The sequence below is a fragment of the Emydura macquarii genome, unplaced genomic scaffold, assembly GCF_026122565.2.
Source record: "Emydura macquarii macquarii isolate MOO-44397 ecotype Brisbane River unplaced genomic scaffold, CSIRO-AGI_Emac_v2 contig_3220, whole genome shotgun sequence".
NCBI classification, from domain to species: domain Eukaryota; kingdom Metazoa; phylum Chordata; order Testudines; family Chelidae; genus Emydura; species Emydura macquarii.
The window spans coordinates 4,195,813-4,267,901 of record NW_027133357.1 but is presented as its reverse complement, the minus strand read 5'-3'; the positions used below and the strand labels follow the sequence as shown (position 1 = coordinate 4,267,901).

The 72,089-nt window shown below is 45.4% G+C and overlaps 1 protein-coding gene and 1 long non-coding RNA gene across 3 annotated transcripts; both read right to left on the bottom strand.

The window, feature by feature from the left end:
* Window positions 1-14,773: 14,773 nt before the first annotated feature.
* RBM15 (RNA binding motif protein 15) lies at window positions 14,774-22,039 on the bottom strand. Its single transcript, XM_067531601.1, has one exon. The coding sequence runs from the start codon at window positions 21,651-21,653 to the stop codon at window positions 18,777-18,779; it is 2,877 nt and encodes a 958-aa protein (XP_067387702.1). The 5' UTR covers window positions 21,654-22,039; the 3' UTR covers window positions 14,774-18,776.
* A 1,752-nt stretch (window positions 22,040-23,791) lies between these two features.
* On the bottom strand, window positions 23,792-65,312 carry LOC137142310 (uncharacterized). 2 transcript variants are annotated; one of them, XR_010916885.1, is made up of 3 exons: window positions 64,658-65,312; window positions 63,953-64,112; window positions 23,792-23,889 (listed from the first exon to the last, which is right to left on the bottom strand). It is a non-coding gene; the product is annotated as an uncharacterized lncRNA (long non-coding RNA). The 2 variants fall into 2 exon arrangements; XR_010916886.1 differs by lacking the exon at window positions 23,792-23,889 and adding an exon at window positions 63,632-63,850.
* Window positions 65,313-72,089: the final 6,777 nt, after the last annotated feature.

Here is a 72,089-nt window from a genome sequence, read left to right as displayed (position 1 = left end):
GGAGCTCTTTCCACGTGATCAAGAGTTACTATAGTTAAACATCTCTTTCCATTTATGCCCAAAAATATTAGTATCCAATATACCCCTTAAATATTTGGACATATCATATTACTGTTCTCACTCAGCCTCCATTCTGTGTGTTTATCTAGACACTTCACAGCAGTTTGGAGATAGTGGCATAAGAATGTTTATTAGATCTTGCCCTTCAGAGATCACTTTACAGCACCTTTAGCTTTCTTCATTCTACAGTGATTTCAGACTTCACAATATATATCACCACCTATTTGAAAACTATTAAATTTAACTGGAATCTTCAATATTTTTTAAATGATAACCATTTCGGCCAATGGCACAATCCATTTTCTACCATTAAAATAATTTTCCATTATAGAAATGTTTCTTTAAGATGTAATTTTAAGCATGAGATCAAGTGATCCATATTTAACAAAAAAAAACCTGACAGAACATAAGTGTATTAAGGATCTGAGACATTGCTGAAGGCAAGAAGATCCACTTAAGGATAAAGGGCCAAATTCAGCCCTCATCTAATTCCACTGATTTCAAAGAATCTGTGCCTGCTTATACCAGGGAAAAATTTGGCCTTAAGTCTGCAATACTTATGGAGTATAAATGATATTAAGGTGCCTGGGTTTTCAGAGATTCAGAACACTCACAACTTCAAGTAACTTTAATAGAAACTGCAGGCAATGAACACTTCTATTCAGAGTCCATTAATCTCTATCTGTACCATCAACTTTTGCACTATGATTGGGTTGTGTGAATTAACTTAAATCCACAACGTAAGAAAGATGTACTAGACAGGGATTTCTAGGGGTCCATCTTTCAACTCAATATGGTTCTATAATAAAATGTTGAAGGCAAGAAAATTCACTTAAGGATAGTGGGCCAAATTCAGCTCTCAACTAACTCCACTAATTTCAAAGAAGCTGTGCATGCTGAAAGAGAAAAACCTAATGAGTTAAATATGCTTCAAAATCTTTTTTTAAAAGACAAGAGCAGGTATTTTGTGGGTTATTCTTAGGTTAGGTCTACACTAGCAGCACTTTGCTGGCATAACAACACTGGTAGATTATACCAGCAAAGCTCTCCTAGTGAGGGTGCAGTTTCTAACAGCAGACCTGCACTTTTCCTGGTATAGCTTTATTCTAGTCCTCTTGAGGAATATAATCTATACCAGCTAAAGTTCCGTTTGCGAGTATAACTGCGTCTATACTGGGGGCTTTTGCTGGCACAGCTATGTTGATCACCTCATCATATCCCTGACCAACACAGCTATGCCATCAAGACTGTACAGTGTAGAGCTGACCTCAGATTAACATTTTGGGACAGATGCTTTTGTCTTCATTTTCAAAGTGTCAGAGATTGTGTATGTCTATCAAATTGCATGTTAGAATAGTTAGAGATGCCTTAAAACAGCGCTAACTAACAGACAGAACTGAAGACTTTTGAACACCTATTCATCTAAGGACCAAGCATACTAGCCTGGATGAAGAACACCTAGACTGCCATATACCCATTCTAGCCCCTAACCCATCCGCACAACCACACCCATCTAATTTACATTGCCAGATCTTCATTCTCTGATCAATTTGTTCATCTGCCCCAGAAGGAGTTAGTTCTGACATACAAGTTAATATACTGACTCTCTTCCTTGAACATATGAATACTAGGCTTTATCACTCTACCTCACAATGAATTCTGGCCTCCCTGCTTCCCATCCCACTAAATGAAGTCTGCTTCCCAACAAATGAGCTCACTTGTCTCTAGGGAACTCTCCTCCACATGTGACACTGCGCTCCTTGCTCCTCCCCCTTGAGAAAAGTAGCAAGGGCTCCAGCTTCCCTGCTCCTCTTTTTTTAGGGCATCACTATTTCCGTATTCCTGCTGCTTTCCTCTCTGCAACAGTAAGTGTCTTAAGGGCTCCTATGTTTCCCAGTACCTCCTCCTACTCAGAGAAGGCACCATAGACTCCTTGTCTGACTCAGTCCATCACTTAACTTGGATAAAATTTCTACTTGATCTGAGCGAGTCGTCTTCCATGCCTTGATCATATGAGTATGTCATATCACACACTAAGTGCCAAAACTTAATTTAAAGAAAGAAATCCCCTACAGCACGGATTTTTATAAAATGTCATTTGTCCCCCGTCACAGTGTATGTGATCAAGTTTAAACAAGCCTAATGCTTAAAAACCTTCCCTTAGGACTGCACCTTGAATTAGCAGGAAGACTTGTGTGTTCCAAATATCCTGGGAGCTATGCTAGTGGGAGTTTTAATTCCTGATATGGCCACCTAAGACAGACAAATCAAAGAACAAGAATCACACAAAAAGGGGTCTACTGGTCCTCCAGGTTGGGAGCTGAGCTAGAGGCTATTCTTGTAAAAAGTTGATTTATAGAAACAGAAGATAGCCATTCCATCAAACAGCAATAGACGGGGCCACGTTTGTGCCCTAAGCAACTTCTGACAGCGAGGGAAGGATTCAGAATGCTTAAAAAGTTCTTTAGTATTATTTTATGTTTTGGGGAATGTGGGAGGAAGGTGATTTTGAACCTTTCACCATCTCATCAACCTGAATCTTGACATTCATATCCAGGCAATGACTCGTGGTCAAGTATATTCTCTTCTCCCCCACTCTTTGTTGGTAACAGACAATGCTGGTGAAAGGTGCTCCACTGACAGCCCTGAAGACTGAAATGCTTTATTTATCTATCAGCAGAGCAAGCTTCCCCATAGCAGCTTGGAGGCAGCAAATGTCCTTAACTTTAATGAAAGCCAGCCAACACCAGTGATAATGTGCACACCTATCCCACTAGGAACTGGATAGACCTTCTAGCCCCCAAAGTCATTTCACAAAGACTTGATCCTGTCAATCTCTGCATGGTGCATAACACTTTGCCCCAGCACCAGTGCTAATGGAGGTTATGCAGGTCTGCAAGTACATTTAAGAACTAGGTGTAATCTTCCAGGCTGAGTTGCGAACTCAAGCTCCTTGCATGTCTCTTCCCTTATGCAAGAGCACAGTGCTTTCTTGCATGTAGATAGAATGGATGTATTGAGGCCGCACAGGCTCTGTTCTCTGAAAACATCTGTTCATTGGGCAACAGTAGCCAAAAAATGTAACCATGTTAGGAATCATTAAGAAAGAGATAGATGATAGAACAAAATATCTTAATGCCACTGTATAAATCCACTGTATGCCCACACCTGGAATACTGCATGCAATTCTGACTGCACCATCTCAAAAAAGATACATTAGAATTGGAAAAAACAGAGAAGGGCAACCAAAATGATTAAGGGTATGGAACAGCTTCCACATGAAGAGAGATTAAAAAGACTGATTGTTCAGCTTAGTTTTCCAAGGGAGGATCTGATAGAGGACTATAAAAATCAGGGATGGTGTGGAGACAGTGAATAAGGAAGTGATATTTACCCCTTCACATAATACAGGTACTGGGGTCACACAATGAAATTAATAGACAGCAGGTTTAAAACAAACATAAGGAAGTACTTCTTCACACAATGCAGAGTCAACTTGTGGAACTCATTGCAAGGGAATGTTGTGAACACCAAAAGTATAACTGGGCTCAAAAAAGAATTAGATGAGTTTGTGAAGCATAGGTTCATTGGTGGCTATTACTCAAGATGGTCAGGGACGCAGCCCCATGCTCTGGGTGTTCCTAAACGCCAACTGCTAGAAGCTGAGGCCGGATGATGGGGTAGATCATTCAATAAAGTGCCCTGTTCGGCCTCTATCAGAAGACAGGAGACTGGGCTAGATGGACCATTGGTCTGACACAGTATGGTCATTCTTATATTCTTAAGTTCAAGCTTCACTATGGCAAGTGAGGGCCTCGCTGAATGCTCCCTCTAGACCTCACTCCTGCTACTAGGCAAGTATAATGTAGCAGCTGTGTCACAGCTCTCACTAATGCAGGACTGGGTTCCCAGGTGCTCTGTGTGGCTTATTACTCTTAAGTGGTCATTACTCTGCACCTGCCCTATGTATGATCAAACAAATACCAAGAGGCTACTGAATCCTTTCAGAGGGTAATTAATTCCATTAACAATCTCGGTTGCACTGAACCAATGACAGCAAAGGCACTATCTCCTCAGTATCCTGAGCCATGCAGTTCATTTCTTCCTTCCCCAAGCCTACCTTTTGCATGTTCTTAGGCTCCCCTGGGATATTTTCATGAGGAAATGCTAAATACAATTCTTATAAGCAATGAGACTTAGGAGGTGATTCATATTGGTGTTCCTGTACTCGAGAGTCTGTCTAAGAGCAGCTTTGTTTAGATGGTGAAGTGAAAGACTAAAGAATAAATATCACACCAAGGTATGACCAGACTCGGAATGGCAACAAGACTCACTGGGGTGATGAATCATTCCTTCGGCTTGGGATATTCAAAGGTGCCTAAAGAAATTAAGCACCCAACTCAATTAATTCAATGGGAGTTGCGCTCTGCGTTCCCTTAGCCTTCATTGAAAAGCCTACTTCTATTAGATACAAGCTCCTCTTCAAAAAAAGGTGCACATCTTTAGCCCAGATTGTTGGTATTTTTTCCATTGGTACACAATTTTGAGAGAGAGACTGATCAAAATGTGAACTCAGAATTTGTCCAATGAAATATTCTAGAGAATACTACTGTGAATAAGAATTACTGCTGGGTTTTAGGCTACTCAAATATGTCAAATCTTTAAAATGGATCCGAGTCAATTTAACCACTATATGACTATAACCCATTTTGCGAGTCACAGTAAAAAAAAAAACAACCCTATTTCCTTGTCATAAGTCTGATGGGCCATGTTAGTGTGACAGTGTAGTGCTCAGGAAGAATTCCTGCAAGACAGCTCTAGACGCTATAGACCTTGCTATCCAGTGATCAGGCCGAGATTCTGAGTTCCCTTACACCTCCTTGACTTCTTGTACCTCAATTCTGACTTGAATGGGCCACCTCTAAGCATGAAAGGAGAGCTCATTCATCATTGCCTACTGATTCTCATTGCTCATTCATCATTGCCTTGCTGTTGCTGAAATTGCCAGTGAGGGGTCATCTAGTGCCAAATGTGGTTGTAATTTGTTATATTGATGCCTGGCAAAGCTGGACTAAGACCCAATTGATTTCATAGGTCATGGCTAAGGCTGCAGATTTGTTAAGAGTGGAAATGTCACAGATACCATGACGTCTGTTTGTCAGTGACTTCTCTTTTTGTCCATGATTTCAATGTAGGAAGGCTTTAGGTGGATCACCTGATTGGCCCAGAGGAGAGAAGGGAAGTAGTGTCAGAGAGCAAACCCACAACAGGGGGTATGACCAGGCCAAAACTGAGTGAGTGGTACTGTGACCTGGCACATGGGGTTGCAGCAACACTCATCCAGATTTAGTCCAGCTGTCCCTCAGGATGGAGGGAAAACTGAGCCAAATCTTAGTGGTGCTGCGAATCTATACGCTAAGTCGCAATGCCCAAAGTGGGGAGCTGAGCCCAACTCTGCGGGATATAGGAGCTGCTGCCCGTGCCTGAGGTAAGTGTGGGTCAGGCTCACCCTCAACCACCAGGCCCAGACCCATAGGATAGGAACTGCTGCTGCCCAGGGTGAGCATGTGCAAACTCACTCACTCTCCAGCACAACCCTCCCTTTTTCCCATCCCACCGGGCCATCCCCCTTCACCAGGCTGGAATTAGTGTTGTGGTGTCAGGGCAGAGGATGCTGTTGTGGGTGGTTGGGGCAAAGAGATGGCAGCAGAGGAGAAGGATGCTGGCCTCTGATTTTAGCAAGGTACAGTTGAAATTTAGTAAATTTCATTTGTCAGAGCATTTTTTCAATCAATCACCATAAAACCTTTGACTTTTACTGAATTTACTGTGACTGCTCTGTGATTTTTTTTATTTATTTTTTTTAATAACAATGCAGTGAGAAATCTTAAACCTTAGTCACGATGAACAGCCATGATACAAAAACCCTCTCATATCTTGGTGGCTTTTTCCATTGTTTCTGTAGAAACAGAGGTCATATTTGCAAAACTAAGTTAAAATAAAAAATGTACACAGTATTTTAAATCCTTACCTTATATAACTGAAGATCCAGTACCTGTTTCCATAAAAGCAGAAATCATTGTAAATTTGTTAGTATTCTGCATCTCAGTTGTGGGTTTTCAGTTCCTGCTTCCATAACTGTGGAAACCTATATTGGATCATCAAAAGTCAAGGTAAAGATTTTAAAATATGGCTGTAGACCATTCCAAGCTACACAAAACACACCTTATCCCTGTCTTGTTTGCATATCTAAACTATTTGGTTGAAAAGATTGCCAACAGCCAAACATAAGACCTTATGTTGCAATATCAGCTGCTGACTGCTTGCTAAGGTAAGGCATTGTCTATGCAGGAAAACTGACCGGAATATTTATTGTGGAATAAACAGTAATTATTCCAGCATTAAGTGACTTACTCTGGAAAAGAGTGTCCACATGAGGAGGTAATTCCAGAACAACTTATTCCAGTCACTCTCCCTGGGTAGATAAGGCCTACGTGACAATTTCCAAGGCCAAGAGAATTAAAACCCACTTAACGTTTAAAAAAAACACTTGAAGGAAGCATGGCCAAGCAGTTTAAGTATAGAGATGGAAGTCAAGGACTCCTCCCTTTAATCCCAGCTCTGCCACTGGCCAGCTGTGACCTTACACAAGTCATTTCACCTCTGTGCCTCCATTTCCTTATGTACAAAATGTGGCTAATGCTATTCACCATCTATAGGATATTGTGAGAATACAGGTTTGCACAGTTGTTTGAAAATGCACAGCATTTAATGTGAGAGTTGGTTATGGGAAATAAGCCTCTTTAAGCTTTTACAACTTTTTAATAAGAACTAAGGCTTTTTAGTGGCTATGTTGGACACCGGCACTTTTTTGGGCTGGTTGAAGGTACACACCAAAACACTCAAGGCTGAGCAGTTGGCATAACTTCACCCCTTGAGTTACCGCTTACTTGCAAACTAACTGAGAACATAACCTCCCCCCCCCAAAAAAAAATTCAAAAGATGTGACAACATAAGAACATAGCCATACTGGGTCAGACCAATGCTCCATCTAGCCCAGTATCCTGTCTTCTGACAGTGGCCAATGCCAGGTGCTTCAGAGGGAATGAACAGGTAATCATCAAGTGATCCATCCCTGTCACATATTTCCAGCTTCTGGTATCACCCAGACATCAGGAAGCAGGATGGTTCTCCCCCTCCTCAATTTGGCAAATGCTCTGTATGGTTGTGACTTTGTCCCCATACACAAGCACTGGTAACAGGAACGCTCAGAGCTCTAGGAACAATGTTCCCTAAAAAACATGAGTGTGCATGTGTGCTCATCTTTGGTTAATATTGAGAAAACATTTTCTAACAAAGTGAACCAGAGCAAAAATGGGGAAGTTTTTCTTTTAAAAAACAAAACTCCACAATTTACAGCATACTTGAAAACCTGAGAAAACAGGAGGTGAGCTTTTCAAGAGTGTTCAGTGTTGGCTTAACTCTGCTTCCACTGAAGTCAATAGGAATTTTGAAAGTCCCACCAAGGAATTTTCACTTAGGTTAAATCCTAGATTTTAAAGGGTTGACATTTGCCCCTTTAAAAATATTCTGAACTAGTTAGTGAACTGTTGGGGTAGCATGTGGAAGACAAAAAATTCTTTCTAATCTATGGGTAAAATTTTCAAAAGCATCTAAGTGACTCAGGTGCCAAAGTCCCTTGGTAACTTGAAATTGAGGACATCTCCTGAGTCACTTTTGAAAATTTTGCCCTAGACCAGTGATACTCAGACTGAGGCTCACAAGCCACAAGTGGCTCTTTACTGTGGCTCCTGTGACTCTTTGCAGCACATGCTATTCAAACACTGATTTAATTAACCACTCAGGATGCTTTTACTGTGTTATTAACCAAATTGAGTTGATAAAATACTTGGTCAGTCAGTTTGCTTTGAGAATGTGTATATATATATATATATATATATATATATATATATATAGAAACTAAATTATTTCCCATCATACTGTTTGAATATGAATATAGTAGTACTATAGTATATAAATTCACACTATTGAGAGTCTTTTGGGTAATGCTGATTGCTAATTTGGCTTCTGAACTACAAAGGCTAAGTATCACTGCCCTAGACTATTTTTTCATCAGGGCCAGGAAGGACTAGGATCACAGCCTGGGCTGAGAGAGGGAAAAAGAGCCTCTATGTTGCTCAATAGCAACTCCTTCTCAGGGTCTCTGACTGACACAAAAAAGGAAATTCATCCAGTCATCAAGTATCGAGGCAAGGAGACGAAGCTATGGGCAAAGAACAGCTGAAGTTGGGGAAATCCCCATGGATATATAAATGACCTAGTTTTAGATGCCAGAGGTCAGTAAACTCTATGTGAACATTCTAGACCCAACTGCTTGTGTGTGTACACATACAGACCAGGGTAGTTTTCACTTCCTGGTCATGCCAGGCTCTTCTAGTCCAGATCTGTTTGAACTGAGAAAGACCAAAGGCATTTATTGAGAAATATTTACAATTAGGAAGCATGCTGATAACATCCACCCTCATTTCAAGTGAATTTGAGTGTTGATGAATAGATGGCGGATTGACAGACATGCAGAATGAAGTCTTTCATTCATCCATCCATCCATGCAATAGGGGCAGTTCAGGAAACCATTGCCCCACCAACGTGTCTCAGCCCTGACAGTGTGGTCATCTTTTAGGGCCAAGAGAGAAGTTCATTTTCCATTCCCTCTCCACTGCGATTAACCAGGGCTTTATAGCACCGAATGGAGACCACCTACTCATTTCACATATGTTGATCTAGGCTAAGTTTGAATAACTGACTAAAACCAAATTCCTTGGCCACAATGAGCCAGAGATCCCCACTTCCACCCCACAGTACAACAGCCCACTGTATGTGGACTTTGTTAGTGCTTCAGGACTCTCATCCAGATCTTCACAATAACTCTTGGAAGCAGTAGCCCATGGGAGGATAGGTATTTCACAAACCAGAGGTCCACCTGGCACCCTAAATATGGTCAGGAAGTGGAACAATTTACAGGGTAGTCCTGTCTAGATTTTATGTGGGTCTTGCAGATTAGAAAGTGCAGCCTAACCATGAAATACCTAAAAGCTCATTTCTTGCACGCTGCAGAACCCACAAGGAATTGATCAATGCAAGGTTGCTTCCAAGACTAGATGGCATATGTCACTGTCAGTTACTACAGTGATATTGCCCCAAACAGGACAGCGCATGTATCTTAGCATTAATTTAGATAATGCTGCCAATATGCTAGATACTTTAATCATTACCATTAAGTAGTCAAAGAATCACATTGAGATTACAGCAACTCTGAACCAAAGTTAAAATCTGCAGCCTGACTGATCTTAAGTTCCGGATGAAAAACTAATAGGAATGTAACTGATTCTCCAGTCAAGTTTGGTTTTGGGAATTAAGTAACATCACTAGGGTAAGGACCTCACTTAAGGCAATACAAGGGCTAGTCAGTGAAAGGAATCCAGACGGTTTCCCATATAAATAGTGCTCTGTTCCTGCTTGAGAGGTGCTGACTTAATCAGAATGACATCAATTAATATCCAAACATCTGAGGTCCCTTATATAGGGCCCAAACTCCCATTAAAAAAAGTCAATGGAAAGAATTTTGTATTCTCAAATTGAAGTTGGATTAGGTCCTCCATTAGTTTATTGTTTGCTGGAGTCAGAGCTGAATAATATCCTGTTATCAAATGAGCAATAACATTCAAGTAATGGCTGGCAGATTCCTTCAATTACAAAATAGTCAGCCCAAAACATCTCCCCACTCCCTTCTCAAAGAACTTGTCCAAACTTCTCATGCACTGTAAACCATGGCACATTGTCTTTTTATCAATTCTCTGGGAGAGTGGGTCTCCAAGATCTAATTTCTTGCAATTTTGCAATAAAATATTAGTTGTACAGTGCTAAGAGTTACATAAATCTTCCTGTGAATGTCATCAGTGAGCAGTCATTCAGGTCTAAGAGCAGACTGAAAATTTAACTTATTTACAACACAGCTGCAGCAGATAAGGAGCCCATTTCCAAAGAAACATGGGTGTGAATTCAAATAACCAACTCCCCTCCTGTTTGGCTAGAATCAGTTTACACTGCAGTGCAGTTAAATGGTTCATTTTATAAATCTGTTTTCCCATTAAACTTGTTTGCTTGAAGTCCCACTAGCTCAAATTAATTCAATGCATATAAGCACTGTTAACCTTTAAATTAATGTTAACAAAAGTGTGCAGTTACCTGGCACGTTAAGGCATCCCTCTAACCACTCCAGAGGGGTGGAACAATCCTGTGAAGAAATAACTCACTATTACAGAACAGCCATTAGAGAATCCCCCTGCGCCATACGCCAACAGTAATTAATATCACTGGGGTATAAGTATCTACAAATACAGGGAGAGTAGAAATAATCTCTTAATTAAGAAGATTCATACTGAATGTTGACTACAGTTAGAGGGACCTCTTAGGGATTAGCTTCCAGAGGCACCATACTACATTTGAAGCAGGTTGAAGTTCCGGCTTCTCACATCGAAAGGGTATTAAAAATCGGATAATAAGTGCCAGATTGCTGATCCACCCACTCAGATAGCCTGTCTCCATCATCCATCTTCTTGAAGATGTCCCAATTATTTGGATTATATGAATAAAACTCCATCACCCTTGCAGGGATTGATAACCCATCCATGTCAATGCTGAAGATCTTCAATTACACCTCTGATTCATAGTACTACTGCAGGCCCAAAGTCTACATACCTTTCGTATAATGGGATTAAAACTATTGTACCAAATTTAATATTTAGATGGCATATCTGAGCAAAGTGGGAGAAGAAACATTGAGTAAAAATGTCTTATTTGACTACAATGAATACAACTCGTACTGGGAAACAAACTCCATATAACGTTGAGGTTTCTAGTCATCATATATCGGGAACAACTCCACCGTTTGTGTTATGCAGCTTAATCCTACACTTATACCAGCATACCACAAACAGATGAGCAGCTTTGTTGAATCACTGGCTAGTCCTCAGCATGCCCCCCCAACACACACACACACACACACACCCACCCACCCCCGTGCCAGTGCTAGCCCATTGGGGGCCCTAACCAGGAATATTTCCCACCCCCTAACAACACATACTAATAATTAATAGCGGGGGGCTTTGAGCTGCTTGGGGCCCTAAACAATTGCTTAGTCTGCTTATGCCCAGCACCGGCACTGCAAGCGCACATACACACACACATTAAGTACCATGCAGGGTTAAATTAGTGTTTCCACTCAAGCATTAGGTGAAGGATAAAGGGTACCTCTATGCTGCAAAAAAGACTCAATGTAGCAAGTCTCAGAGCCTGGGTCTACAGACCTGAGTTCACACTACAGAGCTAAAAATAGCAGCATAGACATTCCCACTCCTGCTCTGAGACCCCTCCCCAACCAGGTTTCAGAGCCCAAGCTCTAGGCAGAGCAGGAACAGCCACTTTGCTATTTTTAGCCCTGTAGTGCAAACCCTCTGTAGACCAGGGCTCCAATACGCACTACCACAGGTTTTGTTTTTGCAGGGTAGACATATGCTAGGTTGCCAGAAAACTTGAAGTTTTATTCATGGGATCAATGTCTTGCATTCCCAATCACTAAAGATGCTTTGCATCCTTTAACATGACCCCCCTCTCCCCCCCCGGACCAAACTGAAAAGTAGCATTGAATGGAACTGAAGAATTCAGTCCAGGCCCCAAAGATTGGTGGTCATGGCTCTTTGACTTCGAGCAAACTCATTAGTAAAGATTAGTAGGTATCCTTAGGGAAAGAAAAAACTTAAATCAACAAAACCTTCTCCCTATAAATCACATTTCAGTTTGACCTCTTAAAACCCCCTTACCTGTTTATAAGAGATTTATACAGCTGTATGCCACGGGAACAGACACCTTGCAGAACAAATTGTGGCATCCTTTGTTGATAAGCGCCTGTTGCCTAGCAATCATCCTGCATGGATACAGGACAGCACTAGGGTTCTTTTATCCACAGTAGATTACACATTTCAAGGCAATCAGAGCAAGCTCGCATCTCAAGGTGTCTTCATCTGCATGTCAGACAGCGACTAGTTAATTCTAACAAAGACTGGCAAACATAACACGAGAGGTTTCTGAAGCCAACGATGCAGCCGTGTTAGCTTCCTCTTGAGCTCTGGTGTTGTCAAATGCCCCAAAGTCTCCTGCAGCAAACACGGAGTTGTACTCCTGTACTGGAACAGCCTTCCAAAGCTCAGGAGCCCCTGTACAGGATAATGCAGGAACTACAGCACACAATTTTTTCAAAGGTGCCTCCATTTTTCCTCTCACAATCTGTACTACAAACTGAGGTGACCGCAAGCAAATGTGCAGTCGTACCTAGGAAACGATCAGGGTGCATGCACATCCGAGGCGTGTGGAACATTTGCTTCAAAATTGGCCACAATAAGGCACTGATACCAATGCAAACGGTTTAATTACAAACTCTAGCTCTCAGGAATTCTTCATCCATTCAGAACTAAACCCATCACTGCATAACTCTGGTGAAAAGCCCCTGGAGATGGAGGAGCTCCTCAAAGTGTGTCAGGAAAGGTTTTATTAACATCATTTAACACTTTTTAATGAGACTCATTTTTTCTTTTCTTTTGGCAATTTCGTGCAAAGGTTTACGTGCAAGATTCAAAGCAATTTCAAACTTTTTCTTCAAATTAAAAAAAAATCAAAACTAATGCCAAACAAGTTGGGTGAACAAAATAAATCAGAAACTTAAAATTCAGGAACTCCATTTCTCTTCCAACCAGCGAAGCCCCAGACTTGGCACACTGTTCTGAGGCTTTTATGGTGCTTTCCCTGCTTCTTGCATGCCAGCATCACCACCGTTTCCTCGTAAAGATGAGGAGATAGCAGCAAATGACCCCCTTCACTGCAATCAAAAGGAGGTGCCACAGCAACACAGTGAACTAGATTCTTCAGATCTGATACAACAGGCTGGTCAACATGAAAGTGATGGTCTCCCTGCTTCTTGCTCAAGACCCACAACTATCAGATCAACAATTGAGCAGCAGCAGCAAGTACCCCTCAGCTGCAAACAAAGGGGTCAAAGGTTTGTCGTCAATTCACTTCCAGGCAGAAAAACATTTTCCTCAAAAGAAACAATTTATTTAGAATGAAACAAAATCAGCTCAACTGTGAGCGCATGTTTGAGTGACAGCTACTTTTAAGCTGTGTGAGCCATAAAAAGGGTATTCCTTTACTTTTCCAGAAATCTTGTGTACACAGCACAAAGCAAAGAGGTCATTTTTCCACTTAAAACACGGGCATTGGCATCACAATAGCAGATACACAACTTTTTTTAAAGCTGCCATTTTAGTAAAATGCACAAATACTAAACAGATAAGCTTTCTTCCATCAAGAGGCCCATGTAAATTCCACACAAGCCACAACTTCTCTTCGCAAAGGTCCATTAGAGCTTGGAATCCCATGTCATCTTCCGCAGTCCACCAGCTTTGCTTGCAGGAGGAAAGAAAAAGTAAACATTTGTACAGGATAACAGGTTTTCCCCTCACTACATTATACAGATGAACATGAACTACAAGGTCTTTCTAAGTATTCTACTTGGATTTCGAAAAGCACCAATACCACCCACCGGCACAAAACCTTGAAATGAAGTCACTTTCTATGTATAGATGCATAACAAGTAGTGCAGGTTTTTTGGACTGTTGTTAAACCAGGCTTACAGGATTGAAGATATACAACAGGGGTGGCCAAACTTACTGACCTCCCCCAAGACTCCTTTCCCCACTGGGCAGAATCCTCTAGCCCTAGTACCCTGACGCAGGGCAGAAGCTCAGAGTTCCCCACCCCAGTCTGGTAGGTGGAGAATGGTGGGGGGTTGGAAAGGGAGGACATAGGGGGTTCTGCGAGCCGCACCTTAACTGTAAAAGAGCCATATATGGCTCACAAGCCACAGCTTGGCCACCCCTGATATACAGGATTGGAGATATTCAACAGGTTTCTAACAGATAACAGAATATTTTGAAAACCAACCATGAGGAAAACCAACTGAATGGTTTATAATTCACTTGATTTTCCTCAAAGGACATTTCCTGAAGGCAATTTCTCAATAAAAACATGAAATGTAGTGTTGCATGTTGATATCGTCTCATTTTGCTGTATAATTAATTCCATTACTGTACCAGAGAGGTCAAATGAAGGATGCATCTAGTAAACAAAACTTAAGCTGTTACTATTCAAGTAGTATTTCTAATCCATCATTTTCATACAATTAGAACTGCATGAAATTAAATAAATCATTTAACATTTTCCAAACAATATTGTTTGCTTTGCTTAAGATTTATGCAAAGACTACTTTTATATCAAGTTTAATAATTCACTGGAGTAGGTGTCCTTGGTTTTTATTTGTAGAAAGTCATTAAGAATTGGAGGCAAAGGGGAAAGAACCCCAAATCCTCTAGTTACATGGCAATGATTTCTTCAAGTCTATTTTCTTTTCATATTAGGCTCTTTTAGCAGGCTTCCTATAAGCACTACTGTCAACACTGTTTTAATGGAATTGGGAAAGGATGTCCTCAGCAGCCTTCCCCCCAAACCCTCAGAAGTCTTCAGACTCTCCCCCCACCGTTTTGTTCTCCACTCCCCACCCCTACCCATACGCAAGGTTCTACATACCACAGCTAACATCAGCTATACAGTTCCTTAAACTACCAAGGGACTTATGTTCTCTCTTCTCTGCACTCCACTGGAGGCTGCCTCCAAAATACCTTCAGCCGCTATTTGCAGGAAGAGGCATCTGAGAATTCATTCTTCTTTAAAAAGGCTTATGACCTATTTGTCTGTTTTGCCTATACTTCCCATCTCCCCTGTGATTCTTGCAAGGATAACATCACTGTCTAAGCCACAGGAGTCTATACCTTGCAATAGTTTGAGGTAGCCTTGAGATTCACACCACAGTGCCAATAAACAGCAGACTGCACACTAGATCCAAGCAAACACAGCCATTGGCTAGCAGCCAAGAGAGTTGTGTAAAGTCTGCAACTTGTAAAAATTTAAAATATTAAAAGTATGAGTCACTTGAGGTTCTTTCCCCAAAGCATGAAGCACACTATGAAATGATGACTCAAGAAAAGGACATCCCTTTCCCACACTAATTAATTACATTGTAACTAATGAAATATAGGAACATCAGCTGCACACAGCATTAGAAGAGATACCGAGCTCTTAATAGAGCCACATAATGCCAAATATAACAAAACTCTGCTAAATCTGTTTTGCTCTATACAGAAGTGGCATTGAATACGGACTTCTGCTAACAGTCAGCCCTGGCAAAGGAGATTTAAGTGGACAGTTACTCCAATGCAGTGCGCGTCTATAACGTAAGGGAAAATACAGCTAAAAGAGCTGTATTAGAATTGATGCATGCAGCCTGTGGCTAGGTGCTCTTTCAAAATGTTGCCCCTCAGTTGTTTTGACTTTATGTCCCCTTTAAAGGTTGTTCAAATCCTTGTTTACAAAACAGAGCAGCAACAGCAAATAAACCAGACTTAACAGAAGCAGATACCTCATTAAATAAGAAACCAAGAAACCTGGAGTTTGAAGTACAGATTTCTTGTCTATTCCATGTTAGTTTTCAGTACAGCACATCTCAGGCTCATAGAAGCCAGTGATATTGAACATGACTGTTTAATTTTCAAAGAAAAATGAAAGTGCACCTATAATGCTCTTTCCAGGGAGGACTTCCCTAAGTGTTAGCTGTCAGAGATTTGCTGATAAATGTACTTTGACCCCAAGTTTTGTTGGTTTTAAAAAAAAAAAAAAAAAGAAGAACAGGTGTCTATTGCATATTAAACACTGTTCTTGGCAAATTTAAATGTTGAACACAAGCAAAGTCAGTGCTAATATTTTACATTTTTGAATTCCCAGTGGTGAAGTTAGAAGGGTGGTCTTTAAACACTTACAGCAATTAGCCCAGTACTTTATAGTGATTCTAACTTCCTCCCGCATCACAAATACAACTAGGAAATGCTCTGAAAATGCAATAAATGCTTAAAATACAATGAAATGGGCAACACAGCATCAACGATGAATAAGGCTAAGGTTATGTCATGAAGGTCACGGGATCAGTGACTTCCAGAGAACTCAGTGACATTTTCCACTTTAACCCAGTCCCCCTTCCCCCAGCTCCCAGCTGATTGGGAGCAGGGCTCTCTAGCTGCCAACTGGTGCAGTGGGAGCTCTGTAGCTCTAAGCTAGTGCAGGGTGGGGGTCCCCTCTGGCACTATCACCCACCATGGGCAGTGGGGAGGGGCAGGGAGAGGGAACCAGTGGTGTGTGCTGACTCCCCTTCCTCCCCATTTTGTCTCAGTTTTAGTAGAAGTCAGGGACAGGTCATGGGCTTATTTTATTAAAGAGAACCATGACATAATCTTAGCCTTAACGATGAATTACATGATAACATGCAACGTAAAACACCTGTTAAAATAAAACAGATTCTTTGTCACAAGTGGTGAATATGCTGTATTACCAACAACATAGAGAGCATCCCTTATGTAATTGGTGCCGTTTCCAAAAATACCACAATTCTCATTGTTAATAGCAAGACAAACAGCTGTATTCTGCCTTCCATAAGCCTATTACATTCATGCTGAAGGACAATCCAGAAGTCCTGGATTTTATTCTCACTGAACATTAAGAGTATTAAATGAGGTTTGTCATTTTAGTTTAGAAAAAAAGAACGATGCCAAAATGCTTAATTGAAAATACCCTGTTACATGTAAGCATTACAACCATTTTGGTACTTGGGATACGACAATCAATTCAATATTTAAAAAAAAAAAGAAGAATCAAACGTGCCCTTAAAGTGCAATTCTCCTCTGAAAAGTGATTTTGTAAAAGTGGTATTGTAGGAGTCCATATTTATTTATTTTCACTTACTCCAAAGCAGATCTGTTCAGATGGAAATAAAAAAATAAATTTGGGGGCAGGGGGAAAGGAGGGGGAAGAATCCTAACAGTCCTGTAAAGATATTTTCGTGCATCATGCCTCACCAACAATACAGATTCTGTAACTAGAACTTAAGTTCACAAGTCTGTTGCTGGGCAAGCTGGAACAGAATCCAGCTCAAATCTCTTAGAGCCATGTTGGTGACATAGGCCTAACTAGAGTAATAAAAACTAATTTTAGTTAGTAGGGAACAATGAATACACTACAGGGCCTGAGTAAGGCAGTGTCACTTTTACACAGCCACATTTCAAAAACCACGCTTTAAACCTAGACAGAATGAAGACCCAAGTGCAAAATCATGTTCTTATTTCTACAAAGAGATTTATACAGTATAAATAAGTATATTCAGATTTAAACTTCATTTGGGGACTAGCTAAGATGGGGGCTTTAAAATGTTTTATAGATATGTTTTTCCTAGGTTGTATCAAAATAATAGGGGCGAAAAGCATAGAGAGAAAAATTTAAAGTGAAAATGAACTAGGTTTGTTGAACAAGGTTAACTGCTTTCAACATTTTAGAATACTTTTCATACTCTGCCAAGATGCTAAAACACACTGCAGTCCCAATGACTATGAAACCTCACATAATGCCCGCTGTATTGTACCTAAAAAAGTCCTCAGCAGACAAACAGCAGTTTCTTTCTATTAACAAAGAGATAAAAGGGTGATGAGAACTTTACACAGTTTGATTTTCACAGAATTAAAAACCCTCTCTGAAGAGAAGTATACTTGTTTGGAGTCTGCATTGTGGAATCCACTGTACCTGCAACTCTGAAAAAGGCAGTAAAAACAACAAAAAACCCACCAAATGATTAGTTGTTCTTAAAGCACCTACTTGTTTCTTGCATACTAGAGTAAGCACAAGACATTCAAGGTTTGTAACAAAGTCCTCACCTATTTACCAAAGCATTGTTACTGCTTCAAACCCCAAGTGCATATATGGGACACAATGGAACAGGAGGAATACACCTGTTAAAAGCACGCCTTCTGGGCATGCATTTCTGTTGACTGGCTGAAATCCCCAAATTAATACCCACTTAGGAATTCAAAGTTCAAGCTACAGTGTACCACAAGATGAGGTGCTAGTCACCTACAAGAAACCAACCTTGAGCCAGTCAACTCAAAGTGAAACCATTTAGGTTCCTGATAAAGGGCTTATTTAATTTCGTGTTACTGGTCTGAGGCCTTCACAGAATTTCAAAGACTCAAAATGAGTTGATGCCAGTCCACTACCTGGCATGTGGTTTTCTATTTAAACTACTTAGTGCTTTAAATCTGGTCTTTTAGGCTTGTAATTCTAGAGGAGTTTTGAAACCTGCTTTAAAAAAAATAGATCAAATGAAAAAGAGCAAAGCTAAAATGAAAAAAGTGGGAATTTTGTTTTTCATTTTTTAAGTTGAAGCAGGCTTAACCTCCCTGCTACCCTCACTGATAAGAGGTCCTCAAAACATCCTACTCAGGTTAAAGGTTAAACCTTCCTGGCTTCTAATTTTAGTCTATAGAAAAACAGTTACAGAAAAACAGGCAGGGGACATTGGCTACAAATAAAGATCTAATTAAAAATAATTGTGGAGCTGGCTAAGGCTGTATCCCATAGCACCTGGCACACACTAGAGGGGCTGTGTGGAGGAGGAATAGGCAGGGTTGCATACAGAAAACACGAGGGCTTTAGGATGCACCACGGACAATGATCATGACCAAATAGTCGTCCTCTGATTTGGCCAGGGCCTTGGCCGTGGAGTCCAGGAACTGCTGGGAGAAATCGCAGGGTGGGAAGGCGTGCAGGACCCCGCTGTTCTCCTTGTCTTTGTTGCCCCCCACAGGGAGGCTAATCACTCCGGCAGCCTGCTTTTGCTTTAGATAGGACACGAGGTTCCTGAGCGGCCTCTGTGTGGAGGTGGTGGCAGCTTCACTGGCCCCAGAGGAGGAGCGGTTGTCCAAGGTACCAGGCACAGCCAAGAGGATGGCGTAACCTTTGGGTCCCGCCACCTTGATGCGGCGGGTGACCTCATCCAGCTTGGGCTGATCCAGGCGGAGACGCTGGGTGATCTTGAGCTGGGCCACTTTGCCACCAGTTGCTCCCTCTACCAGGAGGCTGCTAGCTACACTGAGGTCCCCCTGTAGCAGGTGCATGTTGGACGGGAAGTTGCTATTCTTCAGCAAGAGCATCCCCTGCCAAGCTAGGCACAGTTTGGGGGTCCCGCCAGCCTGTGACGTTCCATCTTGCTGCTGCTGCTTCTGGGGTGGAGGTTTGAGCCGGGATCCTCCACCACTGCCCCCTTCCGCGGTGCGCTCATCCTTTTTGGCTGGGCTTTTACACTCCTGGGCAGCAGCCGCTATGGAGGTGCGGTGCTTCCTCTCTCTTTCAGCAGAATTTTTGTGGTCACGCTTTTCACTCTGACCTCGCTCTAGACTGCCCCTGCGCAGCTCCCGGACAGGCGAAGGCTGCTCCAGCAGGTGCAAACGGGAGGATGAGCGTTCTGTGTCACCAGTGTAGCGCTCCCTGCTCCCACTAAGCTCAGGACTGCGGTCCGGGGGGGAGGCCGTGGCCAAACAATGTCGCTTACGGGACGTAGATGAACGCTCGCTGTCTGGAGAACGGTCTAAGTGCCGGCCACCATCCTCTGCCAGTCTTCGCTTCCTGGGTTGGTCCCTACTGCTGCTACCCAGCTCCCTCTCCCCTCGGTCACGTTCCAGAGACCAGCCATCCCGCCGGCGCTCCAGACTTTCCAGTGGGTCGTAGGTAGCTGTTCGATTGCTCCTGTCCCGTACAGGAGGCGGTGGTGGCACCCACTCTGCCTCAGGATAAAGATCTCGGTCACGGTCTCTATAAAGCAGTGGTGGCGTCCTGTCCCGTGCCCCCCGAAGTGGGTCTGGGGGAGCCCCACGGTGAGCCCCAAAAGCAGCTGCCTCTGCCACTAGCTCATAGTGGGCAGGGGGAGGTAGGGTCAGTGGCTGCAAATAGGGCTGCTGGTAGCGATGCTCAGTGTCAGCGAAGTCCACTCGGAGGCGGCGGTCTGGCCCACCCAAGGGGAAGCCACGCATATGGGCACAGGCAGCCTGTGCCGCATCTAGGCTCTCGTACTGGATGTAGGCCCATGAGTCACCTTTACGGTAGTCAATAGTTCGAATGGTGCCAAAACGGTCAAACTCCCTGGCCAGGGCAGCCAGTGGTACCCAGGGTCCAAGGCCACCCACCCAGAGCCTGGTGGTAGGGGTGGCTTTGCCATAACCAATTTTGATAGGGTTGCGCAGCAGCACTTTTCCGGACATGGCTAGCTTGGCCCGGTGTGCCATGTCCAGATTCTCAAATTTGAGGAAGCCATAGGTGCTGGTCTGGCCACGGCCCGGACGCTTGATATCCACCTCTGTGATGACCCCGAAGCGGTCAAAGGCCCGGCGCAGGTCCGATTCGCTCACCGTGATGTCCAGGTTGCCCAGGAACAAAGTGCGGTTGGCTCTCTGATCATCCTCAGGGCTGATCTCCTCCTCTCCAGCTACTCCAGCACCCCCTCCTCCTCCCCGGAAACCTCCAGCTGCCGCCACACCAGCCACTCTCTCCAGCCCATAGGCTGGTCGCACACGGGTATCATAGAAAGCCCCATAGTCCCGCTCCCTATCCAGCTCCCTAGGCAGAGGAGGTGGCGGGGGCAGGCGGCCCAGAGCGAGTTGCTGTAGCCGGTAGTCTCTGTAGCCCAAGCCCCCTCCTCCACCCGCTGGCGACAGCGCTCTCTGAGTTGCTCCAGCGGTGGCGGGGTGCCTGACAGCTGCGGCCGCGGCAGCCGCCACGCCCACGGCCGCGGCCCCGTAGGGAGAATGAGAATCCTTGTCCAGCAAGGCCGGGGAGCGGCTGCTACGGCGCCGGCTGCTGCCCCCGACGTAGACCGCTTCGATCTTGAGCGGCCGGTCGTAGAGCACCAGGCGGCCGCGGGCGTGCTTGGCGGCGCGGGCGTCTTCCGGCCGGCGGAAGTTAACGAAGGCCACCCGCTCGTCGCTGGCGCCGGTGCCCGGCGGGAGGCGGCTGATCTTGACACTCACGTCGCCGAAGCGCTTGAACTCGTGGAAGAGCCCGTCCTCCACCGCCTCGTCGCTCAGCGCCGACCCCAGCTCGCTGATCTTCAGCGTCTTGTACTCGCTGCTCCCTCCTCCTCCGCCTCCCGCCCCACCCGACTCCGACGAGGGGGGCGGCGGCGCCCGGGACTCACCCCCGCGGCTGCCGCTGCTCCGCGACGACTCCGCGTTCTTGCTGCTGCTGCTGCTGTAGCCGTGGCGGCCGCTGCTGCCGCCGGAACTGGGCGCCGCCGCCGACTCGTACTCGCGGCTCCCGGCCCGGCTGGCCTTGTCTAGGTGCAGGCCCCGCCGGCTGCTGCTCTCGCCGGAGCCGCCCGCCGCCGCCTTTCCCCCATTGCTGCCACCCGCGCCGGAGCCGCCGGGCTTCTTGCTGCTCCGCTCGCCCCGGGCTGAAGAAGATGAGGAGGCCGAGTCCTCGCCGCCCCCGCCCCGGGACCGCTTGGCCTTAGCCGGGGAGCGCTCCTTGCCCTTCATGGCGGCGCGGCGAGCAGCTCCGGGACGGATTCACGAACTAACCGCCGCGCTCATACAGCCGCCGCCATCTTGGAACCTGCCTGCAGCGGAAATGAACCCCGCCCCCTGTCACCCATTGGACAGCTAAATCATCCTCCGCTCCCCTCATTGGAGAGTTCGTCTGTCAGTAGTAAGTGGCTCTGGCGCGCCCAAAGTTCGCCAGCGGAAGACCCACCCCACAGCATCTCACTGATGTTCTGATTGGCAGAGAGGACCGTCTCTCGTTAGAGATTCTCGCGCTCTGATGGCTCACGAGAAGACGACCCCCCTCGAAGGCTCTTATTGGACGGCTATAGAACCGCAGCTTTCTGATTAGACAGTCAATCTGTCAATCCTAACGGTTCTCGCGCTCTCGCAGCCCCACTCTTAAACTCTTTGGTCAGGTGGCATAGTCTCCTTTCTTTGATTGGTGGAGCTATCTGTCATTTCTAACAATTCTGCATACGACACTACCATCCCGCCCCACCATTTCCCATTGGTCAGAGACCAATTAACTCTTTACATTTGATTAGATGCGGGTCCCATCCATTTCAACAATTCCACTCGCGATTGCCCGAGCCACAGTGATCCCGCCCCCTCTCCGCCCGCTCTCATTGGCTACCTCCCAACCGATGTAAGCGCGGGCCGCAGCCAGCCCCGCCCAAAGACCATCATTGGTCAGTTGAAATCTTCCCTAACCATCTAATTGGATGGTAACGACTGGCCCGCGGATAGGCTGCGGCCGGGAGTGGAGTCTGCGCAGGTCTGACTGGGGTGGGACGGGGCTGGAGTCCGACTCCGAGCTGGGGATGGGATGGGAGAGGTGTGTCAGGTCAGGGGTCAGCTCAGGCTCAGGGCCCCGGGACGAGCATAGTGACGGGCCACGGGAAGGGAGCTCAGCGCGCATGCGTGTTGCTGCTGTGCCCGATACTCTCCCACACCCGTTCCACACCAGTTCTCCTGCCAGCCGGCCCCTGCGCTGGAGCGGGGCGAGAAGCGACGTTCTGCCCCCGGCACAGCACGAGACATTTTTTCTTCGAATCAGACGAAAAGTAAAAAATTCGAAAACATTCACGAGCCGGTGGGAAGGGAGCCCGGGATCGGGCCTGGTATTCCGCGGAGAAACCCTAGGGACAGGCCCAATAATCCAGGGAGCAGCCTGGGATTGGTCCTGGTAATCCATGGAAAAGTAGATTGAGTCTGATAACCGGAGTGGGGAACAGGATCAGTCTGATAATGGGGGGGAGGGGGTACCTGACCTCCAATCTGGTAATCCGTGGGAAAACGCAGAATCCGGACTGATAATATGGGGGGAAACAGGATCAATTGGATTATTTGAGTAAAAAGACATATCAAATCTGATAATCTGGGGAAAACACATGGAATGGATCCAATAATATGGGGGAAACAGCCATATTGGGTCCAGTAATCCCAGGGAAAACACACTGGTTTGATAATCTGAGAAAAAACCCAGTTTGAGCTGATAATCGAGTGGCAGATTCGTCAAAAAAAACAGTCTTTTCTCACCAATTGTTTTAGTCCCTGCCGTGAAGAGCTAGCAATCTAAACAGACAAGTGAGATGGTCAAAAATGCATGCAAGCTCCAAGCAGATGAGTGGCAGCTGAGCCACCGAGGTCCTGATCCAAAGGCCACTGAATTCAGTCAGTCTTTCCAGTGACTGAAGTTGAAACGGGTTTTGTATTAGACCCAGGGAAATTAAGCAACTCCCCTAAGGGCCCCACAAGGAATCTATGGCAGAGCCAGGAGCCAAACTCTAGCTTTCAGTTCCACGCCTTAACCACAAAAGCATCATTCTCTCCTACTTGCCATGCCTCTGGAGAGCTGGGATAATTTAAACGAGTGAGATTTTTTTTTCAAGGGGCAAAATTTTAAGTGTCTTTAAAACACCCATTGCAAAATCCTTTCACTTTAAAGGGCATCACCCTCTAAATGTCAGACAAGTGGCAGATCTGGATGAATGGGCCGATTCATCCTTTAATAGCAGCCTTTCTAATGGATGGCTGTAACTATTTCCTCAACATTCTTAAAAATATCACTAACCATAGATGGCAGAACTAGAGGAAGATTCCTAAATCAAGTAGTTTGCTACAGATATGCTCTCCCTTACAAAGTTTTATTGATGAGACAGGTGAGCCCTTGCCCCCTCAGAATGAAACAATTCTTCTGCCAGTTATAATAGCCAATGTTAGAAACAACCTGAGGGAAAGAAAAATGAATAATTAAATCACTTCTATAATATAATTTAATTAATTATTAATAATATGTTTGTGTCTTAATTTTCCTAAACCTGTCCCCACCTCATCTGTAGTTATGCAAGGGACTGAATACAGTGAAACCACTTCTGTTGTGTGGGAATTGCATCTCCTGTATGCAACAAATAATATCTAGCTCTTATATGGCACTTTTCTTCAGCAGCTCTCAAAGTGCTTCACAATCATTAACGTATTTATCATCACAACATCCTTTGAGGCAGGGCAGTGCTATTATCCCTACTGTACAGATGGGAAACCAAGGCACAGAGAGGTAAAGTGACTTGTCTGAGGTCACATAGGAAATCAGTCACAGAACAGGGACTTGAACATCAGTCTTCTAAGTCCTAGGTTAGTGTCCTAGTCATTGGACCATCCCTTCTCAGGAACTCTTTGATCTTAGACACAAGGGATTTTTGAAGCAGATGTTGGGTAGTGGACAGGGCTAGTGGATCTTCAGTTTCACAGATCCACCAGTCAAACCCCACTCCTCTTGTAGAGATGGGTACACCACCAGCGGTACTGAGTGTAAAGTTGTAGGAGCTTCTCAGCTTCAATGCCCCTACACAGCCTGCAGCATAGCTTTCTTCTCCCAACCCCTGCAGACTGTCCATTTACTTGAGTTCTGCACAGGACTCCAGCATTTGAACCTGAATTTTATGATGTATCATTTCTATTGAGGAAACATGTAAGGACCTCAGACAGAGGTCTCATTGTCTCATATGCAAACAACACAAAGACAGTCCCTGCCCCAAACAGCTCACAATCCACCAAATGAGATCATCGCATAGACAATATTGGATAATCAATGTACCGGTCTGTAGTATAGTCCGCATATTATCTATATCAGTGTTTCTTAACCTGGGGGTTTAGAGGTGTCGCAAGTGCAGATCTGGTATTGGGAGTGGCAAGAAAGGCAATTGCCTGGAGCCACAGGGGCGCCATGAAACTAAGTTACATGCCTCAGCCCCGTCGGGGTGGGACTCAGGCTTCAGGGGTACAGTAGTTTGGAAAGGTTAAGAACCACTGATCTATATCAACATCAATAAACAAAGTCTTTCAAAACGATGTTCTCATTTTAGTTAGCTCTGACACTATCAGGCTGGAAATCTAGACACTACAGCACTAGTGCTAGTCATGAGAACCAGGAAGTGAAACTGACTATAGACAGAAAGTGAAACTGATCAGTTTTGTTTCACTACTTAGCCTGATGTACAAACAGGCAAACAAAGTTTGTCACAACAAGGGGAAGGCAGTCAAAGTTGCCATAATCCCCAGGAAAAAGGAAGAGAATTAATTTGATAACGCAGCAATTCTATCCAATCAGTCCTAAAAGGTCTGAAATATCCAGTTCTGCTGTCAAGAGCGGAAACTGTGGTGGTCACTTACTGTGTTTTTGGTTGAAATGTCCATCAATCCATGTGTCATGTATCCATGGAAATAAAATGGCTCCCCAGCTGGAGTTTAGTACAAACCTGTGTGGAACTGAATGAGATTCTTTTTCCTGACAGTCCACTGGATGGCGTTTCTTGCCATCTTTATCAATCTCTTTTCAAAGGAGCTGGTATCCTGTATATAAAACAGAGATTCCTGAATCAGGAGGCTGGATTCCAAATTAGGGGTAAATAACCCCAGTGTGTTAGTAGGGACCCAGGAGTCATCTGAAGTGTATGCTGGAAATATAAATCTGGCTATGTCTGTGTCTATGGAAGTTAGGTCTCAAAAAGTTATCTTAAGATATGTATCAGAGACAGACCCACGTATAATTAGTTGTACAATCACAGGGAGACAGGCTCATATAGATATAATTGTCCAAGAGTGTATGGGAGACATTGCTCACACAGATGAAATTATACAGCGGTGTATGAAAGACAGATAGAAACACATGCACAGAGGTATATCTGGTGGCATAGAAACAAATTAAGGGTTACTCAAGAATCTATTTTCAAATCACATTAACACAGCAACCATTATTGTCCATCTGGAGCTGCTTTACTGGGTTGGAGTAGGGTGGAGTAGCAGGGGAGCATATAAGACTTTATTTCAGTCTTATGGACCAGATTCTGAGCTGGTATAAATTGACATAGCTCCACTGACTGCTATGTTAATTTGCTGATAATCTGGTCCTGTGTCTATCCAGAATTTGCAAAGGTCCTATTTCCTTCATCTGTTGCAGTTTAAAAGTGAAATATACAGTAATTACTTAAAAGCATCAGATGATGATTCATAGTTTAAAAGACACTGGGTGAGTAATGGCCATGCATCTTTGAAGGTCCAGCCACAGAGTAATGTGACATTTAATGTGATTTCAATTTTGCTTCCAAGTTGCTCTTTTTAAATTGGATGTTCTGCGATTTTCCATCTCCATTTGAACTGCAGTCAGATCCCTGATTTCTGGAGAATGAGCCCAATTTCTGGTTGTTCAGCAGCTTCAGTACATTGCGTAAGAGTTTTGGCACTGATGAAAGGTAGCATTTTGAGAGCCCAGGAAAATGGAGTTTTTTATCCGTCCAAGAGAAGTGATACAGCACAAGCAGCAATCTTCCCCTCATACTTATTACAGAAGTGCTCTATATCTATACACAGTTAAGGTGTCGGTGGATGGTTCTCAGGAATATGTAACATGGTTTGTGGGACCAATGACATTTGTTGTCTACTGCAATGGCTTCCTTTAGTAGCTCTTTGCAATATTGTCCCTGAGGGAGTTGGGGATTTCAGATTCCACCCCCCTTGAAGCATAGCCTGTCTGCTATGATTGCCCATTGATGCTGGTTGGAGGGAGGGGTTTTATGGTGTGTACACACAATCACCAAATTAATTTCACACCAGTACACTCAGCACCTACCTAACTAGGACTGGAACTGGAACTAACAAACTTGATTTTACATCTAACCTGCACCCATGGGCTGCTTCTTGGAATAAACTTTGACAGGGAGTTGAAAGCCATCACTCTCCTGCTTCCCCTCAGCCTAAACCATATGCAGCTGTTGCTGCCTCTCCATTCAAAAGAATTGGTCTTGGAAAAGCAGAACAATCAGTTTGACATAGGAGGAAATGCAAGGAGGATGACAGGGCCAGATCCTGAGCTAGTGTAAATTGGTGTCAATCCATTGAGTGATGCTGATTTACACCAGCTGACTATCTGTCTTCTGGAACTGTTATGACCATCTAGATTTCCTTTTGGGCTTATATGTGTTTTGCATTACTCATGTAGTTGCATTTCAATAGCAGCTGGTGCTTAGGGATGTCAAAATACATTAACCTCACTTAGACAAGGCCTCAAGAACACTCCGGAAAACAAGATTCACTAATGAGCAGTCCTTCACTGTCAAGTGCTGGAAGAGAGGAGAAAGGTTTCCCCCCGTTCATCAACTGAAGAGTGCAAGCTGTGGATGACCTTTGTAATGTTCTGGGGGCATCCCTTTTAGAGCCCCGACCCAGGCACTGGAGCAGCGTCAACAAAAGCTGTCCCTACAGGATCCTCACCAGGTTTGTCATTGAGCCAAGAAAAGTTGTGATGGGAGTTTAGACTGGGCTGTGTGGATTCCACTGTCGTGCGGACATGTCTGTAAAGCTCCTAGTTACGTACATCACTACTGAGTCTCTTTCTTTCAAATTACCTCCCAGTAATCTGGGACATAACACCGCACCTTGGCTTTTCCATCTGGAAGGGGAAGTTAAACACCTAACCTCTACACAAACCTCTCTGGCGCTCTTTGCATGGAGACTTCCTGTCATAGAATCATAGACTAAATCACCCCAGCCAGGGCTTTGTCAAGCCGCACCTTAAAAACCTCTAAGGATGGAGATTCCACCACCTCCCTGTCATCTCCCCTCTCACCCACCTCACTCTCATTGGTGGGCAAGCCTTGCTCTCTTCCTCCGATTGTCCCATCTGGATGAAGCTGTAGGCGCCATTTAATTTTTTATATACATGCCTGTACCTAATCTGATTGGCATCTGGCCTTCACTTGCTGAGCTCTGGCCTGTGGGATGGCCGCAAGAGAAGGCAACTCCTAACAGCAGAGTAACTGTGGAAATCTTCCCCACTCAGTAGGTGCCTCTTCCCTTAGCTGGTGTAGCCAGGATTAATAGTATTAAATTAGCTTCATATCTAACTATGAGCAGATTTTTCTACCAACAGTTAGAGGCCTGATTCTCCTCTTGTCCAACCTGGTATAAATCAGGAATAACTCCATGTAAGTCAATAGAGTTACACTGGCTAAAGAAGGTGTGAAAGAACAGTCCAACGTTTTCCATACCAGTGGCCAGCAGAGGGCAGAAACTGCACATGAATTCCCTGACTCTGTTCCATTCAGTCTCCAATCTCTTTCTCTACCCTTGGTTGGTAAACCTGGGACTCCTCATCCTGTTGAAACTAAGGGAATTCAAGGGAGCCAGGGGACCACTGCTGATTCTCCCCCGTGAGCCTGTGCGGCTTGGAACATATTCTGTCATCAGGGTTATTCATTCTGATCATGGAATTGTTTTGCAATTAAGTGAATAGAGTTTAATAAATAATGAGGAAATTTATGGCTCCATTAGCATGATAATTGTTCACTTTCTACCCTAACACTCAGAGGCTAATGGAGAAAAAGCTAGCTTATAAGTCAAAAGGCCTAGGTGAGTTGATCGCACATGTGACCAGAGAGGGTTCCTGTGTTGATCCCTCTGCTGATCTATAGACCAGGGAGGAATGACGGCCCAGTGGTTCAGCATCTAGCTTAGAACTTGGAAAACCTGGGCTCAAAGCTTTCCTCTGCGACCGTGGGTAAGTTATTTAGCCTCTGTGCCTCAGTTTCCCATCTGTACAATGGGGCTAATGGCCTTGCCTCACATGATAGAAAGATGCATTTAAATCTATGAAGTATCCCTGTTGTATTTAATTATATCACAATCTACTTGCATATTGGTGAGAGAGCATCACAGTGTCATGAGATAAGTCTGTCCTGTAAGGCAAATAACAAACAGGTGGCAGTTCTGCACCTAACCTGAACAACTGAGGCTTGGGGCTCAGCTGGGGTCACCTGTTATTTGGGCTGTCAAGTGCCTGAATAAAGGCGGATTTTCTTCTGCTCTGACCTGAAATCCAAAACCCGCACAGGCCGCATTTCACAGACAAATGGAGTTTTGCTCTCTAAGCAAATAGCAGTGTTCATCTGTGTTAGGAGAAGCTGTGAAAATCCAGCCAGTGGCACGATTCTCAGCTCTCAGCAGGCGCGTTGCAGGCAGAGGTGGGGGAGGTTTTCCAACTCTGCCAAGTGACCTTGTCGGGAGAGGAAAGCAGGACGTGGCCTGTAGTGAGCAGGATATGAGTGACTTGCATGGAGCAGTAGCGGGGCAGGATTCTCGGTGAAAAGTTGCTGAGCATGAGGTGTCCAGGGAAATGGCTGTGCTCCGAAGAGCTTGTCATCATCAAAATGGTACCAAGAGGACTCAAGAAACTTCTGAGTGTGCAGTCCTGTAAGCAAGCACCATGGGCTCCTCTCACTTACACCAGTGCAACTTCATTGACTTGGGAGGAGTTACTCTTGATTTACACCAGCGTCACTGACAGCTACATCATGAGGACATTCTACTGCTGGGGAATCACAGGCCGACTCAGTCCATTCTGCTGCCAGTGGAATTCAATGTCTCTCACCGTTTTCCTGGTGTCCCATATCTGACCATCTCCAGGCAGCTCTTCCCCAGGAAGCTAGGTGACTCAGGTCTGGTATTGTCACCACCCGGATGTAGGGATGCCTCCCTGAACTGTTCGTGCCCATTGTCAGGTCAAATTTGCCATGTGGCAGTGTTACGATGTTCACATCATGAGATCTGCAAACAGTGTGTCACACTGCAGTGTCCATGCATTTCGATCACACTCATCCCATTGCACTTCAGCAGCATTGCCTCATGGTGCAAAGGTCACTGTGTCCGCATGCCACATCATCACATCAAAATGCACTGTCAGTGTGTGTGTGACTGGGGTGGGGAAGCTGGGTTGCACTTTTGGAACCCAGATCTGAAAGGAAAAAAGGCAGAAATGCCAGCAGAGTCATAATATCATAGAAATGTAGGGCTGGAAGGGATCTCGAGAGATCAGTCCATCCCCCCCACACTGAGGCAGGATCAAATAAACCAAGACCATCCATGACAGGTATTTGTCTAACCTGTTCCTTAAAACCTCCAGTGCCGGTGATTCCACAACCTTCCTAAATAACCTGTTCAGTGCTTAACTACCATGATAGTTGAAAAGTTTTTCCTAATATCTAACCTAAATCTCCCTTGCTGCAAACTAAGCTGAGTATGTCTGTCTTACTACACCCATAGATATGGAGAACAATTGATCACTGTCCACTTTATAACAACCTTTTGGCTTCACTACTGCTATTTTACAATTGCTATTGATTTTACATGGAAAATGCACAGAGATTCTGGTGATGGGTGGCAGAATATAAACCTAAGAGACAGAACCACACCTTATGGTTTTGGACTTGGTTCAAAACCGACACTGCTGGGGTGAGGGGAAGATTTTCCAAAGCGCTCAGTGCCTCCCTTTGTAACACTTAGTGATCTGATTTTCAAAAGAGTTCAGCACCCAATAGTGCTCTTGAAAATCCCGCCCTGACTGGGGGTGCTGAGCCCTTCTGAAAATTCTGGGCCATACAGAGAGGGTGGGAGAAAGGAAGCAGCATGTTAGAGATGGAGAGCTATGCCACAGAGAGATTACATGGTTTACCCAAGCATTGTACGGGGAGCATGTGATAGAACAGACGATAGAGCCCACATCGCCTGAGTCCTTGTCTAGCACCTTAAACACATGAGCATCTCCTCTCTCTCTAATAGGGAGGCAGGATGGTCCAGTGGTGTAGGAGACCCACGTTCAATTCCTTACTGCTTCCCTTGTGACCTTGAGCAAGTCACAGTCTCTCTATGCCTTGGTTCCCCATCTGGACAGCAGTACAGGGGTTTTGTGAGTAATAGGTTTTGGGATGTGCTCAGATACTACAGTAATGGGGGCCCTATAAGTCCCATAGTCAGTGAGCACCTTGCTAGTTAGGCATCGTTTGTGTTAGCCTGTGTCTGTCTTACTCAACTATCTTTATTCTGATATGCAGCACCACTTCTGTGCCCCATGGCTGAAGCTCAATTTCCCAGCTTCTTTTCACCAGCTCCTTTAGCATCTCTGTCCCCTACAAGGGGGCTTTCAGAGAGGTCATTCTCTATACACCCAGGTGGGAGCATAAAACAGACACGAAACAAACCTCTTCATCACTTCCAAAAGGTGCCAGGTCTGTATAATACCTTTAATGTGTTGGAGTGATGAGTAAGCCAGACAATGTTTCACTTTGCAGAAGGAAAAAAAAAAAACATCAAGAGAACCCAGGGGCTGCCAGCTTAATTTGTCATTTTAATGAGTGAAATCGGAACGCATGATTTGAATGCAGCTTGCCGGCAATCAATAAACTCTGCAGGTCTGTAACAGGACACTCAACAGCATTCAGACTGCCGGGGCCCCAAAGTGACTGCAGGCATCTAAGAATCCCACTTGTCTTTATTAAAGCATCCACCGTGTCTTCTTCCGTGCTGCCTTGGGAGAGTGAAGAGACAGCATGTCAAAGCAAATGAAGCACAGGGAGAGGATGCCTAGAGCCCCTAAGGTCTTGGGTTCCCTTGAGAGAGCTGCTAGCTCTCAGCAAGGCTCAATGGTTGTTCAAGGAGACCCTTCCTTGCAAAGGAACTGAATCCTCATTGAGAGGATGAGCTATGAATAATTCATGGCCTGTGGTTAATCACATGGCCCTCTTGGACTCCAGGACTAGGAGCTAAGCTCTAAGGTTAGACTCTGGGAAGCATGGGAGGAGATGTATGGGCTTCTTGTCCTTTGCTCCACCCTGCTGTTAGGAGTCAGGAGAGCCCTTTTTCTCCTACCTGATCAAGCATCTTCCTTCCTCTCCCAACCTTACGTGTAGTGAGAGGGGGGCAAATGCATTCTCTCCCCCACCTCCAGAATGGGTCAGTGGATCTTCTTTCTCATCCATCCCTGCTTGATTGGAAAGATAGGAGACAGCCCAATGTTTGGACCTAAGCACGGGTTTAATTAACCCTTCTTGGGCCAATGGTGGGTTTTGAACCCAGGCCCTTTGCAATGAAAAAGAACAAGGTACGATCACTTGAGCTAAAGTACAAAGTCCGTTTGCTAGACGCAGTATCAGACTCAAAAATTGCCTTTGTGGACCAGCCAGTAGAGGACAACCAGCCACACTCCATTAAGGCGGGTTTCATAGACACAGCTCAGAGGAACAAAGCACAACCCTAGGGAAAAAATTACAAGGGGACAACGGCATCCCATATGCTTTCTGTACAGGACGTGGCATTTCACCTAGAAATGTGAGGTGGGTGGAAAGCCACATCTTCCAGGGCGCCCCTAGGAAATGAAGGATGAACTTCAGGCAGTGCAGCCAATGCAGTCCCTTTCCCAGGGTGGAATTTTGCTTCATCATAGGCTTAGGTTCTATTCTTAACCTCCCCGTGCTCTGGAGCTACACATGGCAGTTACATGCAGCATCATCACTGTAGCACCAGTGCGGATGGTAGCAACGATGGCCTGTTGGATAGGACTCAGGGATCATTATTGTTGTGTTCTCTCATCATGCTCTATAAGATGTGGTGGTGAGAATGCTGCTGGCTGGTCTATGCTCGTGCTCCTGTTGTTGATGCAATGGGGTGAGAGTTCCATAAAATCCTCATTGCAGACAAGGCCAGAGAGGGCATCTTTCTCCACTAGTTGGGATGTGTCCAAAGTGGGACCTGGGAGCTAACTTACGGAGGTGGACTTTCTTCTGTACATAGAGGAAAATGGGGGGTTCCCCTCGCATTATATATGACACCATCTCTTAGACAGTGATGACTAAATTCAGTGGCGATTTGTAAGAAGGCCTCTGATTTTGACCGTATGGGTCAGACCCACCAAATTTACACCAGCTGAGAATCTGGCCCTATGGCTCTTGACCCAGAGGGGGTACATGGAGGAAACGCACACGATCACGTCAGCTAGTGTTTGCTTTTTAGTTCTAGTATTATTCAGCCCTGTACCCACAGTTTGATGCATTGATTCCCCGGTTCCATCACACAGGCTGGGCGTTGTAGGGTAAGGTGTCAGTATTATTCAAGGCCTGATTAACTTACATTCAGAGGCCTTACTGTGCATAATGCCCGGGGCTGTGAGTCAGGACCCCTCTCCAGTCCTCCTCTCAGTTTTGTGCCTCAGCTTCTCCCGCCGTAAAATGGGAACCGTTATCCCATTCTGCCTCAACGAGCGTGGTGCATTATTAGTTAATGTTTGGAAAGTGCTTTGAGATCCTTGGATGAATGACGCTGGCCTAGCATAACTCAGCGTTGCTGCACTGTAGTCACAGCTATGTCAGTTTACAGCAGTTTAGGATCCAGCCTGCTGCATGACAGTTGAGTGCTATTACATTTCCCATCACTGAACTGCAACTGCCACTTATCTGCCCATGTTCCTAGTCTCTGGAGCTCATTAGGCATTTCATTACCATTTCAATGCTGCACCTTTCTACATTCTCCGCCCCAGTTTTGGATGATCAGCAGTTTCATCAACTTCTGCACATTCCCTTTTCCCAGATCGTAGATACACAAATGGAACAAAATCCCTTCTTAAAGGGACAGTCACTGTGGGGCTCTTCTAGCCTCTTTCTTCTACTTGAAACTGCTTCTAGTCAGAGCACCATGGCCCAGATCCTCAAAGGTATTTAGGTACCTAACTCCCCAAATAATGGGAAGTTAGGAGCCTTTGGCATATAAACCTGCTCTCAGTCTCAAACTACCTATGGGTGATGGAATCAGAGGGACAAAGCCCTATAGTTCTTACTCATGCAAATTACATTGGGTCATATTCTGCTGGGGGATGAGGTAACACTTTTAGACTGTGTGTTTCACCCCCCACCATAGTCCCTGTGAAGGAAAACGGCCTACTCCTGATACCAGCTGAGGGAGTTGTTCCTTTAGCTCAAGCAGTAGATGTCTGTGCTTTGGCACAGAAGATCTCAGAGTCAAACCCGGGGGGGTTATTGTGAATTCTTGCAAATCTCAGTGAGGTCAGTGGGCACTGCAGATGCTCTTGATCTGGCACATAGACAAGGTCTGAACTTGGAATGAACCTTTTTAGAGGCCCTGATTGGTCTGCTTCACTCTTTCCATTTACACCCATGCAGCTGCAGTCAAAGAGTTGCATCTGGTGTAACTGAGAACAGCGTTTGGCTCCCAGAAAATGAGGATGTTCATTCAAAGTTGAACCCAACTATCAGAGCCCACTAATATGGAATTGCTGCTGCCCCTGACTTTCCAGGACCTGGCAAAGACTGGGAAGTACTGAAATCTCATGGGAAAGTGTTCCCGGGGTATTTCCCCCCCACTCTGAAGCAGGAAGTAGCAGAAAATCTTGCCAGGAAACCCATTCTCATGTCACTACCGCAAAGCTAAATTCATCCAGCATAGGAATAAGTGGCCACCGCTCTTCAAGTCAACAGAATTGCCCCTCACTTACCACACAAGGCTGAATTTGGCCTAGTGGGCTCAGATAGTTGGGATCAACTTTGAATGAACATCCTCATTTTCTGGGAGCCAAACGCTGTTCTCAGTTACACCACCTGCAAGTCCTTGACTCAGGCTGCATGGGTATAACCATAAGTAGTTTTTGACCCTGGGATTTTATCCAACCCTTACGAGAATCACCCACCACTAGCCAGGTCATCTTCTCCCCCTGCCAATGCAGAATTGTTGCCTACAGTGTATTCTACATACTTTACTCCCATATTCCTCTTTGACCTTGTCAATTAGCTCACTGTGCTGCTGTATCAAAAGCCATTTCCACAAACATTACCGTGTCCAGAGCTCCCTCGCCCATGGACTGTGAATTCTTGTGATTTTTTTCAAACGACTCATTGGGATATTTTTAAATGACCTGTGAAGCTATTGCTGTTTAATTTCCCTTTGCTTTTTCCCCTCTGTCTGATCGCCTTGCTCTCCAGAGAGGGCTTATTTTCATCTTTCCTGCACATGAGACAAGCTGGCTGGTTGGATTAAGACAAAAGCCTTCCCAAAAAAGATTAGACACACATGAGTACAAACAGCATCTGCAGCTCTCTGAGCTAAGAAAACAATTATAAGGGCTCTTGACCCTCATGCTTCAGGGTATAAGCTGATCACCAGCTGGGGGATCAGGATGAAATTTTCCATTCCATGGTATGCACAGGTAAATGAGTTATGGGGGCATTTCCCTTTCCCCTGAGCACAGGTGGACTAGGGACTAAACAGTGTGTTATGGGTTCCATACACAAAGAGCAATTCTAGGCTTTCATTCTGAAATAATTTGATTTTAGAATACGGCAAAGCCAAGAAAGAACCAAGGTAAAAAGTGTCCAAGATAGAGAGCACAGAGTCTTTGTGTGTCTTCGCTGTAATAGCCTCTGTCTCTGTATCTAAAGCATTTACATGGCATTGGTCACCTCTACAGCATCTAGGTATGGGTCAGTCTTCACCCATAAAAGTGTAGGCAGATCAGCCCAGCCACTCTGATATCTGGACCTGCTGTTATTGTGACTACCTTCCTTATCTACTTTCCCTTCCATAGGAAACTGGAGTTTGTTTGCAGCCTCTGGTCTCATCTTTGTGCAAGTCTACACTACAAAATTAAGTCAACCTAAGTTACGTCGATGTAAAGCCACCACAGCAAATGTATCAGTTTTACATGTCCACACTATGCTCCTCCTGTTGGCAGTGTGCGTCCTGACCAGGAGCGCTTGCACCGATTTAACAGTGTGGGATATTGTTGGCTGGTTTCTGAAAGGCAGCCATACTCGATGTAAGCAATGCAGCGTCTACACTGATGCAGCATCTACATCAACTTAAGCGCTATGCCTTTCGCAGAGGTGGAGTTATTAAATCGATATAGTGGGTGAGTAACATTGGAGGGAGCACATTTTAGTGTAGATGCTTACGTTAGGTCAACATAAGCTGCCTTATGTCAACCTAACTCTGTAATGTAGACCAAGCCTTTGCCTTTTCCTAGTCTTATGGGTGAGACCCAAAAAACTGGATGTGAGGAGACCAGGATTCTATTCCTGGCTCTGCTAATGACTCACTGTGGGACCTTGGTCAAGTCACATCACCTTGGTGTGCCTCAGTTTCCATACTTGCTATATGGGGGTAATGGTACTTCAGTATAGCATGCTGAGACCCTCAGGTGGAAGATGTCATATTTCTAAGAGCATGAGCTCTTTGGGGCAGGGACGGTGTGTGTGTACAGCACCTAGTATATTATAGATACCACCAGAATATAAATAAAAATAAGGGGAAGCAAGATTATTATTTGGCAATGCTTGGAGAGAAATCATTTAATGTACAGAATGTCCCTAGCTGCCTCTAGCAGTTCCCCCTCCCCCCATCTCCTGCTCTGACCCCTGGTTACTTATGCACTTGAGAAAACTTCTGATCATTCATCTACACTGCTGGTGCAATTTGCCTTTCAGCCAGTGCCCCTTGGGTTTGGGATCAGTTCCTTTCACACCCAATTAACTTCACACTGTGAGCTCCATTCCTCCCTCACGCCCAATGCTTTATCACTTGCGTAGGACTCTCCCTCACCCTGGATTGCTTTTATTCTTTGCATTTCCTTGCTCATCCACATTGGCCTGTTCTTTGCTCCCTGTGTAGGTTTATTAGCAGGTGGCATTTGCAGTCCTTCGGGCTACAGCAGTAGATGGGGAAACACATTCCACTTCTCCTCTCTGCATTTTCCTGCCTTGTTCCTCCATGTAGATTCCATCCAACATTTCTGCTTTAATTCCAGACTTTCTTCTGATGAAATGCAGAGTTAATTTTATCCGTTGCCTTCCGCTTCAGCTCAGTCACCCCCTCGCCTTTCCTATAAAGTGAAGTGCTGCTTCACTGGTCTGTGTTATCTAACAGGAAACTGGCAGCAGTGTAACCCCCTTTGGAGTTTGTCAGCTCCTGGACCCACACTGCACCAAGCTCCAGGGGAGAGGACCTACCCTATAGACTACAACAACCATGGCTCCAGGGCCTCCGGACACCATTTCCCAGCCTGCTTAAAATTTGGGGGAGGGACAGAATAGACTGGAAACTCCTGCAAAACCGTTTAGGGAGGCTTCTGCTGGGGTGATTTATACAGGCAGTTTGCTGGGCCAGTTATGAAACAGGACAGCTCAGTCCTTTGGTGGGCAGGCACAGACTGTAGTTAGTTTCACTCTTGGGACTTTTGAGCTGATTAGATGAAGCAGAACAGTTCAGGGAGTCTCTGCTTAGCTCTTTGTCCCCGTGGAGAGAGACATTAAACTGCTGTGGGAACTAGTCAGGCAATTCCAGCCCTACAGGGTCCAGCAGCCAGAGCTGGCTACTGAGAGCCAGTTATGTCCACAAGACTCTGGACCGGGGAGCCAGGAGAGGCTTCTGTTCTAATCAGGGGTGAAATCTCTGAAAGAGAGCCCCATTTGTTCTCTTTAAGCCAGCCCAAAGTTTGCAGCGCTGCTACACCAATCTCCGGCCTCATCCTAGGCATTCCATCAGGCCGGAAGGGTGCCAGGGCAGGAGCTGGGGGTTGTGGTACAGTTGTGGATGGTGGGAAGTCTGTTGTTTTATTAATGTTTTTAGTATTTATTGGTTAGCCTTACCCTTTCCTTCCCTACAGCCTTCATTTCCTGCCCCCAGTAAGGTCCCCTTTGTTACATTGTTACTTTGGGGTGTGGCATTTTATTTGTTGGGGGCTGTATTCTTGTTTGTGCACTCCTTGCTAAGAGTGATAGCATTAGACATTTTCCCCAGGAACAACACCCTTTGTGTTCCAGGCACAGTGAGGGGGGTCACCATGGGTGGAGGCACCAGGCGTCATAACAAAGAACCCAGCACCCAATCCTCTGCAAGAAGAGCAGAAACACCACTCCAAGCGATAGGCATCAGGAAGAGGCTTGAACCACATGTTGGGGAAGGGGCTACAACAGATAAAAAGGATTCTGTAGTACATTGGAAGGTACTGGACACTGTTCTTTCCCCCTCCCCTGGGACTCTCCTGAACTAAGTTCACTGTCAGGGTAAGTTGTACTAAATATTTGGCAACAGGATGAAATGAGCCAAGATTTAAACCTAGGTATCCAGAGACAAAAGGCTAGTGCACTGACCCATTGTGCCACCTAATCCTCAATTCACCTGGTCTTTTAGGCCCCCAATACCACTGTTCCCAAAGGCCTGTAGAACTGAATGAGAAAATCATAGCACAATCCTCAATTACTAAATACACCTGCTTGATACGTTCTTGCTGTGAGGTGGGGGCTGAGATGTGCTGCCACCTACTGTTCAGTCAGTATTTCTACCGGTTCCTGTGATCTTTTTGCTAGCGAAGCGATCAAAATAATTCATCATTGCAAACTGTGATATTCCAGGTTTGGAGTCAGAGCTTTCCCAGCCTTGTTGCTGTACACAGGCACGGAGTCAAGGATGGAGTCCTTTTGTAATTCAGGAGTGTTCATATCTGGGGTTTTGCTTACTGCCTCGCTCTACTAAGTAATAATACATTTTAATTGTTAGCTTATCCATATTTGAAGATCTCAGAGTGCCTAATGAAATATAATGAACCGAAAAGGAAAGATGTCTCAGTGAACAAATACTAGACCTAGGATATAAATGAGCCGCATAAGTAGGCATGGGATCAGAATCTGAATTTAGTTAGTGCTTAATAAAAGAGAGTTTTCGGAGAGTTTTTGAGAGTTTATAACCTCATGCTTCAGGTTTTAAGCTAGTCTTGGATGAGACCTTCCTGGGTGGTAGATAATCCCACATCTACAGCAGGTAGATTTTCTTGCTCCTGCTTCTGAAAATTCTGTTGCTGGCCACTCTCCCAGGCAGGATGCTGAGCTGGTGGACCATGGACAATTCCTACATTCATGTGTAATCAAATAATTGTGTCAGGCTGCCACCAATATCAGCAATTTATCTTTTGGGCAAACGTCCCAAGTAATATCATTGAAATATGATCCCAGTGGGTTGTGCTGCTACTTGATTAGCTGCAGCTCTAGGGCTCAGCCCCAGTGATCAGAGCTCACTTAGATATGTCTGCTCCTACTTTGATCCACCATCCAGTCTCCTCTGGAAAACCTGAGATACAGAACCCATGCTATCCGTCCTCTGGAGTGGAAGGGAAAAAAGTGCCACCACCATGATGGAGACCTGCTGCCAATGAGACGAGGATCCAGCACTCTAGCAATGGGGGAGAATAGGCTAAATACTGAATATCAAGACCCATTCATCGATTCTAAGACCAGAAGGGACCACTGATCATCTAGGATCATGCCAATCGCTATTAAAAATCAACCAACCTAACCCCAGCAATCACCTTCACTCCGCTTCTCGGAGAGAGGAGGTCCAGGTGAGGCACAGATTGTTATTCACAATCTATTGTCCCTTTCACTTAAGGATCTCCAAGCACTTCACAAACACTGCATCAAATTCATCCCTGCTGTAACTCCACTGATGGCCTCAGCAGCAGGAGTGAATCTGGCCCATTAATTCATTATTCTGAGGGTAGCGCTGAGGAGCCCCAGTCCTGGCCCACCTACCTTAGCACTGTACAAACACAGAATTGTTACACCTCACAACGGGTAAATGTTAACCCTGATGGATTAGCTGAGTCCTGGAGGGAGGAAGTTACACATAGCAGGTCAGTGGCAGAGCTGGGAATGGAACCCAGGAGTCCAGCTACCTAGTCCCTTGGCTATAAACATTAGATCACTCTACCTCCTGAGCATTGTGCAATTCTCAGCTATTACCATGAGAAGACAGGCGAAAAGGAACAAAGGTCATTTGATTTAGCTCCCTCCCCCACCGTGGCTGGGAGCTGCCCACATATAGGTTAGTCAGTCAGATCTCCTTTCTGTTCCACAGAGCATGAATGGGATGGGCACACTGCAGTCATCTGCTTAATGCTGCTGTGAATAAGAAATACGTCCATTGATAAAACAGTGGCTCAGAGCCCACTGCTGACCCCGCTGGGGACCATTCAAAAGGCCCTGGAGCCCTGATCCAGTCAGGCAGCAAACAAAGGGAAGTGTCTAACACTCCTTGCATATCCCACTTGCCACACTCCAGTGGTTTGCTGTTAGAAAATCCTGGGGATTTGGGAGGCTGTATGGAAAGAGATGTGTGAATGACCTGCAGCTGGGAGAGGGAAAGAGGAGGTGGGGGTGGGGCAGATAGCATGGGCCAATAAAGGAAAAGGAGAGTGAGTGACAGAAAGAGAGAGAAATGGCCAGATCTCAAGGGCCTCATTCAATATTTAGTCAGTTTTAACTCAGGAGGAGCATGGCATAAAATATTATTATAACAATAGTCCTGAGCACTTACGCATCATCAATATTAAAGCCTTTTACAAAAAGATGGGTATCCATCATTGTCAGTTTCCAGGAGAGGAACAGAGAGGAGAAATGACTTGTCCAAGGACATGCAATGAGGCAGTGATGGGGATGGGACCCCAGGCCTGACCCCCAGTTCTATTCACTTAGTGCCCAGTCCCATCAAAATCAATGATTCTTCTGTTGATTTCAGTGGGCTCAGAAGAAGGATCATGGCACTTATGCCACTAGCCTGGTAGGGGGCATTGTGAAGCCACCCCAGAATGAGCACTGGTGAGACTGGACCTCTGTTAGGCTCAATCTCTTCAGGGACTGCGCTGTACCTCATAGGAAAGGTGGGATGTCCGAGTGGTTAGGGCACTAATTTAGGACCTGCAAATCCAGCATTCAGTTCCTTTCTCTGCCACAGGTTTCTTGTGTAACCATGGACAAGTCACTTAGCCTTTCTATGCCTCAACTCCCCAGCAGTAAAATGGGGATAACAGCACTTCCTGACCCCACAGAAGTAACACAAGGCCTCAGATACTATGGTGATGGGGGCTGTAGAAGTACCTAAGATAGGACAGTACAATGTGCTCCACTTCCAAAGGAGGGAGCAGATTACACCCCCGGGTTGCAATGAGCTCACTCCTTTATTCCCCTCCTATCCCCAAATGTTCAGTAGGTTCTTTAGCTGCATCCCCTCCACCCGTTCCCATCCACTTCGCTTTCATGCCTCCACCGCTAATTTTCTCATGCACCTTTCCCCCCGTTGGGCATTAACTCCCTGCCTCATCCTCTCTTTAGGGGGTCACAGTATTTTCTTTCTTCAGTTGCACAGTACCAACTGTCCAACTCCAGCTACTGTGAAAACTTCCAGTTCCCACAGTCCTCACAGAGCGAGATGCATCGGTCAAAAAGTGACCAGTGGCTATTTCCACAAAAAAGCCATAGCCTATTCGCACCTTCATTTTCCATGGGGCCATGTTATTCTTGCAGCATTCAATAGTCATGAATCCTGAATACCGTAATGGATTTTAGCACAAACACCGATTTGCCTGATAATCCATAATCCAAGAGCATTCCTTGCTCCTCCTCATGCCGCTGTTCTGAAAAGTTTCAGCCAGCCAGATGAGGAACAGACACCATAGCGTGTGACAGACGACCAATCATGCCCTATGAATATCTTCAGAGGAAAAACAAAACTGTTCACAAAATATCCCATAGGCTGAAATTTGTTCACATAAATTATTGAACTAATACTGATTGCAAGCCGCACCATCTGTAAGTGTCTAGTAGTGGCCAGTCCTTGTATACAGGACGACGATGATCCTTCCCTTCCCCTCCCCACGTGCGTGGGGTCATTTAGTTCAAGCAGTAGAACATCAGGCTTTTAGATTCAGAGGGCTCAGGTTTGATTCCCAGCTGCTAACAACCCAGCCAGGGGCACAGCCTTACAGAATGAAGAACAAAGACAGTAGGGCAAGCAGGGTGGTTTCTAAATGATTCACGAAGAGACCACAGGGTTAGGTTTGCTGCACCGCCGCTAATCATTTTAGCAGCTCTCTCTGCTAACGGCGCATCTCCCTCAACTGCCCAATCCCATTTGTTGTCACCAACCAAGTCCCCTTGGCACTCCAACGGTTGCACCCGTGGCGTAGGAACGTCAAGCAACTTTGGCGGCGGAGTGCAGTTACTGCAGCTTGAAGTTCCCGATTGTTCTGAGTGGCAGAGTGAAAGAGTTGGCAGCCGTTGCAGCCGGAGTTGAAGCTAGAGCCTGAACCCAAAAATGGAGCGGGCTGGGTGTAGCCTGTAAACAAGGACAGACTGTACTAAATGGATTCTTTCCTGTCGTTACTTTATTTGTTGTTATTCAGATCCAATTAAAGTCATTTTAGTTAATGAAGCAGGGCTATTTAGCTGATTGGCGTTCCGAGAGACGCAGCAGCTGCCAAATTGACATGGGCCAGTTCCAGCTGCCTCTCCCCAACTGCCCAATTCCAACTGCCTGAAGGCTCGGTTCCAACTGCCCAACTGCCTCTCCCCAACTGCCCAAATGCTCAGTTCCAACGGCCACTCCCCAACCAATTCCCCTGCCAGACTGCCCCATTCAGACTACTCAGGTCCAGCTGCCAAGCTGCCCAGTTCTAGCTCGCAGTCCCCACCCCCTGCCCAATGCCAATTGTCCTTTCCAGTTGCCCAAGGGACCCTAATCTACATTGGGAGTGGGAGAGTTTAGGAAGTGTTTCCACCTTTCCTCTAGAATCACGTGACGTGCAAATCTACCCCGGGCGTGAAAGTCATAACTCACCTTGGATCCCACACCAGTAGTCAATGTACAGCTCCATGCTCCCAGGTGCTCTTCCCTCTAACAGAGATTTTTCTCCCTCAACAACGTCTTGGTGACACAATCTGTTTATTCTGGGACTTGGTGAGTTTCTGTTGCTCGTGAGTTTACTGGCCGTCTTAGATGCTATGTGCCATTACTCTCAGGTACTCTAATAACACTTACATAGCACCTGTTCTTTGCAAGCTCTTTACCAGGACAGGTAGATGTCATAATCCTCATTTTACCGGTGAGAAAAGTGAAGCACTCAGAAGTTGCAGTTTGTCCAAGGTCCTACAGTAAAGCACCAGCCAAGCTGAGAGCAGAATTTAGGAATCCTGGATCCTATCCACCAGACCAAGCTGCTTAAAGTAGCCCCAGGTGGCGAGCCCACACAGCTGCACTATTACACAGAGATGGCTATTTATGGGAACGTAGTCATAGCATCGGCCAATCCATCTTAGGGGGCTTGTTTGGTGGCAGCCTTGTGCATTGCTATGTGTTGGTGTTGCTATGGGAGACCATTCAGTGTAGTAGGGCAGGAGTGGAGAGCTCAGAGGGAACCCACTGCAGGCAGATTCAAGAATAGCCTGAGCCCCACAACAAAGATGCGGAAGAGGAGGGGGATCATGTGCCTGAGGGGGAATGGAAGAGGCCCAAGTCACAGCACAGCCAAACAGGTATAAAGGACACTAAGCTGCACCCATACCAAGTTGCTCACAGTCCTTGTGCCAGTTCCCAGGCACAAGAAAGGACCTTGCAAGCTGAAGCTAGGACAAAAGTTCACATCTTGCATTGTTTGCGGGGATGAGTCTGAGGCCTGGTTTATAACGCCAGCGAGATTTGGCGGAGTAGCTTGCGTAACTCCCATCGACTTCATAACTTCCTTTTAGCGCACCCTCCACTGTGCTGCGCCGACGGGAAATCCGTACCCGTCGACGCAGCGCTATGCTTTTTTTGGAGGTGGTTTTAGCAGATCGACTTTCGGATCGATCTGACAGCAGGGAATTTGCCACCATCAGTGTAGACAGTCCCTAAAGCATAAACACGCTCAGCAGTACATCTAGGTTCAGCCGGTTGGGAACATGGCTGCATTCCTTTCATTTAGGACTCAGAGTCAGATGGATTTGTGTCTAACTAGTATTCTTTATCTTCAACTCTGAGCACGTTGGCTGCCGTGACCACGTGCCGCTGGTCTCTACTGGTCAGATTCAGACCTACTCAGCTGTTTGCCATAGGCCCTATGTCACCAAGAGAGCTTCTCCCTGAGATCAAATGACAATGCCAGAGCTTTTGGAGCAAGAGGGGCCCAGCCTACAGAAGGATAGCCGTGAATCCTTAGCTGGCTGGGGGTTTATTATCAAGTCAACATATAGGTAAAATGCATTTCAGGTTAAACATAATACTGAAGATTTCTCTGATCCTCTCTCATGCTGAGGCAAATTCATAGGGATTGGGTGTTATAGTTCTACAGCATTTGTCCCAGTATATGACAGTCCTTTTAGGCACAAGATATGTGATAAGGTCTCTTATTTATCAGTTGTACAGGCACCGTCCTGCGCTGCACAGTAAAGAAGTGCCAAGGACAATAACTAGTAAGGTCACAATGCAGAGCTATTGTGTAATGTGAAATGAGCTCACCCAACTTGATCATGGTCAATATCTATCCATTCTCCTTGCTTGTACAGTCCATTAAAGCTGGGTGATCTTTCAGATGGAACCTGCAGCCTCCTGTGAACTGGTATTCTCCGACAGTGGGGGGATATAGAAGCAGTGGGACTGTGAGTCTAGTTCTTGTCTGATCTATGTTGTTTTCAGCTCCAGTGCTGCCACCGTCTCTCCCTTTTCTCTCTCTGTTTCCCATGGGGAGTCAGTCAGGCAGCTGAGATAATTTACTGTTTAATGTGGGCAGATGGCTTAATTTAAACAAAATCAGAGAGGATGGAAGTGAGCCTGATGAGCGGAGCCCCCCTCTGCAAGAATGCAGACACAATACTGATGCTTTGCCCTTCACTAGCACCTTTCAGGTGCAGATCTCCGAGCACTCTGGATAGAGTTTTCAAAGCTCTATAGGGCACAAATTTCTGATCAGAATCTGGCATCTAAATCCCTCCAGTGGCTTTGAAAATCCTGTGTGTGCATTAATTTAAGCCCTCCACCTCTGCATGAATAACGGTTTTCCTTTCCCAGCAAGGAAAGAATTCCCAGTGCTAACTCAGCCTGTGTTTCTGTCTGATCTCCTGGTAGCTCCTCCAGATCACCCGTAACAACTATGACAGTGTAGGACAGGAAGGGAATGATACTGTATCTTTCTGAAACTAGCAGTCTGACTATATTGTCATCACCCAGACTTAGCCAGCACTAATACTTGGACCCTTTTGAAAAGAGCTATGATCTTTAATCCTTTCTTAAAGCTCTCCTGAGCTTGAGACCCACAACAAATTTGACAATGGTTAGGCAGCTGATGAGTGGAGACCATTGTTGATCATTTTGTTGTTTCCATGTATATCCCCCATCTGTCTATCAGTCCTCCTCTCTTGCCTTATGTTTAGATTGGAAGCCAGGGATCATCTATTTGTTCTGTATTTGTACAGTGTCTAGCACAATGGGGAATTAGGTCCATTAGTGGGGGTCAGAGGTGCTATTGCAATACAAAACACCAATAACCACACGTGGTCAGAACCTTGGTTTTACACTGCATCCAGTTCACAGTCTATTCAGCAGTACAACCCCATGCTGTGACACTGGTTCACTACTAATTTAAGGGGAGGAGAGCACTGAAACAATAAAGATGCTGCACCATGGGAGTGAGCATGTGAGAGACATTAAACATCAGCACCCTTGAAAGGTTCTACTCTGAAGTCTCCCATCCAAATCCTAACGCAGCCCAGATGTTCTTAATTTGTAAGGCGCATCCAGCAATATTAAGAACTAGGGTCAGGATAACCTATTTATAGTGCATCACAGCACCATTTATGAACTTTTATCTGCCAGCAGATGGCACTTTTTATAATCACTCACTGTCTGCATATGGCATGCACAAACATAACAGATATCGCCTTTATATTTAGCATTCCTGTAACAGGTGGCCTGGCTAGAGGTGATTTCTCTAAAAAGCTGCCCACCCATGGAGTTGTGATTGCAAGACTCTGTCCGCTCTTGTTCTCTTCTCAGTAATGACATCTAATAATAATATTAACAATACTTAGTAGTGGGTAAAATTTCATGATCTGTGTAATACAGGCTGATCATAATGGTTCCCTATGGCCTTAAAATCTAGGACTTAATTCGACCACTTTACAAAAGAAAGTCAGTAGTATTATCCCTAATCCACAGATGAGGAAACTGAGGTACAGAGAGATTTTGTGACTTGCCCAAGGCTACAGACTAGGTCAATGGCAGAGCTAGGAGTACAGTCCTGGTCTCCTGATCCCAGTTTAGCATCCTATCCCCTGGACCACACTGACATCATCTCTCATCAGCATCCTTGAGTGGCTGATCCTTGCAAGAATCCCCCACTGACATGATTGACTCTAGCTAAGTGTGGCTGGATATTTTTTCCCCTTCTCTCCAGCAAGCACAATTTTCCTTGCCATTAGTCTAATTATCCCCCAAATCCTGGCTCCCTACCTCCTCACTTCCAGCCTGATTACACAGTAGGCTTGGCCAGAGCTGCAGGGCGTGTCATATTGACATATAGCAGCTGCTTTGAATTGTGCCTGTTGGCAGTGATTAGTGGGGCTGATAGGCGGCCAGTGCTCATTTCTCTCTCTCTGATTCAGAGGCCACCACATGCTGCTGCTCAGAATTTCAATCAGCCCAGGCAGAGTACAGCCACTTGGAACCCAAAACTGGTGTTTCTGAGTAGCCATGATTGGCTCTTTCCAGTCTCTAGAGAAACCACATGGGAAGCACAGAAGACCTGTACTCCCTGTCGAAGAAATGGATTAAGGATCTGTCTACACTGGAGTCAGGCGGTGTGACTGCAGCATGTGTAGGCAGAGCCGAGATAGCTTGAACAATAGAAGTGAAGCCACCAGCGTGGTCGCAAGCAGCTATATGGGCTAGCCCTCTCACCCTGGACCCTGGGTGCGTACTCAAGGGACCGCAGCCCACGCTGTCAGGGCTTCACTGCTATAGTTACTCAAGCTAGGCTGGATATGTCTACATGTGGTGCAATCACACTCCACCATGGTAGTGTAGACACCCCACAGTGTTGCTTGAGTTGAAAATGTGGGAGCCTCAACCCTGTTGTATATTTCTGGTGGGGCTACTGGGTGGACTGAGTGGCAGAGGGGAAAAGTTTGGGGTTCCTTTTCAGAAAGCCAGGGGTTGGAGGGGTCAAAGCAGCTGACATGTTGCTGAGGAAGAGTGGGATGGAGGTGCAAAATGTGGGGACTCCTTAAGAAAACCAGGGAGAGGCTTTGTACAATAAATACGGTGCCCCAAATCTCCATGGGGATATGGCAAAATGTGTGATCCCTTTGAGAAAAGTCTGGAAAGCTTATCAAATTCAGAAATCCAGCTCAGCTGACTAGTCTGATCCTGTCTTAATCCACCCATCCCATGGTTATGATAGTAACCACCAAACCCACGATGGCAGGAGATCATCAGAAGCAGCCATGTGAAAGGCCAGACAGGTGTTTGAGACAGGTGTTTGCAGAGGGCACTGATTCACCCAGGCATTCTATGAGGATGCGGTAAAACCCAGAGGGTTCTGTCTCTGATCAGGATAGTTGCTACGGAAATATCCTCCAATAACAGCCTCTCCTGACTCTTATTCCAGCACAAATGCCTTCCAGAAGGCACCATTCCTTCCCTAGGATGGATTAAGCAATTTCCACTTAAACCAACAGACAGGGAGGAAAGCCCTGACAGACAGAGGGACAGTGGTTGAAGCCCAGACCTTCCGCACCCCACCCCACTTCCTTCTTCCTGTCACCCTTTGCAAGGCTGCATCTGCATCTTGGCAAAGTTTCGGCTGTAACCCAGCACAGATGGTCTTGTCCCTGTTTGTGATGCTTGGTGTGGCAACCCAGCAGGCTGGCGTGCTGAAGGAGTCTGCCAAGCAGCTGTCACAGCTGATTTCTCTAGTGGAAGAGGCCCTGCACGCCAGCTGAGTGGCTGATGATGATCAGCACGATGGGCTAGATGTGCTCTTCTCTGCATGAACAAGGGTCATGGAATTCCTTAGCCGGAAGGAAGAGTTAGAAAGTGGGGTCTGGGATACAGCTGTGCTGCCCCTTGCCATGCGGTTAATCTTCTGCCACACGACAACATCCGGAAAGAGGGAGGCCGCTTGTTCCACACAGTGCTGGAACAATAGCAGCATGTGATAGGAATCATGAGAATGAACCTGGCCTGCATTTAGAGGGTGGAAGTTAGCTGGACCAATGGGTAGCACATTAGTCTGGAGATTTGGGAGTTCTATTCCCAGCTCTGCTACTGAGAAAGTCGCTTAGGGCTGGATTTTTAAAAATGTATTCAGATGCCTAGTGGGATTTCCAAGTACACCCAATATGCACCTATCTGAATTTTTAGGGCCCTAAATTAGCTTTAAAAATCTGGCCTCTGGTGCCTCAGCTTCCCCATTTGTTTTAAGTACATCAGAAGCAGGACACCTGCCCCTGGAAAGTCAAAGTGCTAAAGGAGCACTCAAGGAAGACAAGGCCATTGTGGAGAAGCTAAATGAAATCTTTGCATCAGTCTTCATTACAGAGGATGTGAGGGAGACTTTCACACCTAAGCCATTCTCTTTAGGCGACAAATCTGAGGAACTGTCCCAGATCGAGGTGTCAGTAGAGGTGGTTTGAAACAAATTGATAAATTAAACAGTAATAAGTCACCAGAACCAGATGGTATCCACCCAAGAGTTCTGATGAAGCTCATATGAAATTGCAGAACTATCACCTGTGGTATGTAACCTAACACTTAAATCAGCTTCCATCCCAGATGACTGGAGGATAGTTAATGTAATGCTGATTTTTAAAAGAGGCTCCAGAGGTGATCCTGGCAATTACAGGTCAGTAAACCTAATTTCAGTACCAGGCAAATTATAGTAAAGTACAGAATTATCAGAGATACAAACGAACACAATATGTGGGGGAAGAATCGGCACCATGCTGAGACACTGGGCCTAGCGTTGCCTGAGAGGGAAGCATGCTCCCTGGTGAGTCACCTTTACTGCACCCTGCAGCACGGCATGGAGGTACTAGGCTCAGCACCGACTCCGAGGACAGAGTGCCTCAACTGAGCCACCCACCCTGCTCCTTGAAGAACAGTACCCCTCCCACCATTCTGAAGCATTGGGATCAGCACTGACTCGAAAGGGACAGCTCCCTCTACTGAATCACTAGCATCACCTCCTGCCTTAGCTTGCTCTCCAAGAACTGTCCTACCCGTGCTGGGCCTGTGAGCTCTAACAGGACCACAGACACAAGATGGTCTTGGCTGTGGAATAAAACATGCCCGGATATGAAAAGTACAGGAGGAAACCTTGACGCAGGTACAATACACATTGCTTTCGATATACCCACCTAAGCATTTTATTTAAAACTTCGGTACAGCAATCTGGGTTATATCTACTAGATACAGCTGTTTTGTACTGATCTCTCTGTCTTAGTAAACATTCCTAAGACAAATGTTCTTACACAGTAATTTTAAGCAGCAAAGTCGCTTTTGGCTTAAATGTCTCATATCCCAGCCCTCCACAGGGAAGGGGGATTAAGGAGGGAGAGTTATAATTAGATGAAAACAACTCATTACCTAGCAAATGAGCTGTTTTAGGGGGCGGAAATTTGCGTGCAGGGGAACAGCAAAGGGATGGGAAGTGTGGGCCTTATAAATCTATTTTCATTTACTTTTACAGAAAACATGCCCTCTCATTGGCTATCAGAGGCTTTACCTGTGAGTTACTGTGAAATTGACGAGCACTGTAAAATTAGATTCTCAATGCCTCCCGGACTCTCTCCCATGTCTCTAAGCTGCTGCTGAAGTGGTGTGTTTGTAACTTGAGAGATTTCAAAGGCATTCCACCACACATTGAAAGTCACTTGAACATTTTTAATGATGCGTGTTCCTTGCTGCCTTCACTTAGAATTGAGATCCTTTCAAGTCAAACTTTCTTTGAGGAATGCAGAAGGTAAATGCTGCCCTCCCCCCATTTCCCCTTCCCAAAAGAGCTAAATTTAGACTAAGGCAGAGATGGTATGTAGAAAAAAGATATGAAATGGAAAGCAGGACTGGAAGTCTGACAGTTTCTGTGACTTGCAAAATCTGCTGCAGTAACAACAAACCCTCCAAAATCCTGTGATCAAAAGTTTACCAGTACTATTGGAATTGCCATCACAGACCATACCAGTGGGCTTTCTAGTCCAGCATCCTGGCCCCGATTCAGCAAGGCATATGCCTAGTTTTAAGCTTGTGACTAGCCCTACTAATGTCACGTGTTGCAGGATGATTGTAAAATAATTGTAGCTAAGTCGCAGGCAAGGCAGGGCAAATTGCAGAAAAAATAACAAACCTTCATTTATTGTGGTAATTTGGAAAAGCCAAAGAAGACTTATTTGTTTAAGAAAAATTTGCTGGAACAATATAAACACTCAAATATTATGTTATGCCGGCTAATTTTTTTTTTGATAACCAGACATTTTGCTGCAACTATATTACAGTCATTAATGAGTGGGACTGCCAGCGGGAGCCAGCCATGTGTGAGACTGATGGATGGACCCTGGCCGTCAGCCACTGGGAGCTGACATTGGGAGCCCTGGCCACCAGCTGTCAGCCCCTGGCTGACAAAATTGCAGTGGAAGCCTAATATTGCAGGATCTGCAATTCCTGCAATATTGCAAATTAAATAGGGCCTTAGTCATATGCTTAAAACTGAGACACATGCTTAATTGCCTTGCTGAATTGGGACACTCAGTAATGGAATAACCCATCCAGAAGGGAAGTTTCTTCCCACCACCAACAATCTCCAATAGTTAGAGGCTGCCTTATGTCCTAAAGCAAGAGGGTTACAGCATTTTCAGACTTCAGGGCATTTTAAAAACACTTTTTCACATGATGCCTGTGGAACTAATTGCCACAAGACACCAGTGAAGCTAAGAGTTAAAAAGACTGGAAGTTCATTAGGCTAACAAGAATATCCAGTTAGAACAGTTTCATAGACTTTAAAGCCAGAAGGGACAAGTAGAGATTATCTAGTCTGACCTCCTGTAAACATATGGCCATTAAATTTCACCGATATAGCCCTATAGAGAGCCCAATTACTTTAATCATGTACTTCAGTCCTCAGGACTAAACTGTTGTGGCCACAGGCAGAGAATAGGAGAGACCGAGGTTCCACCAATGCCAGAGGCCCCTGCAATGGCAGGAAACTGATCAGGTAAAGACATTTTCAGAGGATTCTAGCAGGCAATCCACAGTCCCTGCAACCCTAAGGTCCCTGACAAACTGGAGGAAAATTCACTGTAAATCTGATAATCAATCAGTTTCACTCTGAGCATGTGAGCAATACACACCAGCCAGACATCCAGGAAAGATGATTCCCTGGATCACCTCAGAGCACTAGTCCGCCTTGTCCAGAGTCCTATCTCTAGCTGTGGCATATTTCTCAGAAAAGCAGGGGAAAGGAAACCCAAAATACATCTGGCCAGCAGTGCATTGGGGAAAAGCATACCTTTCTGGCCCTTCCAGATGACCAACTGAAGCATAAGATTTGATTATAGTCATAATACAAAGCTTCAAGTGTTATGAACATGTTGAGGGCAATACAGAGCTTGCTGTTCTCTCCATGGCCATGGAGGAAGGGGATGTATAGCAAGATTCATAGATTCACATGCTCCAAGGCTGGAAGAGACTGCCACAATCATCCAGCCCAATCCTTGGCGCACACAGGCAGTAGAATTTCTCCCCGAAGCTGGATTAAAGTATAGCCTTTAAAGAAATCCCTAATCTTGATTTAAAGACACCAAGTGATAGTGAGCCCCTCCCTTCCCCTGGTGAGCTGTTCCAATGTTTAATTCCCCTCACCACTAGGAAATTGCATCTTTTTCACGGTTAAATTTATCCAACTTCAGTGTCCATCCATTGGATCTTGTTATGCCCTGGTCAGCAAGGCTGAAAATCCCTGCACTATCAGATCTCTTTTCCATATGTAAGTACCTATACAGAGTCACCTCTCAACCTTCTCTTTGATAAGCTGAATACGCCAAGCCCTCAAACGTTACATTATAAGGCTTATTTTTTTCAATCCTTGGTTCATTTTTGTGGCCCTCCTTAGAATTCATTCCAGTATTTCCACATCCTTCTTGAAGTGAGGACACCAGAACTGGATACATTATTCTAGTAGCAGTCTTACAATGCTGCGTACAGAGGCAAGATCACTTCTTTGCTTCTACTTGATGTTCCCCCTTTTTAATACATCCCAGGATCACTTTAGCCATTTTGTCACAGCAATGCACCGAGGTCATGTTGAGGCAATTATGTATGATGACCTCTAAGACCTTCTGAGTCAATGCTTTCCACGACAGACTCTTTCAACCTATAGGTATAGTTTGCATTCTTTTTTCCCAGATATATTACTTTGCATTTAGCTATATTAAAATCACTTTTTTTGGATTCTGACCATTTAACCAGGTGATTCAGATCACTCTAACAGTAACCTGTCCCCTTTTTATTTACTACCCCACCAATCTTTGTGTCATCTGCAAACTTTACCAGTAAAGATTTTATATCATCATCCAGATAGCTGTAAAAATATTAAAGAGCATTGGACCAACAACCAATCCCTGGGTACCTCACTAGAAACAGCCCCACTCTATGATGTCTCCTTATTAATGACTACATTTTGAGATCTGTCAGTGAGCCAGTTTTTATCCATCTGTCTTGTGACAGTAGTTCCATATTATGTAGGGGGGCGGTTTAATCTATGTCATATGGTACAAAGTCAAGTGCATTGGAGAAATCCAAGTATACTACATCAACACAGTTGCCTTATTCAACCAGACCCATAATCCTGCAACAGTTTCTTTTGACAAGATCTATTTTTCATAAGGCTGTGATAGCTGGTGTTAATATGTCTATCCTCCAATTCTTTTTGAATAGGTTCCCATATTAATAAACTTAGCAGGAATCAGTTTTGATTGTTTTTCTAATTTTCACAGATAATATCAATGTTTATTTTAACCAATTTTTATCAATTTAAATTTTCACAGATGCACAAAGTTATTGGGGGGTTGGACAATAATTATTTAATGACAGTAGACATTAATATTAAAAAAGCTAAAGTTTTTAACCATTAAAACACAAACTGTCAACATCAGGTGTCATAATATACAAGGTAAATAAAACAAACTCGGATTAGTTCTCAAACAGCAGTTTGTTTTTTTACTTTGCCTATCTGTAAATTTTGATTATCATCAATGGAATTTTTTTGTCATTTTGTGGAAATCAACATTTACAGATAAAAATCTAATCTTTCCAAGCCTACATATTAATCTTTACCTGGGATTGACGACAGGCTAATTGGTCTATGGTTCTCCAATATTTTAAAATATTGGAACTAGATTGGCAGAACGCCAGTCCTTTGGAATTTCCTAAATAAAGATGAAAAAATGAATAAGAGTTTTGGAAGGGCTATAAACCTTTCTGCTTCAGGGCATGAACCAAACTCTAACTAATGAGATCAAGAAGTAATTTCCCCCATGGGCAGGTTATTCCTCAATTGTCAACTGAGGGGGTAGGTTTCTTGAACCTTCCTCTGAAGCAGCTGGTGCAGGAAACCGTTGAGATAGGATCCTGGACTAGATCCCAGGTCTGATCCAGTCTTGTAATTCTAATGTTCCTGTATTTGTAGTTTATTAGCATGTCAATGATTCCAATTTAGTTCATCCTCATGCTTTCTAATCCACATGAGAAAGCAAAAGGGCATCTAGCCCAATCTTTCAGCAAATATTTAAGCTTGGATAAATTTGGGGGTTTCATATTACAAAGATTTCACTGCTTTTATTTTTTTGATCAAATCTATCCTACATTGTATTTACTGCATGAAGAATCATCACAAATAATCAGAACCTAGCTGGAGGTGGAAAAAGAAATGATCAAAGTGCATTGTAGGGTGCATTTGCCTTGATTTTGTAGTAGTGACTATGTTTTTTCCCTTGATAATTGGCAACATTCAATCATTCACAACAGGACTCCTGGTCACTGAGGGCAGAATTTTTAAAACAGCTTTCTGAACCCACAATCAGAGTCAGATTTTCAGAACAGCAAAGTGCCTTGGGCACAGTTCATTTGAAAAAAATAAAATCTTCCCAGAGGTGTCACAATGGGAGCTGAGCTCTTTTGAAAAATCTAACCCTGACAGCAGGTGTTGAGCACTTAAAAATTTGGCACCAACTCTACAGATGGACTATGTAATGAAAATGCCCCACCTCAGTCCTGTTTAGACTTAGAAGCACTCAGCAAAAAAGCCATTGCCTAGCTCAACTGCCCCAATGCTGTCCATGGAGAGAGGACTCATTGGGTATGTCTACACTGCAATCAAACACCCATGGCTGGCCTGGATTTGTGGGACTGGACTACACTGCATTTTTATAGCCCTGCAGCCTGAGCCCCATGACCCCAAATCAGCTGATACGGGCCAGCTGCAGGTGTTTGATTGCAGTGTAGACATACCATGAGGTAGCCAGGTGCTGGTCTTTACAGGGCAAGCCAATACCATGAACTGAACTCAGAAACAGATGGGAAGCCAAGCTGACCTTTTTAGAGGAGCCTAAATGAGATAGGTACCTAACTCCTATTGGATTTCAAAGGGAATTGGGTGCCTCGGTGCAGCACATGGTGTGAGAGCTGAGGAGCAGGCACTGGAAACACTCTGCCTGCATCCTTGAGTACAGATCTAGACACTCTCCAAATCTCCAAATGCAACACCTCAGCTGATTCAGCCATCACAAAGGTGCCCACGGGTGTGTGTTTGTGGTGGGGGCCAGCAGTCTCTCAGGCAGTGGCAGATGAGAAGCCAGTGCAGTTCACAGAGCACTGGCGCTATCTGTGCTCATCATGACTCACTCCACTAAGCCAGGGGGCTACTGCATCTTGCCTTCCAGGGTATTGCCAAGCACAGCAAGTGGCATGGGAATGGGGACGTGGTCAAGACCTGGACTGCTGTGATCAGATCCGCATCAGAGAGGAAAGGCAACAGGGAGGTGCACAGAGAGGACCAAATCCCCAGCTGGGGTAAATCAAAACAACCCCATTTGCAATGCTGATTTACACGAGCATGAGTGGTGCTAGAGAATGGGCTTTGTACTTCCTTCACCTCTCTTCCCTCGAGTTCTGGGTTCCCATCTCCCTTGCCTAATGCAGGAGCTGTGTCACTGGCTCTATATATTTTCCAGTACCTTTCACTCCGCAGTGTCAGCCTCTCATCTGCTCCCATTTCCATTCCCAGTGCCAGCCACTTCCTCCAGAGACCGCACTTCCCCCTCCCCCAGGAAACAATCTCTTGTGGCTGAGCTATACCCTTTGAGATACCAAAAAACCCGTTCAAGGCCTATTTCAGCCGTGCCTCCTCCATTACAGGCAGCATCATTCCGCTTGAGGGCTTCTAGGCAATCAGTCCAGCTAAGGGATGGCTGAAAAGGGCTTTTGTGCCGTGCTTTTTGTTTTCAAAGCCATGAAAAGACACTTCTAATTACTGCATAAAAAGGGGCTTTCAGCCGTGCACTCCTCTATTAACTGGTTCCGCACGGCTCAGCCGAGTGGCTGCAGATCCTGGTGCCACCGTCGCTGTCAGAGCCACGCTGCATTTTTGTCTAAATGCTTCCCTTCCCCACGCGGATTAATTCCATTTATGATCATATTTGCCTCTTCTGTCACCCCTGCCTTCCCGTATGTCTGTCCCTCCCCCCCCGCCCCCAGTCTCTCTGTTCTTCACTATGCCTCTGTCACACTTACTCCCTTGCATTTTGAAAACCCTTCATGGATTTACTCCAGCCGATCTCACAGATCTTGTGTGTCTCTTTCTATTTCCTTCTCCTCTACTCGTCTAGTGGTGACTCAGAATCACTGGTGATGCAAGAGCCTTCTCCTCAGCAGTTCCTGAAAACAGACTCCTGGCTGGTTTCATCTGCTCTCCAAGGGCCAGATCTTCAGCTGGAGTAAATCCATGTTGCTCTGATGCCACACCGATTTACACCAGCTGAGGGTCTGGCCCTGAGACTTCAATTTGCTTAACTTAAAGGCCCAGATCCTGGGCTGTGGCCAAGAAGCACTTGGTGCAGCTCAGGATCCTGGGGATTCTCTGTGTCAGGCTGGTTCCCAACATGAATTAGAGCAGCCTACGGGCTGCTCTAATTTACATTGGCTGCTAACAACCCCAAGAAGTTATTCTGGAAGCTGGGGGATCAGCTGGGTTTAAAGAAGCCCCGGCCAATCCTTCTACAGTAAGAGCTGAAAAGGTAACAGAAGCAGCTACAGCAGTTCTAAGCCACCAGAGGATGGCATATACTACAGGACTCCACCAGTGGTCAGCTAAGACAGCTTTAGGGCACCATTGATCTTGTGCATTAGTGGACAGCTGCCTCATCCTTGCCAAGAATCAGGCCCAGACACTAGTCCCATTAGTTACACAGGGCCAAAGTCTCAGCTGGTGTAGCTTCATTGATTTACACCAGTGGAAGAGCTAGCCTATCATCTACCAGTGTACAAATAATTATTCAGATTTAACTTTTTAATACACCTCCTCACAAACTTATTTTAACAGAAATATTTTTAAAAGCCACTAATTGTGGCACTAAGTAATAATTCACTCTAACTGCAGTTAGCATGTCTCTTTCCTGTGACTAGTATAATACACAATTACATCTTTTGAACAGAGTCAGTCATAACAAATTATCCTAGAAGGCATCTATACATGCACATGAACAGATAACTATGCCAATTGACATATGCCCCACAAGGAAGCATCAGGAAAGCAGCAGAGCACATACAAAGAGAAATCACTTTCAGCAAAACGCAGCCACCTCTGGGATGGAACAAAGCAAATATTTAACAGCCCTCAGCAACACCACACAACCGTTTATGACAGGACATGAGCATTTGCTTATCCAATGGAAACCAGAGTGAGAATTTTAGGGAAGCAAAGCGTAAATTCCAAAGCTGGAAACTGACCAGGGCATCAGGATTCTTGCAGAATACACTCTGGTGGCTTTAATGCCACGCATGGTCAGGGTCCTTGGTGTTACATGGGGCTAGGCATTGTCTTGGGGAAGGAAAAGAGCTTCTGCTGCTTATTTCTGTCCCCCACCCGCTAGACTCACAATTCATTCCGTGCTCTGTTCCTGGGGCAGTGCAATCACATGCTGCCCCTTACTGGGGGTGGATTGCAAGATGCCAATCTAAGCCCTAGTGCTGGGCACAGAAAGACTATCAGCTTCCTCCTCTGTGATGTGGTGCCTCCACTTACACAGTCCAAGATTACATTGACCTTTCTTACAAGTATAGCACATTGCAAACCCATCTCTGCTTATCGGTCCAGTATCTCCCTAACACGCTTTCAGTATTACAGCCTCCCAATATCTCCCTCTCATTGAGTCTCTGGCGTTGCAGTTATATTCCCCCAAATATATCATGTTGCATTCCCCTTCCCCCCAAAAAATGAATTTGTGCCTTTTACACCCGTGTAACCCATGATAATACAGTCTGGCTCTCTGCCCACCCCTCTAGTGGCTGGATAACAAAATTTAAAGCTGCTGCAGACTTTGAGCCATGAAAAAAAATAAGCATCTCTTAAACAAAAAACAAACAAACCAGTTTATCTTATCTGGGACCACAAACACTAAAATTATAAGGTTACTGCACTACAGGGCAGAGCAACAGTTGTTTGGATACCTTGACTCTGCAAACCCAGACCTCAGCATGCTTAGATTTTTTTTTTTTTTTAGTGCAATCTTTATGCTGAATTTCCCAGGTTTTGTACTGGTTGAAAAGGATCAGGGGGTTATATTGGATCACAAATTGAATGTGAGTCAAAAATGTGATGCAGATGCAAAAAAGACTAATTTCATTCTGGGTTGTATTAACAGGAGTGTTGTATGTAAGACACAGGAGGTAATTGTTCCGCTCTACTTAGCACTGGTGAGGCCTCAGCTGGAGTCCTGCGTCCAATTCTGGGCACCACACTTTAACAAAGATGTGGATAAATTGGAGAGAGACCAGAGGAGAGCAACAAAAATGAGAAAATATTTGGAAAACCTGATCTATGAGGGAAGGTTAAAAAAAACCTCGCAATGTTTAGTCTTGAGAAAAGAAGACTGAAGGGGACCTAGTAACAGTCTTCAAATATGTTAAGGGCTGTTAGAAAGAGGATGGTGATCAACTGATCTCCATGTCCACTGAAGGTAGGACAAGAAGTAATGGGCATAATCTGTAGCAAGAGATTTAGGTTGGATATTAGGAAAAACTTTTTAACCCTAAGGGAGGTAAGCTCTGGAATAGGCTTCTAAGGGAATCCTCATCATTGGAGGTTTTTAAGAACAGGTTGGAAAAAACATCTGTCAGGGTCAGTCTAGGTTTACTTGGTCCTGCTTCAGTGCAAGGGGCTGGATTAGATGACTTCTCAAGGTTCCTTCCAGTGCTACGTTTCTATATTACACTGCAGCCTACAGGGTCCTTACCAAGATCAGGGCCTGAGTGTGCTAGGTGCTGTACAAACACAGTGAGAAAAAGAGAAACTGTCAGGTCACACAGCAGGGAATAGACGCCAGATCTCCTGACTCTGAGATTTCTGCCCTAGCCACTCGACCACAGTGCTTCCCCACTCTCTTTGCTGTTTATAAAACTCCTAAGTTAATATCTATGTAAGTTTTAATGCCATATCATTTACTTCCTATTCGAGATCAGCATAGGAGCTGCTCAATAAGACCAGATTTAGCCTCAACCGTGGCTACACGCCAGTAGACACATCCCCTCCCAGCCCACTGCATTGCTGTTTAGCATTTCCTTTGGTTTAGGAGCTTTGAACTGACATGTCAGCATTTGTCTCCAAGCCAATCTGATTTAATTTAGAGAGTAAGATTTTATTACAGGCTGAATCGAATGTTTCGCTCACCTAACTACACCGAGCACAACTGTGGTTTTCACCGCAGCTCTGTGGAATCATGCAGGGATTGCACAAGGGAACACAGCTCGTATTCACAGGAGATTTACTGCATTAATGTTATTAATAATCATGTATTATTTGTATTACAATAGCACCAAGGAGCCCTGATCAAGGACCAAGGCCCTCTAGCAATAGACACCTTACAAATAAATATTTATAATTATTATTATTAGGACTGCAGTAGCACTGGGATTCCTAGTCACGGGCCAGGATTCCGTCATGCTAGGTACTGTACAAAAAGGCAGCCCCTGCCCCAGAATGCATACATTCTAGGGGTAAAATCCTGGCCCCACTGAAGTCAATGGGACTTTTGCCACTGATTTCACTGGGGCAAGGATTTCATTCTAGGGGTCAGATGAGACAAACATGGTTGAGAGGAGGAAATGGGAGGATAAGTAAATGGGACACAGAAGAATGGACTTCCGGGCTTTCCAGTTATGTGTAAAAATATCCATCCAGTTTGGCAAAATTTGCCCTTTATTAAACCCCACCTTCCCCCCAGCCCCCACACCTATTTATTATTCATGGTTTTACTACTCATTAGGGATCCAATGCAGCCAAGCTTTGACGCACGAGCTTAAGTCCAGCCCCATTCTCCAAAGCATTTCAGCATGCGCTGAACTGAGGCCTGCATGTGGAGAGTCTGCTCCATTACAGAGATGATGGCTTCAACACACGTTCCAGGAGAGGAGCAATCTTAGACTGTAAGCCCTTTGGGGCAGGGACTGTCTTTTTGTTCTGTGTTTGTACAGCATCTGGCACAAGGGGTCCTAGCTCCCCTATGGTAATACAAATAATCAATGATTGAATTGTGCCAGATGTGGAAGATGATTTGGAGGGGACTATAGGAAGCAGGTGTGGAAGATATGGGAGTGGGAGACCAAAGAAATTCAGCATCAATGTCAAACACCTAAGTGTGCTGGAATGCAATACATTTATAATATAATGTTAATAACCCTCAGATTTAAGGCGTGCGTCTACCCCACCTGCACCTCGCTTTGCTCAGAGCAGAGTCCCACATCGTGACTCTTCAACGTTTGCAAACAAGAAACCAAAAGCGCTCGCTCCCTGAAGGAAACCTCACCCCTTGGCGAAATTGAGCAGGTTACTGAAGTATTAGCATCAGTAGATTTCTGGAGTGCTGCAATTTGTTTGTGCTGCAGGCTGTTCTGCACATGCCATTTTCTCAGTGCAGAAAGCAAAGATGAAGAATAGTTCGCACCAGGAAGAAACAAAAGGCTAATGAAGGAGAGAACTGTAAGCGACAAGCAATGGCAAGAGGCAATTCATTTGTGTGCGGGTTTTGGGATGTTTTTAGACTCTTCAAGACAAAAAATGGACCTTTGTTATTCTCTAAATAAGAATAAGCTGGAGATGAGTTTTTACAAGGGACAGCCTGAGAGACACCAGCTGGTAAAAGCAGCTGCCAGAACAGCCAAAGCAGGGACTGCTGCACTGTAAGGGCGGGGGTGCCACCCCCATCCCCACAACCCTGAGACCCAGAACTGTGTAGGGGAGACCCCTCACACTCTTGGCCAAGTAGGATCCACATGGCGTCTCCCCTCTCCCCCGCTTTGTGGGAAAACTGGAGAGAGGAGCCAGCCAGAGACTCCAGCTGGAGCAGGGACCTTCAGATGTTCAGAGAACGCTCTACAGTTTTGTCTGGACTTTCCATGTCCTGTGCTGATTGCACCAACCCTCTCCATTCCCATATGACCCAAGGACCTCTTGGTGCCAACTGGCAGAGGGCATGGGGTGCATAAGGGGATCCCCTGGATCTGACATCTACATACTAGTTCACCAAGGAGTGTCATGTGAGGTTGTTATTGAAAGCCTGTGTCACACTTGTCCTCACAACCACAGTAAGATGCATGGATGGCTAATATGTGAGGAGTTGTGTGTAAATACTGAAAATTATATTCTAAAAGTCTGTGACTTGGCGTGATCAGAGGTGAGAAACAGGTTTCTTTCAGACAGATGATGTTTATCTATCGGTCTGTCCACCTGTAAATTGAGTATTGTATACTTCACACCAAGTACCTATTTACAGTCTGAGCAACATGCTAAACAAGTAATTGCAAAGTCTCCAGGGAAGCTCCTAGACAGGGAAATACAAGCAGTGAGGGTTTGCAAGTAAGCTTGGAAAAGAGATGATTAAGGGAGGATATGAGAGAGGGCGGTAAACTCATGAATGGTGGGGAGAAAATGAATGGGGAAGTATTATTAGCCTCTTCACATAACACAAGAAATAGGGGTCACCAGCTGAAATTAATAGAACAAATATAGTACAAATATAGAATAAATAAGTATTTCCTCACACAACGCACCATCAACCTGTGGAACTCATTGCCGGGGGATATTGTAAAGGCCAAAAGTATAACTGGGTTCAAAAGTTTGTGGAGGATAGGTTCATCAATGGCTATTAGCAAAGATGCTCAGGGTCACAAGCTCATGTTCTGGGTGTCCCTAAACCTCCAACTGCCAGAAGCATCTGGCAGTGGCCACCATCAGAGGCAGGATACGGGCCTAGATGGACCATTGGTCTGACCCACTACAGCTGTTCCTATGTTCAAGTGAAGACAATGGACTTTTGGACTATGACTGTAGAAACAGAGACAAACACTAGATCTTTCCACTGAGAAGTCAAGACAGCGTGCTTGTCTCATGAATGGAAGACCACAGCCCAGCCTGGCTGTAACACACTGGAAGGATTGGGGGTGCACGTTTGCTCACATGATGTGACAATGTCTTGTTGGTAAGATTGGGCTCTAGTAGGCTCGTTATTTTATTTTGTTTCACTCTCCTTCCAATCTTTCTGCTTGCTCTCATTGCAGTCTCTGTACTTCGTTAAATAAGCTTCTATTTGCTTTCTCTGGAAACAAATCTAAGTGCTGTGTGTTAAGCAGAGCTGTGTTCGATGGTGTACAGGGTAAGCTGGGGTGTACAGTTCCTTTGGGACCAGAGGATCTTGGAATTCTGCCACTGTCCAGTGGACCAGGGGCTGGGCACTCCAGGGAGATGCTCAGAGGGCTTGAGGGTTGGAGTGTGCCAATTGCTAATCTGTAAATAGACAGTGGGGCTTGGAAGACAGTGCCTGCTTTGGGGAACTGACAGCTTTCTCCCCCTAAGGGCAGGTGGTAGCGAGATGCCTCACAACTCTGAGTACCCAGGAGAAGCAACCCACCCTCCCTCACTCTCTTCATCTCTGCTTCACTCCCCACCTGCCACTCTTACCTTCTTCTCCCCCACCCTGTCTCTTTCACCCCCCCATTCCCATCCCACGTAGCCAATCGCCTTCTAACTACACTCACCGATCCACCCCACGATCTTCATGGAATTAACGTGCTGTTTGCTGCCGTCACATTGTTCACTCTGTTGGGGTGCCTACGTGGTGCCTCTCTGGTCTATTTAGATTGGAAGCTCTCTGGGGCAGGGAGCATGTCCTACTCTGTGTTTGTGCAATGCTTAGTACATAGACCCCCCACTCTTGGTTGGTTCTTAGGCACTACTATAACAAACATGATTAATAATAAACCCAGATCTGCATGTCTGTGACTACTGAAGGGTGCCCTAGTGGTTAGAGCAATGGGCTAGGACCGAGGAGACAAGTTTAATTTCCTGGGCCACTATGGGGTTTTCTGTTGGCACAGCTATGGTGCTGCAGCTATGCCCCGAAGGTCTCCACTTCCCTCCACCCCACATCCTCCCATTACTGCTTTCCTTTGTGTTCTCCTCTCGCATCTATTTCCCCCTCATGTTTCTTTCCAGCCTTTGCCCTTTTGGTTTAATTTGGGTTTCTTTAGCTCATGCCCATTTGCCTTTTGAGTCTCCATTTAGGCCTGATCCTACCACCGTCCACATCTTCCCTCCTGGGATCAGTTCAATAGAATTACTCATGGGAGGAAAAGTTACTCATCTACACAGGAGCTTGTAGGATCAGGTCCTTTGACTGTAATCTTTGCCTCACTTCTCCTTTGGAGCTCATTCTTCTTTACCAGGGGCCTGATCTTAGCCCTTGGAAAGACTTCTATTTACTCCTATGAGCTTTGAATCCAGCCCTATTATTACTTCAGTCTCCTTTTCCTTCTCTTTTAAAGTTTTCTTTTCACAATTTCCATTTGTTCTAACCCATCAATTATTGTTAACCCCAATGAATACACCCCATCCCCCAACCCTTTAAAACTATCACCTTTCCTGACAATTTGCCATGGTCCCATTGAGCCTTAGCCTGCTTCCCAGCTGAACCACCAGAGGATATTTCTACCCCTTCTTCCTCACACCCCCCATATTCTTTCAGTGGAGGTTCCATTGTTGGCCCCCTACTAGGATCCCAAGACAACCTAGTTCAATGAAGAGCTGGGCTGGGGACTTAATGTTGCTTCAGAGACAAAGCAGCATCTTGTGGTGAAGGCACTTGAGCAGGACTCCTGAAATCCAAGCTCTGCTCCTGCCTCTAACACAGACTTCCTGGGTGATCTTGGCCAAGTTACTTCCTGGTGGGCTCTTCCTCCTCTTTAAAATAAGCCTTCCCTTGTCTGTTTAGACTGTAAGATCTTTGGAGCAGGGATGGTCTTTCATGGGCACGCACAGTCCCTAGCACAATGGGGCCCTGATCTCAGTGGAGACTTTTGTAATTCAAATGAGAAACAATATTAAAGCTGGGAATGCTGTTGATAGCTCCCGTCTTGATCTGCTCTCCATACCTCATTTCCACCCCTCCCCATCTGTAAAAAGATGGGGATAATAATCCTTTGTAAAGTGCTTTGACATCTACTGATGCAACATACTATATCAGAACTAGGTATTATTATTAACCATTGCCTCCCAGGATAGCAAGGTTTTTGACAGACTACTCCAGCAGGTCAACAATGGATGTGCTTAATGTGCAAGATTATCCAGGTGTTTCACACGGAGATCTTCCACTTACAGCCTTTCTGACCTATGCATCACGTCAGAGGCATTATCATCGACTTCAGGATGTCCAAGCCTAAATCTGAAAGGCTAGTTCTGGGAACTGACAAAATCATTAGACGTTTATAAGCATGGCAGATTGGAAGAATTTCCCCAGTGCGATTCCCCTGCTTTTTAAAATCAAACATTGGCCTTTAGTTCTTACCTTGGCAAATCCAATAAACTTGCTGCAATAAATTCTTTAAACGAAAGGTCTCTGATCTTAAAGGGATTTCATGTTGCATTGGTTTACTGCATTCTGTTTCCAGTGCAGACACATGGGCAGATTCTTCTTTCACTCACACTGGTTTAAGGCCCCTGTAGTGCTAGTGAAAGCAACAAGGGTTACTCTGTGTAGATTTGGAGTGGGTGAGAAGAATTGGGCCCAAAGTGTCTATATGGGGCTTACATCATATTCATACTGAGCTGGGCCTGGAGAAGAGAGACCCAAAACTTCCTGGGAGTGAATAACGATCAGCACTATGTGAAGTTTATAGGAAAGCTTCAAGTCAAGAGGAACTCGACATGTCTGGAATTCACCTGGGTTTTGTGAACTTGTCTAAAGGGGAGCAGCTTTTCCATCCCTTTGGACATTTTCACAATCAGCCACACACTTCTGCATGCCATTGGTTTTCTTAACTTCACACTGACTGACTCATGCAAGCTGGTAGCGGTCACATGCATGTCATGATCCACACAACAGCGCTCTTCAGGCAAATAGAGGTGGAAGCGGGGTGAAACTCATGCATAGCTTATGTCACATACTCCAGCAGTTTCCACTTGCAACAGGGCAAAACTCACCCATTTGAGCGGAGTCCCTGTTGTGGGCTGGGTCTCCCACCCTACTGGTTCAACAGGGCCCTGTACTCACCCAGCCTCCAGTCCATCAGCAGCACAAGCTTCAGGTTGGGGATACTCAGCCCTCTAGCTAAGTCCCATAGGAGTGTAACCCTTCCAGGGCTACCAAAGCAGTGAGGGTGGGGCAGAGACAAAGTGACAAGCCCACAGTTGATCTCCCTTCTTTCCTTCAAGGGGCCTCCAGCAAGTCAGAGTCCAGCTGAACACCCACAGGTGATTTACTGAAAAGAGTTCCACAGTAATCATTAGGAGTCCAGCCCACCTTCCCTGCAAGGGACTTAGATACTCCTTGCTCTCAGCTATACCCTTCTCCAGGCGCTGACATGGAGATCTATTCTTCTCCCAGGACAGCTGCTAACTGAGCTGCATGTCCCCTTTTTAGGCTCTTCTTCCAGGCCTGACCTTCCTTGCAGGTGTGGTGGGGTAGGGCCGCTTGAGCTCAGAGCTGGTCATTAACCCTCAGCTGGCAGGTACTCCCTCTTACAGTCCCAAGTATCAGTTCCTTGCAAAGACCTCAGCAGCAGCAATGAAATCCAGTTTCTCCCAGTTTTTACAGGTCTTTGATGGTGACCATAGGACTGTGGCTTGTCTGCCAGCTGGGTTCCTCCACCCCAGGGCAGACATAATTACTTAGTGCCTCCCTCAGGCTGTTAGCTGGACAAATTGCAAGGGCATCCCACCTGCGTGACTGTGATGCATTAGTGGTCTGTAAAGGTAGCTGCATAGACTATATTGCAATAATCTAATGAGAGAGCCATCAAGGCAGGGGCCACTGGGGAGAGGTCAACAACAGAGAGAAATGGCTGCAATTATCTAGCAAAATATGGATGTACCTCCACCCAGTGGCAGGATGTAAGAATCCAGGAACAATCAGGAATCCAGCTGTGCCCTATAAAAGGCTTGTGCTGGAGTCAGGATTATCCTTAAAGGGCCAACACACTCTTTTATACACCCCCCCATGTTGTGAATTATTATTGGTAATTATTTGTATTATTGTAGCACCTAGCAGCCCCAGTCCTGGACCAGGACCCCATTGTGTTAGGTGCTGTACAGACACAGAACACAAAGCAGGTCTCTGCCCTAAAGAGCTTCCAATCGAATTAAATGTCTGTCCTATTATCATGATACCTGCACCCTCCATAGATTGTCTTGTGCAAAGTCTCAGCCCAGAGATCTCACTCCCACCACCCTCCCCAGGGACAGGTGGAATCAAACCTCTCACTTATTTTCCAAATGTGCATCACCCTGCAGAACCCTCTGAGGGTAGCACTAAAAATATTAGGGGCTGGAGTTTGAATGTCTGTGTAACACAATTCTTGCCTTCAGCCCCGTGCTTAACAATGCACCTCGCCTCAGTGAAAATTCTCAGCCATACCTTGTAATGGCTCACAGCTTAATTGTCAATCTGTCACTGAAGGTCCTTCTTGAGCATGGTTCTTGTCAGTTGCCAGGAGAGGACAAGTGGTTTACAAGGCAACAGGTGTCAGACTGAGCTATTTTTTTTTTATTATTATTATTACCCATAATAAGGGAAGCAAAACATTTTCTGAAGGTAGCCTGCCTAGAAATGAGCTGGGATAAATATGCCACAAGCACAGATGAATAACCCACTGGCTCATGCCTGTCTCCAGTTCTTTACTGTTATGCTGAGTGCATGCTTATAATAGCAAACTGATTAGTCATGAAAGCTGGTCACACTGCAATATTTTTGGAAGGAAAATGCTTTTAGCTCAAAACAAACATTCCTACAGAAAAATTTCAGTTTGGACCAAAAAAAACCCCAACCCCCTCAAAAAATAAAACAACCCCCCCTCCCCCAAAACCAACCAATCCTAAATAGGAAGCTGAAAAAACTTTACAGGAAAAAATGTCCAGCTTTCAGTTTGGTTTTCAGTTAAAAAAAATCAGTGTTTGGTTTCTGAAAATCCTTTTTTAAAACCAGAAATGGCTTTTGAAAACCCAAACAATTTTATTAAAGAAATGAACTGGGCGGAGGGAGATGTTTAAAAAGAAAACATTTTTTTTTTCCTAAATTTTCCATGAAAAATAATTTGCATTTCTCGGCCAACTTTGCTATTAATTGGTAAAATCCCACAGGCCGGAAGAGAGGCCGTGAGGTGATCTTGTAGGGAAGGTTCTGGCTATGGGTATGTCTTCAGATAGTAGACATGTCTGTGCTAGCAGTAAGCTAGCATGCTAAAAATAACAGTGTAGCTGTGGCTGCATGGACAGACAAATGGGCTAGCCGCCCAAGTATGTACCTAGTGTTTCAGATGGGGATGCAGGTAGGCAGCTAGCTTGTCCCACCACCCATGCAGCCGGGGTACACTGCTGTTTTTAGCATGCTAGCTCAATCATTGTTAGCCAGGGTGTGTCTGCTTAAGCGGGAAACTACACCTCCAGAGTAAATGCACCCTATCTCGCTGGAGAAGAGGGTTTAATTCCTGGCTTTGCCACAGACTTCTTGTGTGATTTGGGGATGTCATTTAATCTCTTCTAGTTCTGGTTCCCCCTCCCACCCTCAACTTTAATGAGCAAAGGACGAAGCTCTCTGTCCTTTGTTTCCCTACTTTAAGATCCTTGGAGAGGGTGGGAGAGAAGCACATGGTGATGTTAGTCATCATGCCCACAACAAGCTGAATTCCAGTCCTGGACATGGAACATTTGTGTAGCAGGAAAGATCCCTTGGGTTTCAGTTCAACTGGAGTTCAGAGCTACAGTTCCTTTAGAATGTTAGCGCCACAGCAAGAGGGACGAACAGAAACCAAGATCTCAACTTTGGGTTTGCAGTTCACTTAGGTAAGTGAGGGGAGGGCACTATGAGCAGAGCTGGTACACACAGTGTCGCCACATTGTTAACCCTTTTTATTCAGGAATGGAGTGTAAGCAGTGCATAGACCTCGCTCAAGCCACAGGGATGGATTTCACCCATTGTACACACCCAGTTCAGATAGCAGCAAACTGTTCTGTGCACGTATGCGGAGGAAACTCATTTTATATCAGTCAGTGAAGAAAACACTAGATGCTAGCTGCAGATGATTGTGATTATTTATGGTGCAGAAGTGCCAACCAAAATTTGAGCCCCACTGGGCCAGGTGCTGTACAAACTCATTATGACAGACAGCTGCTGCCTCCAAGAATTTACTGTCTCAAAAGACAAGACAGACAAAGGGTGAGAGAGGAAAATGACCTGCCCAAGGTCAAACAGTAGATCAGTGGCAGACTGGGGCTAGCCACCACTTCTCCATACTCTTAGTCCAGTACCCTAGACCACACTGCCTAGCACATTAGTGCAACATGAAGGCTACTGTAGGCAGAAGCTGTGGCTTTGAAGGAAATGGGTGTCTAATAGCTTCCAATGGAGGTCAGCTTTCTTCGGTGCTTCTGAAGGGCAAAAGGCCAATTTCAGAAGCGATATATATCTACGATGGGGTAAATGAGACTTTCTGACAGAGACTTAGAACCCCTTACATTTAACAGATAGAGGTCAAACCAGACTGGTTTGTACAGCATGGTATTCTTACCTGAGGTGCCCATCTTGTGCTGTAAAGTGTAAGCTTTTTAAAAACGTCACCTGCTAACCTTTTTGGCTGAGTCAGACCTTCATAAGATGAGCGGAGAGTAACCGACGTGGTGAGACCCACTGAGGCTCCAGGCAAACTCCTCCCATTCATCTCAATTGTGAGTTAACCCGGGAGTCCGCCGATGACAATTTTAATGCTGATCCACTTAACTGTTTCAAAGCAAACAAGACACTAGAGGGGGCGACCATAGCAGGAAGGCTTGTGCAATCCACAGGGCGCGGCATTTCATTTTGGCATCACAAGTGGGTGGGACTTAGGTGGTGGGTGGCGCTTGGGAGGGAAATACAGTTTATTACACCAATTCAGCACATCCATTGAGCGGGTGTAATGAAGTCTAAGAGACTCGGAGAGTAAGGGCATCTCAGTTACACCACCTTACACATCATCTGTAAATTTGGCCCAGTAAGCCCAGTCCTCTGTTACTCAGCTCTTGTATCTAAAGCCTCAATATCCATGACTCCTATGTGACAACCATATTGCCGCCCTACTGTATGGGTTTTTCAGACTGCAGTGGTACAGCTACTTGTGAGTCCCAGGCTGCAGTCATGCTCTGAATCGTACCATAACTCCTCTGGGTATTGCATTATAAACTGCCTGATGCCAGCTGTGGGATCTGCCATAGTTTAAAGAGACAAGGTGAGGTATATGAGGCTGCCCAGGATGAATGCATGGAACAGTGCTTCATTAAAGGTGCTTTGGTTCTGCTTCTCAGTTCATGTTATATTCCTGCTGCATGGCTGATGCCAGCATTGTGTGACACTAGGGGAAAGGGAAAGTGACTGGAGGGGAGGACGCTGCATATTTCAGCTCACCTGGAGCTTTGATCTTATTGGATCGCAGAAGATTAAAAAAGGAAGGCCCAAAAGATCCCGCCAGGATCAGGACATCAGAGTGCTGCACAAACACACAAGAGGATAGGTGATTCCGCATAGGACAACTCTCTTCCACGTCAATACTGGACTAGCTGTGCCGAACAAGGCAGAAAACCCGCATCTTGACCATTTGTGATTATTCACTCCAATTGCCTAATTACAGGGAGACAAATTAATCCCTCGGTGTCCATCCTGTGGAGCAATCAAAGAATCCCTGGGGTGATGTCTCCCTTCTGGCGTGACCAACGAAGAATTATGGCTTATTGTACTGGCCAAACATTCCCCAGTGTTCCAGCTGAGGAAGATCTACTTTTGCATTCCGTAGCATTGCTGTTCTACTTAAAAGCTGCCACCTTCCATCCCGGAGGTGGCTATATTTCAGCGACAGGTGAAATGATCCTTGTACTGTACGCCAGTGCTTCAGTGCTCTCTGGATGAAAAGGATTATATAAACGTCAGTCATTATTATGATGCCTGGCAAGAACTAATTCTTTTTCTAAACTTCCAGGGCAGCTGTGAGAACTAGAGAGAAAGTGATTTAATGGGTCAGAAAATAAAGGAAACTACCATTTCAGTGGCTCCTTAAGTCAACAGTGGACTCATCGGAGCAAACTTTATGCTGTTGTAAATTGGCCCAGCCCCATTAATGTCACTAGTGGAAATCAGCAGAGCATTTGGCCCGTCGACGCAGAATGGTCCTCCCTTCAATTCTCCCCCGGAATCGATAGCCCCATCCTTGAGCTGATTCCAAAACTAGATGAAATCTTTATTTTATTCAGCAGTTCGTACACAGTGGCCAGAGGCCAACCAGTGTGTTGCAGAGATCTTTCTGAATAGTCCACAGGAAGCATATGTGTGAGAACTGAGCTGCTGGGAATTGGGCCGCTGGGGGAGGAGAAGGTCCAGGGAAGGATGTTACCCACAGAATGAAGTGGAGATCTGCTGATTCAATTCATCTAAATCCTAGAAGAGAGGCTCAGGGGAGTAATACCTTGTTCCATTATCCCCGGAAGAACCACTTTTCCCTTGGCTTTTGCCTCATGTAACGTCTTTCATAGCAGTGTACTTTTCATGCCAAAGACAGCCTGCAGCCACTCTACAGGTCCTTGATTTTTCATACTCGCCTTTCTGTGAGTGACTTTGGTATTTTGAAACCAACAATGAAGGGTGGGGCATGGGGGGGGTGGGGTGAATCAAAAGAAAGAGAGAGAAATGATCAGATCACTCTAGGAAGGCACACAAAATCTCACCATATGCCTTTAAACCACCCTTCCTCAGGGGTCATCAGCCTAATTGTCCTAATTTTCATTTATCCTCACGTATCTCAGATGAGAAAGGAGACAAGATTTATTGATGCCATTTGCCTTCTAGAGATGAACCATATGACATTCTCTAAGCGCCTTGGATTGCTATTGGACCATCGTCCTACCTGTGTGGCTGCTTTCTGACAGGAAGTTCTGTTGCCCTGGAGCTTGGTTTCCATGGAAACTCGCTTTTCAGACACTCAATGGAAAATGCTGGCACAGAGAGGCTTGTGCTGGAATACTGATTCTCACCGAGCGTCTGTAACACTGACTGCATTTTAATACCGCTCAGCTAGCCGGTGGGCTAAAAATACACAGCGCTCAATCTCCTCCTGAACTTGACTAAGCATCTTAAAGCAACACCAGGTTGCTGAGCCTCTGAAATTCCATGAATCAGCTAAAATTAGGAAACTGACAGAACTGTTGAGGAAATGTAAAATCTGCATCATGCTTCTTCCCTAATGCTATGGTGATGGCCTTCTCATTGTGTTCTGAGTATTGGAATGGGGTTCCACAGGTTACGTCTACACTGCACTGTAAACCCAGGTCTGGAGGACCTGGGGTTGTGGACTTGGGGTTTCCAAGCCCGTGCTTGAGCTTCCACACTTCATTGTAAGCCTGGGTTTAAAATTGCTTGGCCTATGGTTTCACAGCTCTGTGAATGCATCTGTGCTGCCCTACACAGACCTTCTAACTCAGGTCTGCAGTTTGAGCTGTGTCCACTCTGCAACATGACAGGGCTTGGACCTGAATCACAGCTGGACATGGGCTCTGACACACCCCCTAGCAGGGTTCTGGGAGTCAGTTCTTGAGTGCTGGCTGACCCAAGTCAGGCTGACTTGTGTGTGGATGGAAGCTTTTCTCAGGCTCACAGCTGAGTCAGAGTCTGGATTAGTGTGCAGTGCAGACATCCCAGCTCCAGGCACTGGTGGATAACAGTCCACGGTACTGGCATCCCTCGCTACAAACACCCTGCAGAATGGGAGCTCTGGAAGACCCAGTGACCCTCCCCCTCCCCGCAATCGCCAGCAGAGCACTGTCATGAGGACAACTTGCACTGACTTCAACTGGTATTCCAGGAACTCCTCACCTCTCAGGAGGCTGTCACAGGCATGCCTGCTCCATAGTGCTGGCTGAGCATGGTGCTCCAGGCACTCCCTGACTCACTTTCCTCCTCTGAGGTGGGCTCCTTCAGTCCTTCCCACTCAGGTTGGGTTGGTGATGTGATTTAGCCCTCTAGCAAGGATGCCAACTAAAACTTAACCTCTTCCAGGGTAACAAGAGTCCAAACAAACACCCCGCTTGGGTTCCTTCTTCAGCCCACCCTCTGGGCTCAGTTCCCAGCCCTTTCTGGGCTACCTTTCAGTTTTCCCTGCTCTGGGATAGAGCCCTGACTCCCACCCTGCTTCCCTGAAATCCTCCCACACCTGCTTCAGTAGGCCTTTCCCAGGAACCCAAGTTACTCCCTATCATTTCTCCCCCAAACTGAGTTCTCTGCCTTTTGATGAGGCCCAGGTGTTTATCAGGCTGTCACCTGACCCCAGTTTGTCTTGCCCCCTTAGTCTGGGAGGCATCTAATGATGACAGGCACGGCTGGTCCCATATCACCGTAAAGGGCCAGTCCTCCTGTGACAAGGGCACTCAGCACCTCACTGATTTGGGCTCTTTCAGAGATAGCCTGGTGT

Bases quoted from the DNA above. Each gene is read 5' to 3' on its own strand.
- RBM15 (XM_067531601.1), bottom strand. From the start codon at position 21,653: ATGAAGGGCAAGGAGCGCTCCCCGGCTAAGGCCAAGCGGTCCCGGGGC.